The sequence below is a fragment of the Hesperophylax consimilis genome, chromosome 20 (genome assembly GCF_061612785.1).
Source record: "Hesperophylax consimilis isolate HC1 chromosome 20, BYU_Hcon_1.0, whole genome shotgun sequence".
Taxonomy (NCBI): domain Eukaryota; kingdom Metazoa; phylum Arthropoda; class Insecta; order Trichoptera; family Limnephilidae; genus Hesperophylax; species Hesperophylax consimilis.
In genome coordinates, this window is record NC_142855.1 from 25577208 (window position 1) to 25649296 (window position 72089).

A 72089-nucleotide genomic window follows, 5' to 3' on the forward strand; every position below is an offset into this window, starting at 1 on the left:
TGACCGTGTACCGAAGCTGGCTTGCAAGCATTGCGCAATTCTACGTGCTTGCGGCGAGGCTTGATGCGAATTTATATTTTTGTGGGAATAGACAAACGACAATAGACAAATAAATATCACGTATCATAAACAATTATATAAATTGAATAAAATTGTTATAAAATAGGTACTTAGTTATTGTTTTTGTGTTCAATTTGTAGAAATCCATCTAATTTAAAAAAATTTGGAAGTATTTTAGTATTTTTTAATAATTATGACAGCGGTTTTCAAGGTCATTAATAATCAAACTGTAGAATAAATAATTTTCTGAATTTTCAATTGAGAAAACATATTGTTTGTATGAATACCGCACAAGATATTCATACAAAAAATAGCTGTAGCCTGTAATACACTTTGCAAATGCTCATGGGTAAAGCGGTACCTTAACTTGTACCATTCTTGACACCAAATTCGTTTATTTTTATTATTTTATTCAAACATAAAGCTAACGTAAGAGCCAAGAACGCTTTGTCTTTGACAGATTCCATTTTGCCGCGAGTCACGAAATGACAGGAAGGCATAGAAGTACATATACATAGACCACCACGAAATCACAGGAAGGCGTGGCCATGCTTGACGGAGAGGCTTGATGCGGGCTGTCAAGCCGCTAAGCATAGACAATAATAGACAACAATAGACAACAATAGACAAAAAAAACTACGTGCTTGCGATCAAGCCGCTTGACCGTGTCCCAGTCTCTTAACGTTAGCTTTATGTTTGAATAAAATAATAAAAAGAAACGAATTTGGTGTCAAGAATGGTACAAGTTAAGGTACCGCTTTACCCATGAGCATTTGCAAAGTGTATTACAGGCTACAGCTATTTTTTGTATGAATATTCATACAAAAAATATGTTTTCTCCATTGAAAATTCAGAAAATTATTTATTCTACAGTTTGATTATAAATGACCTTGAAAACCGCTGTCATAATTATTAAAAAATACTAAAATACTTCCAGAATTTTTAAATTAGATGGATTTCTACAAATTGAACACAAAAACAATAACTAAGTACCTATTTTATAACAATTTTATTCAATTTATATCATTGTTTATGATACGTGATATTTATTTGTCTATTGTCGTTTGTCTATTCCCACAAAAATATAAATTCGCATCAAGCCCCGCCGCAAGCACGTAGAATTGCGCAATGCTTGCAAGCCAGCTTCGGTACACGGTCAAAATGCTTGTCACAAAGTGCCATAGACAATAAACTACGTGCTTGCGATCAAGCCGCTTGACCGTGTCCCAGTCCCTTTACTGTCCATTGTCTTTTTGAAAATAAAAAGTATTTTTTTGTGTGCATAGGTGTGGGTTTTTTTATTTTCCTTTTCCTGCATTCCAATATTTTTATTTTTAAAATATAATTGTTTTGGGCTAGTGAATGAACGATGTTAGCTGGGTGCAGTTATATTGTCTATGTTTGCACTTTCTTAAATGGCCTTGAGATTTCTTTATGGTCCACAATATATTTACCCTTCTGGACCAAACGACCGTCTTATCTGTGGTCGTCTGTGGTTAAGGGGTGATAAAATGGGGCCATACAAAAAGCCCGAAGATATCGATCTAGAGAGTGGTTTATTTATAACTCATCCTTTTTTCATAGCCAGTTGTTTGGTTTTTACTCTCTAATTCTACTTTATTTCGCTAACACTGTTGAACCCACGAAGTTAAATTTATCTTCCCGTGCTTGTGATATTTATTAGTAAGTACTAATGCTTTTATGAATCACGCTAATCATTTTGGTAGCGGCCGTTATCGGTACACCTAATTTAACAAATCTATTGGCGTTTTGTTTGCGGAACGTTCAACCTGTCAATTAGACGTCCGTTTATTTTAGTAAAAATATTTTGAAATTTAAAAATAGTTTTAAATATTCTGAAGCGCATTAGCGAAATTAATAAAAGCTTTACCGGTCTTTAAATTACTTATGGTTATAGTTATATTGAGTTATCCTACGAATCTTTCAACAGATTTCAAATGTCAACTCCAAGGTCAAGATATTCACAATATGTATATCCCTATTTCCCAATATTAGTTTCGTATAAGATATCATTGTTTTGACAAAATATTTAACCAAACAAAATGAAAAGCTCATTTAAAATAGGGTTCCGTCACAATTATGTTCTGTTTCAGGTATACATATTTGTTTGGGCTTGTACCAATTACCGCAGCCTATAACAGCGGTGCCATGGATCTAGTAAATCCAGAAACTGTTTCCATCAAGACGGAACCAGGGCCCCAGGAAGAAGGCGGAGGTGAAATGGATTTAGATCTCCCAGATGTAAAGAAGGAATGTTCGCAATATGCGGAGAGTACTCAGACAGCCAGTTAGTTGCATTGCTTTTTTAAAATAAATTGTATGTTATTAATTCAAGTCCATTTTGGATTGCCATGGCGACAGAACATAACATGTTTTTTAACGCTGCCCTCTTTTGCCGTAGTTATTTTAGTTTTTATCTTTGCCAGAAACAGCCAATCTACAACATTAGTTAAACTAAATCATTTTTATTTAGTTTTGTGAATACTCCACGCGTGTTCCAACTGCTCTCAAGCTCTTGGCGTAATAGTATGTTGTGTGGCTAGAAGTCAAAAGGAGGGAATGGATATAGAGTGGTGAAAGGTGGGAAGTACTTGTCTATTTCAATCAGTGTTTAAATGGAAAAATTGTTAACATTACACCAAGGCGATACCGATAGTATCTCTTACTCTGGAACGTGCCACAAGAATATATTGTGAAATATCACGTATCAATAAAAAAAAATGCTTGCGCACGCTTGGATTTTATTCCGGAACCTCCAGATCACAAGTCGAGAGCCATTCCCTTTGATTACAGAAGCCGCCAATGCTCACAATAAGTGCTCGATTCCTCGAATTTTCCATTTTTTCCTCATGAGTTAAAAATACATATATATATATATTCGTTTGTAAACGCCCAATTAGGGCTCTTACTATTATTGGAAGAAAACAACATTTCGTCGACTTATAAAAACTACATAATTCAGGTGCTCTAAAGCAAATGTTTATTCCTTCCTCAAGCGGACATCTGGGGTTGTCCTTATTAATTTGATTAAATTAACCTTAAACTCTCTTCATCTTATTTTCAATTCTGCAGGATTAATCAATGGTGTATTTTGTGTATTAAAACTTGTGTTGTTTAACATCGATTATCAATCTATGTACATGTTGTTTTATAGCTTGCATTAATGTGGAGACTGTTACCGCTAAGGCGGAACTCGGATGCCGAGAAGATAGTTATGGGGAACTTCCTTGTATGGAAATTGACATAGACCTGCCGGATGTCAAAAAGGAATGCTTAGAACGAATCTACCTGTCCGGTATAAACAATTTCCTTCCTAAAATTTTACATTTTCTGCCATCGTAATTTGTTAAATTTTTTATCAATCTTAGTGCTTTATTGTGGTAAGTGTAGATATTAAGTCGAATAAAGCTTTTATAATCGTATTATTTTTTTTTCGACAGATATCACGACGCATCCTGTGGAAAAACAATTATTTTGTCCTAATTCTATATTCTCCCTTTCTAATAAGTCGAATTTAAATAGGCACCTATGCAACCCTACAGGAAAAAAACATTTTTCATGTTCGGAGTGCAACTATTCATTTTCTCAAAAGGGCAATCTGATGATCCACATGCTGGCTCACAGTGGTGAAAAACCTTTTTCATGTTCCGAGTGCAACTATTCATCTTCTCGAAAGGGCAATCTGATGAACCACATGCTGACTCACAGTGGTGAAAAACCTTTTTCATGTTCCGAGTGCAACTATTCATGTTCTCGAAGGGGCCATCTGACGAGACACATACTGACTCACAGTGGTGAAAAACCTTTTTCATGTTCCGAGTGCAACTATTCATGTTCTCTAAAGAACAATCTGACAAGCCACATGCTAACTCACAGTGGAGAAAAACCCTTTTCATGTTCCGAGTGCAACTATTCATTTTCTCGAAAGGGCCAACTGACGATCCACATGCTGACTCACAGTGGAGAAAAACCTTTTTCATGTTCCGAGTGCAATTATTCATGTTCTCGAAGGGTCCATCTGACGAGACACATGCTGACTCACAGTGGAGAAAAACCTTTTACATGTTCCAAATGCAATTACTCATGTTCTCAAAAGGGCTCTCTGACGATCCACATGCTGACTCACAGTGGTGAAAAACCTTTTTCATGTTCCGAGTGCAACTATTCATGTTCTCGAAAGGGCGATCTAACGAGGCACATGCTAACTCACAGTGGAGAAAAACCTTTTACATGTTCCAAATGCAATTACTCATGTTCTCAAAAGGGCTCTCTGACGATCCACATGCTGACTCACAGTGGCGAAAAACCTTTTTCATGTTCCGAGTGCAACTATTCATGTTCTCAAAAGGGCAATCTGACGATACACATGCTGACTCACAGTGGAGAAAAACCTTTTTCATGTTCCGAGTGCAACTATTCATGTTCTCAAAAGGGCTCTCTGACGATCCACATGCTGACTCACAGTGGCGAAAAACCTTTTTCATGTTCCGAGTGCAACTATTCATGTTCTCAAAAGGGCCATCTGACGATACACATGCTGACTCACAGTGGAGAAAAACCTTTTTCATGTTCCGAGTGCAACTATTCATCTTCTCGAAAGGGCCATCTGACGAGACACATACTGACTCACAGTGGTGAAAAATCTTTTTCATGTTCCGAGTGCAACTATTCATGTTCTCGAAAGAACAATCTGACAAGCCACATGCTAACACACAGTGGAGAAATACCTTTTTCATGTTCCGAGTGCAACTATTCATGTTCTCGAAAGGGCCAACTGACGATCCACGTGCTGACTCACAGTGGTGAAAAACCTTTTTCATGTTCCGAGTGCAACTATTCATGTTCTCGAAAGGGCGATCTAACGATGCACATGCTCACTCACAGTGGAGAAAAACCTTTTACATGTTCCAAATGCAATTACTCATGTTCTCAAAAGGGCCATCTGACGATACACATGCTGACTCACAGTGGAGAAAAACCTTTTTCATGTTCCGAGTGCAACTATTCATGTTCTCAAAAGGGCAATCTGACGAAACACATGCTGACTCACAGTGGTGAAAAACCTTTTTCATGTTCTGAGTGCAAATATACATGTTCTCAAAAGAGCAATCTGACGATACACATGCTGTCTCACAGTGGTGAAAAACCTTTTTCATGTTCTGAGTGCAAATATACATTTTCTCGGAAGGGCTATCTGACGAGACACATTCTAACTCACAGTGGAGTTAAACCTTTTTCATGTTCCGAGTGCAACTATTCATGTTCTCGAAGGGGCCATCTGACGAGACACATACTGACTCACAGTGGTGAAAAACCTTTTTCATGTTCCGAGTGCAACTATTCATGTTCTCTAAAGAACAATCTGACAAGCCACATGCTGAATCACACTGGAGAAAAAACTTTTTCATGTTCGGAGTGCAACTATTCATTTTATCGAAAAGTCTATCTAAAGTGGCACATGCTGACTCACAGTGGAGAAAAACCTTTTTCATGTTCGGAGTGCAACTATTCATTTTCTCGAAAAATCTATCTAAAGAGGCACATGCTGACCCACAGTGGAGAAAAACGTTTTTCATGTTCCGAGTGCAACTATTCATGTTCTCGAAAGAATGCTCTGACAAGCCACATGCTGACTCACAGTGGTGAAAAACCTTTTTCATGTTCTGAGTGCAACTATTCATGTTCTCGAAAGGGCCAACTGACGATCCACATGCTGACTCACAGTGGTGAAAAACCTTTTTCATGTTCTGAGTGCAAATATACATTTTCTCGGAAGAGCTATCTGACAAGACACATGCTGACCCACCGTTAAAGAAAACCTCTGTCTCGTCTCGAGTGAATATAATAATTATCTTTTGTGACGAGCCACATGCTGACTTACAGTTAAATTTCATCGCTCGTCACGGAACCCCGGGCAGTATCACCCCGGACCATGGTCGTCAGTTCAAGAGTTGTCTCTTCAAAAAAACTCGCAGAAAAGTTTGGCATCAAACACAACAGAACTACTGCGTATCACCTACAGGCGAACGGGATAATAGAGAGATGGCATCGCACGCTCAAGGCATCCCTCATGACATTTGGTGACCGGAACTGGATCAAAAATCTCCCCCTCATATTGCTCGGGTTGAGAGCGACTGTTCGTGAAGAACTAAAAAGGTTCGCCTGCTGAACTCACTTATGGCGGAACACTAAGGCTACCTTGCGATTTCTTCACTGAAACCCCCCGTGAGGAACCCGACACGTACGTAGGACGTCTACAAAGGAAGTTTGAGCATATTAAATCGACTCCTGCCAGCAAACACAGTACTAGAAATTTTTTCGTACACAAAGACCTACCTGTCACCACGCACGTATTCCTGAAAACGGATAGTGTAAGAAAACCTTTACAGAATCCATATGAAGGTCCTTACAAGGTAGAAGAGCGCGACGACAAAACATTTGTCATTTCAATAAGAGGCAAACCTAAACGCGTCTCCATAGACAGACTCAAGCCTGCTTTCGTTCCGGTCGAAGAAAATGTCACTATGGACACACCTGTCGCTGTCACACCTGTAACCAAGACGACAACTCGCTCAGGTTGGCAAGTACATTTTCCAAAGCGATTTGGATCGGAATAAGCACGAAAAGACATTTCTATTTGGCATTTTTTTTAAAAATCATGATGGAAATTAATTTCTAAATTTCGCCTAGCTTTCTCTTGCAAACCATATTCTTAAAGTATATATCTTTTTTTCTTAAAAAATACTGCAAATCAAACATTATTAAATTTACACATTTTTGATGGAAATTTGACTTTAATATTGTTTGTTATCAAATGATAGAATCTAAAACTTAGATAATTACTATGTATTCACGAGTGTGAAACATTTTCTATTCGATGAACACAAATCATCATGTAAACCGCATAATTCATGCACCTTAAAACGTATAACAATTATAAAATAACTCTACGTTCGGATGAAAACTTTTCACCGCTTTGTAGCATTTATATATGCATTGCTACTCGATTAATAGCATCAACCGTCATCACAAGTGTGATCGACTACCAATGTAATGAGAATAGTTTTTTTTTTTTTTTTAACCACGTATTAAGGTACTTTTGTGTACTTTCAAATATGATTCTCTGGACGTATAATGCACTATATACTTCTTGAGAACCATTTAATCGAAAATTTCTGTTATTTAATATCTCTTTATTATTTTTTTCATGTAATAACAGTTAACAGCTGATGTATCACTTTCCTAACTAAGGAACATTAACCCACTTTGTCATACGTATGTAAATAAACAAGGTTATTCGACTTTTTGTCTCCAAAAAACACATATTTACATACCGATGACAGGCGTGTTGCATAGTTAATTTAAAATTACCAATTCACCGCTACAGATTAGCGTAACACATTATATTTCTAATACCATAATGAACACCTTACTTAGGTTACCTTATACATGTTCTTCTTTAATTAAGACAACTGTATTATTTATGCTTATATTGCTCTAAACATTTCATACTCTAGTTATAGCTCATTATACATTTATATTTTATGTCAAACAAATATTTCTCTAAACCAGTGTTTCCCAGCCTTCTTTATGCCATGCCCCACCGTATTCTTTTCAAAAGTCAGATGCCCCACCGGCATCTTTTTTAACTAAACAGCAGATAAACTTTCAAATTATATTGCAATATTTTGTAAACATATGAACCCCCAATGAAATTAAATAAAACCTATTCTAATTCATATATTATAACTGAAATTAAATTTCTGTAATTATCCATGTTCGCAGAAGTCAAGCTTAATGGCAAAAATTCGCATTCATACTAAGGAAAAACCATTCTGATGTTCTTACTGTAACTATTCAAATTCACAAAAGACAAATTTAATCACTCACATTTGCATTCACACTAAGGATAAAACATTTTCTTGTTCTTACTGCGATAATTCATGTTCACAAAAGTCACGTTTAATGAGACAGAATAGCACTCTAATGCTTAAGAAAAACCATTCTTACTGTATTTATTACACATATTATCACTCATATTTAGGATAAACCATTCTCATATTCTTAGTGTAACTATTCACGTTCACAAAAATCTAGCTTAACAAGACACATTCGCACTCATACTAAGCAAAACCCATTCTCATGTTCTTACTGCGATCATTCATGTTCACAGATATCCGGATAGCTTATTGTTACAAATTCGCACTCATGCTTAGGAGAAATCATGTATCATGTTCTTTTTGTAATTATATATTTTATTTTAGGAAAAATAACAGTAACTTGGTTGTTTAATACATGTACAATTTACTTTACTGAGAAACCAATTATAGATTTCCTCGTTATACTTATACATTGTGTATTAAACAATTAAGCGGTATATTATCTACATCCTGCACATTTTCTGTCTTTTTGAATACTTATTGAAATTGCAACCGGTTTCATTATATTTTATGTAAAATTTGGCGTATATTTCAATTTTGCACATCTCAGATATTTTTTGTATGACCGACGAGTATTCCCCTTTATATGTGGAATGCCTACCTGTCTCATCTCTGAAGCGTGGTGCCCCACCTCTGAGGCGTTATGCCCCAACATGGGAAACACTGCTCTAAACGCAGAAATGTTTCCTAAGCTAATTATGACTACATATTTTCGATTCAATTATCATGTACAATGCTTATTTCAAGTTTATCATAAATGATAGAATTAAATATTTTTATATTCTATTATATAATAATTTCATGACCAGCGCTACATAGTACGCACTCTACGTAAAAATCATGCAGTTGCACTGAACATAGTTCAGCTTACAAAAATTTCACGATTTATACAGTGATCTAAACCACAAACTGGAATCAAACTTTGATTTCCATGCACCACAAAATAATAAACAAATGCTTCGAGCAATTAGTTCGTCGATGCACCTGACACCGCAAACGCGGAATATTAGCAAACTTTTAGTTTAAAGCTATTTTGTAAATAATTTAAAACTACAAACAACTTATTATAATTAAACTTAGCAATAATACCTATAGTTGTTATAAGAAAGCTAATACTAGTAAACAAAACGTTATGTTTCCATTTCATCACATATTTTAAATATTGTATTAGAATTAAGTACTCTTGCTGACCATATATCTTCTAATAATTGTTAAGCCAACAATGCCTTCCAATGTGTTCCCGAAAACTTTGTAACTTAAAACGCTTAAAAAACAATTTGTCATCTCACCAAGTCCAATCATAACTTCTCTGAACATTTCTTACTCTCCTGTACACATTGGAGGCTGCTCACATTCTGACTGAAGGTGCCTCAGTCAGGATATGACCAATTTATATATATATATATATATATATAAATCCCGCTACCGATGTGGCGACCTTTCACTTCGCATCCTTTTGACTACCACCACTTATGGTAGGTTTAGAAACAAAAACGCTGTGAATGTTCACTTATATATAGTTATAGAATAAAGTGATCGTAACAGAATTTGCCAGAAATCGTGTTTTAAGGGTATTCATATTTTTGCAAGGTACATACATTTTAGAGTCTTTTGGACACCCTCTCATATTGCTGCCCTTTTGGTAACCGCATATATCTTACGAATATCACAGTACATTACGTTTTTAATAAGGCGTCTGTTCATTACGAACATTTAACGACTTCCGTATATTCCCGTATGCCATACGTTTATATTACGATGCTTTCAGAATCCTTTTAATTTGGTCTTGATTTGGCAACGGTGTATATCCTATGTATATAACGATACGCTGTCATTTAAAAGACGAGTCCATGCAAACAATCGTTAATTTGACGACGTAATACATTTATTTAATTTGCTTGTCTAGGATGATGCTCGCTTCCTGAACAGTCGCGAGTTAGAATCCTACCCACGACTGCAGGTTTTATCCTATTATCCACTACACAAACACTTAGCTTAGTGTTGAAATAGTCGAAAATTGAATGCGTTCGTGTATAACTTTACGTGCTTTCTTTTTTTTAAATATAATAATTTTCCGTTTAGTGCCGCTTATACTTCACTACAAATTTAATTTTAAAAGAATAGCATTCCGAAAATTCAAAATGGTGGACGATTTTATGATACATTTTATGTTAGAAATAACAGAAAATAACGTTACTATCTCTTTTCACGTCTGTCAAAATTAACTATCGATTTTGGCTTGTATTTCAACGAACTGCTTTGGATCTAGCGTTATGTTTGTCACCAATAAGTATTCTGACTTAGTAGCTGCCTTTCTACGATGGACGACAATGGTTTATTTCTTAAAAGAAAGATAATCATTCTCGGATTTCAAAAAACCTATCACTATTTAAAAATCTCCTACTACCGTCATTATAAGCGGCAGATGATGGTTGCTTATTCAGTGATGGAGGACTTAGCCAGCCGACGAAACCAGCCAGGCCTTGACTGGGTGGGAACAAATGGTATTAGCCAAATGAATTGAATTCACTGACAGTAAAACCGTAAGGTTGGTAGAAAAGTAATTACTTTTCTATGCTTAGAAACAACAGCAAAATTTTGCCAAATTTCATAGTTAGCGGCGGTCATCTCAAGTCAGGTCTCCATCGACAAAATGTTTTCAAAACATCCGACAAAAACAAAACATTGGGACAGGGCCACTTTTCGAAATAATTGCATAAAGCCGGGCAACGCTGGGTCATCAGCTATATATCTATCTACATGAATAATATATAAAGATGTTTGGTTTGGCTTTTTATACAAATCTACAGTTTTATTCCGATGTTGATGAAATTTTACATACTTGACGATAAGAATAAAATCAAAATTACTACCTCCATCCGAATTCTAAAAATTGTGTGTAAAACCCGGCTAATCTAATATAAATATGTTTCAAAATTTTATTTTAAAATCTGGGAACCCTTTTAAAATTAGTCTCGCGATAAAGGCAAGATAATCTCTCTGTATATCTAAACAACACAAAATCCTTATTAGTAAACTAATTATTTTCTCAACTTGTTTGGCGAACAATAAACTTATCACCGTAAATTTATTTATTTATTTGTTTGTTCACGCCTTGACGGCTTTTACATGCAAGGTAAATTATACAGGGGCATTATAACAAGTATATAGCATCATAAGAAGTATAACATAGTATTTATGATAATAAGCTGAGCATGAAAGACAAGTTGGCACAACACAGGTAAGTATTAGTATACGATAAGTAAATTGTATATTGTATAGAGGAGTTCAACCAGCAAATACTTATTTGGGCTCAGGCTACAGTACATTCAGCAATTATAATTGTCACAATATTACACAAAACATAATTACAAACAAACTCGAAACATACCTGTTGGCAGTGGTGCAAAACATTTTCTAGCGATTTATAAATTAAGTAATATTCTTGTAATTTAAAATATATATTTATATATATATATATATATATTTTTTTTTTTTTTTTGCTATTATAAATGTACGTAAGTTTTTTTATTATTATGACAAAAATAAAAGGTACACAACAATTACATACAAAAAGAAGTAGGTATTATGAAAGTAGTTAGAGAGTATTAAGTTTATTATTATTAACAATCAACAGGATTTTTGCTTAATATCTGCATACATATACGCTTTTTAAAGGAGGCGATGTTTTTATTAAAAAATATATCAACAGAGCATGTTTCATTCCCCACACGATGCAATCTCTGAAGACAAGAGTTGATCATAAAATTAGTGCGAGAAGCAACTATATTGAATGGAGCATGAAGTCTAGTGTTGTACTTATTGGGAACTTGATAATTTATCATATTCACTAGTTCGGGGCTGTCCAAATAACCGTTGAAATAAACAAGTTATTATTTAGATGCGTTGGATAAAATTATCACGGAATGGTCATATTATTATTAATTTGATTGATCCCTCTTATATTTATTGGAATCTGTTTCTTCGAAGCTAACAACATCTGACATTAGCGCCCTACCAAATGTTTGTTGGGCGATTGCAATTTTTTCTGATTTTAGATAAAACAATTTCGTTCACTGACATTAGTAATTAACACGAATATTATGTACCCATTTTATGACTCTATTCTACTATTCTAACAAGAAAAAGAGTTGAGTTAGTTTAATGGAAATTTCATAAATAATTGATTAAGTAAATGGACCATCGTCCATATTACATCTACTGTCAATAATCAAATGTTTTGTTTTCATTTAGTACATAATTTTTGTTTTAATTTTCGGCAAATAATCATATTATGATGGTCCGATGCTCTGAAAGGGACCCGCTTGCACAGCGCGGGTGTAAACTGTGCAACCTAAAGTTTAAGTTTAGACTTACGGATTTCAATACTTTTGTTTGTGTGAAAGCACTATGAAATAATACATGATTTTACTTCAATGACAAGCCATAGATTATTAAGATAAATGTAATGATTACATAATATAAGTACTACAATAATATCCTGTTATTATCATATAACGTCATTCGATGTGAATTATGCTGACAAATAATAATATCTTTTGCATTTATTTTGAAAAAGAAGTTATCCATCTGTTATAAAGTTGGCCATCTTCCTAATATATTTATATCTGTCGCATGATTATTAGCTTTTCTTTAATTTTTTTGTGGTCTCGTGCTCAAAATATTGATTTATTTATTTATTATGTGTAATAACACTTTTTTGTAATAATATATAAAAATCACTGAGGATACGTGTTCTAAGAATAGCTGGAATGCTTATAATAATTTTTCTATCATCATAAATAACATGAATCTTCGTAGACTCTACCGGCTACTCAGATGTCAACTTGCCACTTAAACAATATTGCATTATTATATCTATCTTTTACGTATCATATTTTATCTTATATGTACTTCTTTTACACAGTTATTATTATATTATGTACTTTACACTTGTCATACTACTTTGCACAACTTACCTATAATAACGTATCTAAATTTGTAAAAGACTTTTTTGTGTAAAAATTAAAAAAAAAAACAACATAAGATGAAATAAATGGTCTGTCTATGAACAAATATTAATGTCACGTGATATGTTACGATATAATAAACGAATAATCCTGCCATAAGCTAGTTGTAATTTCAACAAGTCCTAGGGCAAGTGACTTGCTAATTCATCAGTTATGCTAACCCTGAAAATCCTCGAAGGGTGTCGTTGTAAGGATATGCCATAGTATCACCATACCATAGGAAAGAGTAAAGACTGCACATGGGTCTTAAAGAGGGCCAAGATGCATGAAGGAGGAAAAATAGAGGCCGGCAAATAATTCCACAATTACTAAATTAATGTATTGATCAATAGATTAATCAGTAGATATTTACACCATGCAATTTGCATACGTAAAATATTTCTCATGTATAACAATAAACACATTAGGGAATACAGGTAGGTATACGAACCAAGTTTTAAGGTTATTTAGAGTAATAAAATATAAATATTGTTTTTGCAATATTATTCAATAGAATAAGCTACTTACGGTAAAAAAAACTTCCAAGTGTAACCGCAGCCTTACAATAATTATTGCTTATAATAATTTGTAATCCTTTATGCATAAACCTTACCTTATAAACATTAAGTTTTTTTTTTTTTTTTATGTGACACCTCACAAGAGTGTCCCTGCCTGTGCAGTGCACAGACAGGGGAACTATGTCACCACCCGGTTGGGCGGCGTTGTGAGGCGGAGTAAGGTAGGGGCTGTAGGAAGGGATTTGTTAATGCGGGCCTTGAAGAGGCTCGGATTATAGGAGGGAGGAAAAACAAATGCCGGTAGCTCGTTCCACATACGAGCCGACTTACACAAAAACGAGTCGTGAAAACGGCCCGTTCTCATGAAGCTAACGTCAACCGTGAACGGGTGTTCAGTTCGTGTCCGTCGAGTTTCGCGCACGTGCACCGGTGCATCAGGAATCAATGCTGCTAGCTCCTTGGAGCAGGCTCCATTGAAATACCTGTAGAACAGACACAGCATGCCTACATTGCGTCTATGCATCAGAGAAGGCAATCGGTCTGTTAACAACGGATTGTCAATCAGACGGATCGCTCTCCTTTGCACAGACTCAAGCAGGTTTATCAAGTATTTTGGGGCACCAGCCCAAAGGTGGCTCCCAAATTCAATAGTTGGGCGGACTTGAGACTTGTACAGGGTCAGCAGCTGGTCACTGTTGAAGAATCTCCTAGCCCTGTACAAGACGCCCAACTTTTTGGAGGCCTGATTTACTCGGGCTTCTATGGATCCCCGATACTTGAGCTGGTCTGATATAGTAACTCCAAGCATTTCAATGGAGTCTTTATTGGGGAGAGTGCTCCCATCAAATTGCACCAGACAGTCATTGATCTCCCTCTTTGCCGAAATCAGACACGCTTGGGTTTTTGAGACGTTGAAACTGACCAAGTTGGCCTTACCCCAGGCACGAACCATCTCTAGGTGGTGGTCAATTTTTCGCTTCAAAACTTCCCGAGCTGTTCGGACATCATAGGTAGAAGGGGGCCTGTCAAAAAGATAACCCTCGTGAACGGTGCTGTCATCAGCGTAGCAGTGAATTGGTGCACATTCAACGAGATCGTTGATGTGCAATAAAAACAGCGTCGGAGACAGCACAGATCCTTGTGGCACCCCCGCATTGATTTGGTGCGGTGAGGAAGAAGAGCCGTCAACCACGGTTTGAATTGTTCTTCCCCTCAGAAAGTCCGCAATCCAACTATGCAGGGTTGGGTGGATCCCATACGATGGTAATTTCCCGATAAGCGCCCGGTGCCAGACTCTGTCAAAGGCTTTGGAGATATCCAACCCAACGGTTTGGGTTTCACCAAAACGTTCCATGTACCGCCCAAGGGCGGATCCAGCTTTGGCGCCAGGGGGGGGTCACGTAGTCGTGGTCAAGTTTTTTTTTTTTTTTTAACACCTCGACTCCGGTGGTGGGTCTGGTTTGACCCAGTGTTTTTTAAAAAAAAGATTTTGCCTAAAATATCTCGTTTAGGCTAATTTCCTTTTGTCTATTCTTTCATCAAATATTTACCCATATTTCGACTCAAAAATGATTAAAATCGGACACGTTTTAAAAAAGTTATAAGAATAATTGTGTTTAAAAACACGCAAAAACTCATTTCTTCTCAGTTGAATTCGAGCAGCCGACGAAACAGCATATCTCTCGCTCTGTCCTTCCGTCTTTGTCTCTCACAGTCCCGCGCAGATGTTGTCAACCATTCGGGCACATTTCTAGTATTGTGATTTTTGTTTGTGACTTTGTTTTAATTTTTTTTTTCGTAGCGTACGAACGCAATGGCAAAGCAAAATTATTTATCTGATAATGAGATCAAAAAGCTACTTAACCCTTGGGACCTTCTAAGACCCAAACAGTCCCAAATGCCGTGCGCGCATTATACTCTCCTAAGACCATATTTGTCCCAGAACGACCACACATTATGAAAATGCATATATCTCTCTTCCTCTCATCTAAAAATTAATTATTTCTTTTATGTCAGAAAGAGAACGAAATAGTGCTTGTTATTGTCTTTGAAAAAATGGAAGCTTGTAGAAGGTTCGATCCGTGCAAATCAACAACGTCTCAAGGGTTAACAGTTCGAACAGTGAGATCAGTGATGATGGCGACTTGGAATTCGAAACATTAGATCCAGAATTTGAAAGTGATCCGGAAGAAATATTACTAGAGGAAATATCTGAAAGTGGAAATGGAAGTGATAATGAAGTTAGTGTAGGAAATTCGAATGAATCCGTTGCAGATCAACATTTATACGTGTCGAATTCCGGATTCCAATGGAATTTTGCGCAACCAGCCAGCTTACGTACCAGAAGCCATAACATTATTTCTTCTACCCCTGGATTGAAAAACGGTAGCCAGAACATAGTATCCATCAGAGATGCTTTTGATTTGTTTATTTCAAATGAAATGGTGGAGGAAATTATTGAAAATACGAATAAATTCTGTCAGCTCAATCCGAAAAATTCCAGCTTTCCTAACATTACGAAGACAGAAATGTATGCATTTTTTGGAGTTCTTTTGGCTTCAGGAAGAAATCACGGCCGAAAGTTAGAACTAAGCGAACTTTGGACTACCGAGGATTTATTCCGGCAGCATTTTTTCCCCTCCGCTTTATCTAGAGATCGCTTCCGCTATATTTTTAGCAATATACGTTTCGATGACATTTATTGAATGATATAATATATCGATGAATTATTTTTGTGAATTTTAGCATTTTTAATATATTTTAACTAATAAAAAACTGTTAAACTTTTTATAATTGGTAGTGCTATATAATTATTTTGCCGCTGAATTTGTAATAATAAATCCATTTGGTGTTTTGTGTATGTATATAAATTTTATTAATCGTCGAATCATTTTTGTATTTTCGTATTTAGAATATTGCTTTTATTCCTTTTTTTTAAATGAAAATTGTTAATTTAAATTTGTTATATTGAAAAATAAAAGTTTTAGTATATTTTAATGTGTGTCATTCAATGGTTTTAATTGTGACAAATAAATGTGTGAGGAAGTAAATACTCAACTTGAATTTGAATGCCATTATATAATATTTTCTAATATTTGCATAAGCAATCATCGTTTAATATGGCTATAAATTGAATTTATTTTCTCTTTACACATCTTTCTATTAGAGGTACAGCCACAAGGAAATTATCAAATACGTGATTTATTTATGGTATTTTAAATAATACACGATATTCTTGTAAATGCACACCATCGAAAATTTTAATAATTATAGAAATAAAAATGTTTGTTTCCGCTGACGAACGCTTCCTGTCCCCCTCTCCCGCGCTGCCCTCCTCATTCCCCTGACCATCGCCCGGCACCCGCATCGGCCGTCGGGGCCGTCTTCGATTCAGTCGTTGATTAGCTGTTGCGCGGGATGTCCGCGCCGCTGTATATCGACGAACCGCAAAATTTACGGAACACTAATTTCTAAAACTTTCATGTTCATACAAGAAACACAGGGGATATGTTATGAGTTAATGAGGAACTACAATAATATCATATAAAAGTAAGAATATGAACGAAAAATGCATAAAAAGCCTTTTAATTTCATCATTTCAGCCGGGTCAATCTGGACCCACCACCGCCGCATGTGTTTCATTTTCAACCTCCGGGTATTACGTGTTAAAGAAAGACAAACATTCCCGGGTTACGAATAACCCAATAATAACTCCTACCACCACCACAGAAAGCCGAAAATGCTTGCTTGTGTTGTGATGGAGGACTTAGGTCCGGTCAGTTACAGTTACAAGAAGTTATAATTTAATTTTGATAATAATATATACAAGTAAAAAGTAGGTATTGTTGGATATGGTAACATTAGGTATATCATTAAGATTGTCTTTTGCTCCGCAAGCCCGGGCGGCGTAGGCTCGTGTAATGTCAATTGTCAGCCAATACAGTACAGATTACAATTATTAATCGTGTTCTTATTTCACCACAATATAACATGGTGTCAGGTGTGTCTTCAACATAGTATTGTGTGTAGGAATCTTGCAACTTTTTGAATTTCCTTTTCCTCGTTGTAGTTATTCGCCATCATATATAAAAGAAATGATTGCTTAAAACGTAAAAGAGTCTTAGCGGATGCATTGGCAAAAGCTACAACTTTTCTCATTGTGCCAGAAGTATTGCGACAAGAAACTACTTGGGATGATCTAGCCAACGAGTTATTAAGTACATGGTTGTTGCATGGGCAACGTTTGGCGTGAATGGCTATTTTCTTCAATTCTTGCACTGCACCTTTCGTATCTGATGCCATAACCGAGCAGCTGTCAGTTCCAATACCCACACACCTAGTTAAATCTAAATTAAATTTAGTACACAGATTTTCAACAATTTTCGCCAATGCTACACCTGTCAATCGAGGCTCTATATCACCTGAATTGTTTTCTTCACGTCTAAGAGCATCGTAAGTATCACAGAAAGTCACAAAATGTTCCTTTATAATACCATTATGAAAATATCGAAATGATAGGCTCAGCTGTGAGATATGTGATATATCTGTTGTTTCATCGAACAAAATTGAAAAAAAAATGCTTCCCGCACATTCTGTAAAATGTTCTCCTGAATGATTTCTGCACAAATATCTATCAACTCATTTTGTACAGTCTTGCTGATGTACGTGGCGTTGGATTTTGAAGATTCTAAATGCTGCTGCAATGCAGTATCGCCAGAATCTATACGAAATTTTAAAAGGGCTCTAAAATTCCCTTCATCAGCTACCACGCTGTCATGGCTCAACAATTTACCATCGTCGCGATGGCCACGTAACGGTATATTTTGATGGCCACAAAATATAATAGTTTTTACGATTGGTCGCAAACGATCTCTATTTTCATTTATTTGTGTCAGTCTTTGACTATTTACTTGGTTCATTATATTAATTTCTGGCTTGTGAAAAGTCAACAAAAAGTTCTTCCCTGCTTCGACAGCTGATTCGTGGTATTTTTTTCGCTGGTGTGTTAGCAGAACACCATTTTCACCAAAGAAAATTATCAAAAGCTTTTAACGGTTCTTTTACGAGTCGATATAAGGGTGTTTTTTCTGTACACCACCTCCAGGAGCTACGGCAAACAAAGCACAGTACTTGCAGTAAAGTCCCTGGTCTTTATGCGACAAAACAAGCCAGTGAAACTTTTCAAGGTGAGACTTATTCGCATATTTTTTTGTTTGTTTTCCTTTTTTATTAACAACACAGTGCGGGAAAGTGTAATTAGGGGGAGGCTGCCAATGCTTTTCAAGCAACATAGCTTTAGTAGATGAATCATCTATATTTTTCCCTATATAACATGCAATATCTGAAGCAAACTCTGATTGAGAAAGTGAAGTCTTTATCTGATCAGAATCAGAAGTCGACGTACATAATATAGGCTGAATATCGTTAATAACAGGAGAGCATGTTTTTTCATCGTCTAAGGTTAATGTAGGCAATGTTATAGCTGTAGAAGCAAAGCAAGAAGCAGAAGCATCGGCAGTACAATTATTATCCTCTGTAGTTGTTGTAGGTAAATTTTTCGAGTGAGCAATCTCAAGCCTTGGTTTCTTTGTGAAAAATGAATCTATTTTTTTAAATGAACTGCCACCTATATTACGTTTTAACCCACCACCACCATCTCCTTTTCCCTTGGAGTCACCCTGCAAGCAAAACCATGCAAATTTCACACCCCACAACAGACAACAGACTTTTGTAAATACATATTAATTATAAGTACCTACGCTACGTAAAACACCCAGACTCAAGCCAAAACAAATGTTCATTCCGTAAATATTAGCCATGCAGGTACGGACGGGGCTTGAACCCGCGATTCATTGTGTGAATTTATCTAAGATTTTAGGTTAGGTTAGTTAGGTTAGTAAGCTTAGGCTCTTCAAACTCCCTCTTCCAAAAAAAATAATTAAGTAGGTACATAAGTCACACTCTTTCAGTAAGTAGGTAGGTACCTACTTATCTACCCACGAGGTACTTTAAGACTGGGGTTATACTCGCAATTAAAATTTACGGATTACATAATATTTTGAATTTTGACAGGTCACTCACAGCTCACAGGAGCGTTTACATATGCATCCGACTTGTGGTAATTAATGATCACGGAAGTTGTTCGGAGGTTCGACCTGTGCCTGTGTAAATGCTCATGCGACCGTTTATATCAATCTGTAAATTTATTTACGGTAAGATGGCTTCCTTTCAACAACGACCTGCTACTGTCAAATTTACTCGATTTTGTTAAGAAAGACAAAAAGGCCCAAATAAAGTGTTGAAATAGATTTTGGCTTTAATTAAACAATTATCTATGCGCTTTTGTTCCGTCAAAGGCGACAATTAATTTCGTTTTATCCGAATGACAGCTACCTACCTGACATCTGCTGACGGCAACCGGCTTCGTATTCAAAATTTCAAATACGTAAATGTTAAAAACAGAAACATTAGGATTAGAAAGGATTGGACCGATAATAGGCCACATGCATCACATTTAAAAAAAAAATCCGGTTTAGGCAAATATTCTAAGACGTTCCGTATTTTTTTTAATCGTATTTTTGAAACCTGGTGATTTTTTTAAAATTTCAACTCGAAAAATCAGACCATTTTTTATAAACCGGAAAGACGGGACATAATTTTATATGTGCAAAAAAACGGTAATTAACTAGTCGAAAGTCATTTAAAAAAGAACGTTTTCCACACGAATGTCACAAAAATGGCATGAAATTGTACGGAGTTCTGTTCATAACATCTGTCAAAACACCGCCATCTTGAGCAAAAAGCATAAATATACCAAACCACCTACTCATGCAATAAGTCAAATCAAAGGTTAAGTGGTTAAGTTCGCAGAGAACAAACAATAAATCTAGTGAACGTTAAACGTCAAATTCAAAAATTCGCCGGATATCAAAGTGTTGCCGTATAAAAAAATAATCAGTGTGGAATTTTACAAAATTAAGGGAACATAATCGGAGACGGAACATTTTCATGTAAATCATTCAAAATCCATCATTAAAAATAATACTATGCATTTCTAAAAAAAATTACTAACGTTTTCGTAATCTTAGTAAAAAAATCTATCCACACTTTTAGCCTTCATTTTAATTGATTCTGAAGAATTTGTTACAAATATTAAAAATGTGTCCACTTCCGAAGTTATTAATTCATCATCTAGAAAAATAAAATCTGGTACTTACCGCTAAGTCCGCTAACTTTATAGTTATACACGGGTTATAAAGTTTTAAAATCGTTGAACGTAAAATATATTAATTGTAAGGTATTGTTTTATTAATCTAAAATATAAATAATTTGCATCCCTCGTGCGGCATAATTTTATTTTTTTTAAATTCAATTATAATTTCGCCGAAATAAATTAAAATGTTAGCCTTGGGCAAAACCTCGATGAACGAGGTTGTGTCTCGCCTTAAGAATTGCTTTAGGAAGTATAGGAAGGCTGGTAATTCGCGCGGGCGCGTTAGACCTGTCCAGACCTGTCAAAAAACTTCCGAAAGAATAAGTTCTGTAACTTACTAAAATTACGTTAAGTGACTTTTGGTGTCGTTTACATTGGGAATTTGGCCAAACTCGCCTTCAAGAGCGATTTACAGGAAAAAAACTTACGAGTCTAACCCCAGCCTTAGAACATTAACAAATAACATTTGAGTTTAAACACACATACACTGGCATAATGAAGAAACTGATTAGATTACTTACCATTTCTTGTAATGAATTGAATTTGCAGCAACAATTTTTAAGAACACTATTACTTATATTGGAACTTATTTTTTTTAACTTAGTAAACAAATAAAAGTAAACACTTTATTAATAAAGTTTAGTCGTTCCGATTGAGGTTAGGTTTTGCTAGACGCTAGACGTTAGTCGAAACAAAGCGCGCGCAAGCGTCACACGTGGTTACACGAAATGTGTCATAATAATATGAAAGGTGGCGGCCGAAGCGCGCGCCGGTGGCGGTGCGCGGTGACGCGGTAACATTCGAATTTTCGATGCGTTCGTTCCCGAATAATGCGTTTGCCGTCAAACAAAGTATTATATTAAATTAATTAAATATTGAAAGTACTTAAATAAAATTTATATTGTGACAAAAAATATATAAAAACATTATGTTTAACAATTTTAATTAGTGGTCCACCTAGGTCCTGGATGGGCCCAGGACCAAGGTAGTCATGACCCCCCCTGGGCTGGGGGACCATCATGACCACCGTGACCCCCCCCCTGGATCCGCCACTGGTACCGCCCCCAAATATGCGTTACATATCCGAGTAGATCGCCACACGATCGGTTTCGACGAAATCCATATTGCCGATCGCTTAGGATATTGTTATTCTCGAGATATGTGAGCAATTTGTTGTTAACCACCCTTTCTAATACCTTCGAGAGTATGGAAGTGATGGCTATGGGGCGGTAGTTAGAAGGGTCGTAACGGTCCCCCTTTTTCGGGATTGGGTGGACGATTGCCTTTTTCCAAAGATCAGGCACCTTTCCACCTTTGAGAGAGAGCCTAAATAATTTCGCGAGCACTGGAGTCATTTCTGCAGAACACCTCTTGAGGACTAAGGCAGGTATTCCGTCCGGCCCACTGGCTTTGTCGACTTTCAGCTCGTTCAAGACTCGGAGAACCTCTCTGTTCCGGATCTTCGGTTCCTCCATTTGAAAACCGCAGTGCGGAATGGAAGGGGGAGTCTCTCCGTTATCTTGAAGAGTTGAGTTTTCCGCGAAAATTTTGCCTAATAATTCAGCTTTCTCGCGGGCCGAGTTAGCCAGCCGACCATCAGGCTTGGTCAGAGGTGGGAAAGTGGTTCTGCAGAAATTTCTTCCGATCGAGCTAGCGAGTGACCAGAAAGCACGGCTACCCGTGGGGCAGTCAGCCAGCTTTTTCGCAATTCTCTGGTCGTGATCGCTCTAAGCTCTATTTAGAACTCTCTTACAATCCCTTGCCCGTTTTCGGTATTCCGAAAGGTTATTCATGGAGCTAATCTTCCGGAGTGCATTAAAAGCCGTATTTTTGAGTCTGACAGCATCAGCACAGCGATGGTCAAACCACGGTTTTGTGCCCGCTCCAGAGGATTTGACGGAGAAGGGAATGTAGCAATCCATTGCTGATGTGATTACTTCTTCTACCTCGCGTGCACAAATTGATGGGTCCTCGGAGCTAAAGCAAACAGTACTCCAAGGAAAGGCGCCGAAGAAAGACCGCATGCCGTCCCATTTTGCTGCCCTGTAGTGCCATACCTTCCTCTTTACATGTTTGTCGGGTTGACGGTTCATGGAGGATGGGACAGAGGTGGTAATCAGGCAGTGGTCAGAGGATCCTAAGGGCGCTGTCACCTCCACTCTGTACCCGAGTGGCTCACTAGTGAGAAACAAATCGAGTAGGTTGGCTCGATGTGATGGGATATCTGGTATTCTGGTCGGAGATTCTACGAGTTGGCTTAGTCCATGGATAAGGGCAAAGGATTCCGCAGATCTACCGGCAGAGTTTGTTGGGCCCGAGAACTTCAGCCATTGTTCATTATGAACATTGAAGTCCCCCAGGATTACAAACTCGGCCGATGGGTAACGGGGCAAGAGAATATCTACAGTGTCACTCAAGTATTTAAACAACTCAACAGTGTCTGATTCGGCAAGGTTTGGTGAGCGATATAGGCACGCATAAATTCTCATCATACCGGTGAGATCCACACGTACCCATAACACTTCGTGTTTTGCGCTCTCGATATTTGCGAGACGAGCGCAGCTGATGTCAGCACGGCTGTAAAGGCAGACACCTCCTTTGGGCCTGAAAAGGCTTTCCAGATGATATCCTGGGCAGTTTAGATAGGAGGTATCTGGGGGCTCGGCAATCTGTGTTTCCGTAAGGAAGAGGAGATGGGGATTTTGTGAGAGAAGGTGGTGGTGGATGGGAGTTAGGTTGGTGTGCAGACCGCGAATGTTAGCGAAATTCACCTTCATCCTCGGTCCACACTGAGGACTCCTACTGTTCGCTGTCGCTGAGTTTATATTAATTTGTTGTGAGTTCATAGTTTTTAAGTTTGTTTTATTTGTTTGAGGGATTTAGGATGGGTTGGGAAGGATTAGGTTAAAAAGGTTGGGTGGGGAGTTGGAGAGTGGAGCAACTGGATACACCAAATGTAAGGTATGTTCTTCTGACTGCGGTTCTAGGCAATGGGCAGGAGAGTCCGGCTGTGGAGGTCGCCCAGTGCGCCCCAAACGCTAGATGCTGGGTCCTCACCGGTCACGAACCGGCACAACATCAGCGGCAGGGTTTTTTCGCTGGCTGATGGGGCAGCCCACCCTTGGTCGTGAGCCCAAGGGTCGGGCCCCTGTACTATCCAGCGGCCCGGACAGCGATAACCGGTTTACTGGATCTCCCTCAACCGGCCTCTCCCAGCCCGGCCCGCCCCGCAGTGAGTAGGCCGACCCATTCATCAGTGTGATCCAGAACGCACAACCCTCCATGAGCCCGGGCACCCCTGCTAAGTCACCAAACGTAGCGAACCACTTCAGGTGACCTGTGGCAGAGGTGTTGGTAACCCAGAGTATGGTTCCCGGGGCGGCGGTACCCATTGACCACCTCCCAAATTAAATAGTTAAGTTAAGTTAATTCAAAAGAAAATTAATAACCTCTCCGTTTGCTGTCTTATTTTAATTTTTGTTTGTTGTATTTTTTATCTAATATAGTTTTATTTATATTATTACTAAATTTATTTTGTTTTAAAACTTTCTGTGATGTTTAAATTGTACTACCTACATGTAAAAAAAAAATTTAAAAAGCACGATTAACCATGGTTTACCGAGATTAACCAAGGTCAACCATGGGGCAGGACCACAATGATATAGCCCAGGAGACACGCTTGTACACCCACTTCCAGTTATATTATTTTGTTCTTCTACTTTTTACGTCTATCAGTACATTTTTTAATTGAATACCACACAAGAGTCTCAATCGCTCCCGTCTGGAGTCAGTGAGACTATGGCCTATCCCCAATGAACTCACAACTGAAGGTAGGTGAGGGGAATGAGACGAGGAAGAGGAAGGTGGGGAAGTACCAAGATATTCAGTTCTGGTCACCAAACACGGCTAAAGCCATTCCAAGCTAGCTTAATATTCTGAATAGTGGTGTTACACCAGGGCGATACTGAGAGTATCTTGCACTATGGAACGTGCCGCAAGTATACTATATATTATATTTAATTAAATTGTGAAATAACACCAAATAATCAAATAAAATTTATTTGCACATGCCGGAATTTGAACCCGCGTTCTTCGGATTGCTTGTCGAGAGCCTTACCCCTCGACCACGGAGGCCTTCGAAGTAATAATGAAAAAATCTGGTCATGAAAAAAAAACATTCATAGACCTTTTACCATTATTTGTCCAAACTTGGAGTTTTTTCTACAAAATTGGCCCGTCTATATTGAGCTATATAAAGTAAATGCTGCTTCGATCAGCAAAATTATATTATGAGATTCATCTGTCGTCTTGATCGGTGAATTCAAAAGGATAACAATCAAATAACTTTTTTTTTACAAATCGTTTATTAAAAAGTTGACTTGGTTAAATATACACACGAGGTAGGTAACAAAAACAATATAAAAAGGACACTCGTGGTGAATTAGTTGACCTATGAATAAATACAAATACAATTAACGTAACACTTTTCGTGTTACGTTAAGTCAATAAAGTAGCAATCAATAAAGTAACACTTTTAATAAAATCTTCTATTAAAAATAATTATAGTAGGTAAGTGTACAGAACAATTTAAAAAAACATATTAAAAACCCTCGTGCGATTTGTGGTCGGTTTGGTCATTCGATTTACGGTGCTACATCTATAAATTGGCGAACAAGGAGGGGGCTGCCATCTAAGACATAACGTTAGTAGGTGTGCGTTATTTCATGTTTACTCCACCGCCAACTTATACTTAAAGCACTGTTATTAAAATTATTCGTCAATATATTAATATGAAAACATATGAACTGCTTACTGCGATTTAAGCCAATGAATCCACCTAGATTTCCCCGTTTATCCTATATTTTCAGGTTCTATAAGTACTAAGTAGTACTACTAAGATGTTTTGCAAACACGCCATATTTGTATGCAAAAAAATTCTGGAGTGTTTAAAACAAATTTATAAATTAAATAAACATACCAAGTACTGCTTATTTAAACAAACATCTGACACCTTGATTAAGAATAGGTAGATAAAACAATTAAAAAAATAGATTTAATAAAAAAACTCTTCACTCGTAAAGAATAAAAATATGACGTATGAAAACATCTAACATGTGACACTTTTAATAAAACTTCGCCAAAATATAATTATTACGACAGGAAATTATCAACAGAGGTTCTAAGGAAATATAAATTTCGTAGGATCTTAAAACTACATTACAAATTCAAGAAAGTGACATGAACAATATTGACATATTTTTTTTCGGCAAAGGCAATATAAATTGGGATATTTTATAACGGTTAGGATAGTTAGGCCTCAATTAGCACTGTAGCACTTGAAAATAAGCACCCTTGCAAATATTATTAGTAAGGTTCGAGTAGGGGTCATAAAGACTGACAGCAAGCAAGAGAGGGCTTTATTGCTCTCCGAACTTCAAATGGACAATGAGGTAGTTAGTATAACTTGTCGGTGAATGCGTTCAAACACAACACTCAAATAAAATTTTACAAGGTAACATTACTTTAAAAAATTATTTTATTTCAGAGATCGTACTTTATTTGTGCACATGTGAGGGAATAATATAATGTTTTATGCTATGTAATTTTCAAAACAGAAATTCCGGGAAAGTATATCTTTTGACTAAATAAATTGGTGTAGGAAATGTCGCATTCTGGAAGCAAAAAGGTCCATTAAAAATAAATAGGTAGACATCTAAAACATTTAAAAAATATATATGTACATATCACTCATAATGATTAAGATGTTGACTTATGAATACATGTGACACTTTTATTATAACAAAAATATTAATATTATAATAGGCAAGTACATATCAAAAACAACTCAAATAACTCATAACTCGTGACGGCAAAGAGTCGTTTCAGACTTAGCTATAAGTATAGTGGGATGACCTATTTTAGTAGCCATTTTAGTGATCTTCTCATTGGGAATATATGGCGAGTGATATACTGAAATAGGCCATCTACTATATTTATAACTAAGTCTGAAACGCTCACACATTTACAAACATGAACGCGCGCATACAAATTACTGCCTTTTTAAACAAACATCTTGTAAGTTGATTAAAAATAGGTAGGTATCAAAAACCTTTAAAACATATAAGTAAAAAAAAACTTATCACTCATATTGAATGAGAAATGATCTATAAAAAACATGTAACACTTTAAAAAAATATATGTTGCAAGTAATGTCAAAAACAAATAAAAAAATCTTATTACTCGAATCATGACGAATACAAATCACTTATCAAAAATAAAGCATGTAATTAAATTAGGTTCATCCCTAAATATGTGTGCTTACTAATTACTTAGTAGGTATCTAAAATAATTAAAATGAAATACTTATCACTCACCCTTAATTCACAGTGAATAAGATGGCATACAAAAACATGTACTTATTACGTTTAAAAGCCAATTAAAAAAATGATAGTATATACCTATTTACGTAGGTATCTGAAACAATTAATATTTTAAAAAACGTACGTGCCACACGACTTTTAATGAACACTTCATTTTTTGGAATATGCGTTTTGTATGAACACTTTTATCTTTAACCATTCTTTATTAGACAATAGGTCTGGATACTGCTCCTTCAAGGTTTCACACTCGTGTTTTTTTGGTGGAATACGTTCTTGGATGTGTGTTCTAAAAAATTGCAAAACAATTTTCTTTTGTTCAGGAGTCCACGGCACTAAATTACGTTTTTTTATATGTTTTCTCGCGACTTTCTGATTAGGATTTAACAAAATTTTATGTGGTTGTGATGCATTTGATGTGGTCGGTTCTGGTTCACCGTCAGCTTCGTATTCAATAACTTCTTCAATATCTACATTTTCGCCGACGACCTCATCATCTAAATTAAGATTGATCTCATCAAGACTTTTACCCTTGTAGGCATCTGCCTTGCCATCTTCCATCAGGATGAGCAATTTTGAGATCTTAGCTGTCTGAAAAATGTCATCGGGCAATCGGTAAGACTTCCTGTGGATTCCACTAGTATGGCCCATAAAGTTAGCGAGCTGTTCAATGTCATTATCGCTCATATTGAAAATTTGCGTTAAAGTTGCCAGATGTTTTCTCAGCCTGATTGAGGAAATTGCCTTTGGGTTCTTAGCCCCACAGAGTTTGGCATGTTTCTCTATTACTTTGTAACCACAAATCGTAGTATTACAATTCGGTTTGGCAAATAGAAACAGATTGTTTTCCTCAACATATTTATATCTTAGCTCGTTCAAAATAATAATGTCATTTTGAACATCAGACGAAAATAAAACGGGAACTCCTCTTCCTCTTTCCCACGGATCACGACGCGTTTGAAGGTTTTGATCAGAATTTTCTCAGTTACAGAAGTAACTCTGTCAAACTCTTCGTATTTGTTCTGACAACTTTCGGCACTCATATAAGTATCCAAGAGCAGACGTTGCAGTTCTCCTGGACGACGTTGGTTTAACAGCAGAACTCGACAATATATTGTTTCCAACAAATCTATAAACGCCATAACATCATATTCGATTTCAAACAATTTAACAGTTGCTTTTTTCGCGGTTTTGCAAAGATGGTCTTTCAGTAACTTAAGGTCACTCGCAAGAGGAACTATGGTTATTTTATTCCACTTCCTCAAATTCAGATAATCTGCTGCCTGAGAAGAGACGTCAAACTTCCAATTAGCTTCAATGATTTGAATCAAAGTTTTCAGATCAGCTTCAATGTTAGCAGTCTCAATTCCTCTTTGCAATTTTAATGTTTGCATAATTTCTAAATTGCAACATTGCTTTATAGACGTGCTAATATTCATTGCAAAAGTCGGGCTCAAGTATTTTTCTTCCTTTTCATCGTATTTTGAACAGTTTTTTGTGGCATTCACTATCACATCATAACACTGGGGTTTTAATGCATGGGACAAATCTGTTATGCTCGGTTCGATTTTTTTAATTTCGAGAAGTAGTTTTCCGAGTTCTCTCATTTTCCGAGAAACCACGTTAATGAAGTGTTTTTCACGGTGAATTTTTAAATACTGCGAGCCAAAAGCGCAAATCCAGCTGTCTTTTTTAGAAATGAGAGATATCCGATCTGCTCTCATACGAGGAAAAACCAATTCTTTTAGTTTGGGATCAATTTTTAAATTTCTTATTAAAAGATTTTGAGCCTCGGCCTGGGTAAACTTATGGTCACTTTTGTCGCATACTTTTCGATGTTTCCACAGTTGTTTCCTCGAATAGAATCCCAAGCATTTGGGGCACGGCAAATAATCAATAGATGAGGAATGCTGTTTTTTTTTCATGGGTTTCGTGCATTCTTGGGAATTTTGTACAAAATTTCCCTTTTTACGCAATCCGGTAAGTAGAACTTTTCTTTCCTTGCTATGTTTTTGTGTTGATAGGATTTTTTGAACTTCACATTCTATCTCGTGGTTTCTGAAAACATGCCTTGAAAAATTATTTACATTCTTTTCACAATAAAAACAGAAGTCTGGCAGTCGAATTCTTTTTTTCGTTATTTCTTTATCATTTTTCTTCTTTGATTTGGTCAATACGTCGACGTTTTGTGGGAACGATGTACATGGAGCAGTGTCCGAAGAAATGTTTTCAATATTATTATAATTAATTGGCGAGCTAGCTCTTGTCTCACACATCCCGCTGTCTGGAACCTTTGAAATGTGTGTAGATTTTGGTATAAAATCATTAACGCTGTTGTCAATAGTCGTATCCCCATCATCACCGCCAGAAGTGAACTCCTGTAAATAAGAATTTACATTTTAGACAATTCAGTCAAATAGTTAAATTGTATTTGACCATAAAAAAAGATTGAAAATAAGTATTATTAATGAAGGCACATACCTCAGAGTATCTGGTTTCTTCGTCAGAGGGCTGGTATGACTCCGAAGAATCTTGGTATGGCTAAAATAGAAAACCGCGATAAGTATTTACACATTTACAGAAAATAACATATTATCGTATCTTGGTTTACATCAAACCATAAAAAAATATTAACATTTATTATTCGGTAGTAAGTGTGGTTTGTAAGTATATTTACCTCATTTACTAAAGAGTGTTCTTCAGTTGTGAAGCTTCCATCTTCGTAATTATTTGCAGTTTCTGGTTCTAAAATTAAAACAAAAAAGTTAATGGCCCCATCGAGAGTAAATGACATAAATATTTTTTAATGTAGTTGTAACTTGGTGGTAAATCATTATATTAAATAATATTACTTTGTTAACCACTTCTTAATCATTATTGCCAATCGATTTCAGAAACATCGTTCCTTCTTCAGGGCAAAGTAAAAATATAAATTACAAATTCCAAAATAAAAAATTCCAATATCCTAGATACCACCCGTGTAAATACCATCCGTTCACCTATTATTATTTTTTTTTCAAAATGTCAAAATATAAAATGCATGTTTACTTTGCCCTGAAGAAGGAACGGTGTTTCTGAAACCGGTTGGTGACCCAAAGTAATATTATTTAATATATAAATAATATAAAATTTGTAAGCCTACATTATGATTTTATATAGGTACCGTTCATGTGATAATTGGTTATCATTAGAGAGCAGAAAAATTGCAATCTGCATAGTTTGGCATTTTTCGTCCATTTTTTTTTCTTAAATTAGCATTTTTTACAGTATTAGTGCGACTTTTGCTTTTATATTTCCGACATATATTCTCCATACACTCCTTACTTCGTTCATTCGCTCTACATGTCCTAACCATCTGAGCGTATCTATAAGGCTCAGTTGCATCGAAAATAGTTAAAGTTACTTTTTAGTTAAGGTTAAATAAAAGTAACTTTTTTTATCATTTCTTGCTTAAATGGGTTGTTTCAACTTCGTTTAAATAAAAGTTAACTAAATTGTTACAAAATAGTTACTTTTATTTAACCCAGCGATGTTGAGAGTTTAAAGTTAGATTTTGGTCAATTTTAGTTCAGCTGTCATCCGTCACCATCTTTCAAGGAACGAAATATCGTTTGAAGAGAAAATAGTTGAAAAAATGTCCGACAATCCGGGTTTTGATAATCTGTGGGAATTCAAAAAGTGGGTAATATTTAATCCGCTGTATCTTGGGTGAAGAACAATGAAGAGTAAAATGGAAAACATTGCACGTGCATGTTCATATTTTGTGCAGAGATGAAAATGAGATATTTTAAAGTAAATGCAAGCTTTTCAAAATATGTTTTTTTGTATTAACAATAAAAAAAAAAATTCTAAAAGGCTAAACAAAACACGTTTTACACGATAGAACACAATTTAAATTCAGTTTTTGGTTTATGATTCTTAGTCCATAAGCGTTATAATTTTTCGTTGCTAATTTGTAAATAGAAAAATAAAAGATCAAAGAAAAGCTTGATGTGTATTTCATAATACTATCAGGGTAGAATAAAAAGACTACTTGAGATAAAAATACCAAATAAAAATTAAATTAATATGTAAAATGAAATGATTGATATTAGGCAATCATAAAAATAAACATTTCTTTAATACACGGTAACAAAAAGTTAAGAATTATACTTAATCTCTTAAGAATTGTACCAAAGATTGTAAATATAAATTTTGGTTTCGGATTATTCCCTATTATTATTAAGGTCATTAAAAATGGTCCGAAATTTCGCCAAAATCAGGAAGTATCCTATAGAATATGTGGGAAATAGAAAAAAGAAACAATTTAATCCACGAACCGATCATTTTCTGTGGGAAGAGTTGGATTTTATCGCCAGATTTCGGATGTCGAAAAGTATGGTTAGGCAATTAACATCACTCATTGCTAATGACATCACAACGTCTACAAACAAGTAGGTTTATTTAAACTAATGTATCTAATAAGTTCTATTGATAATATACTAGCATAGTTATATTGTATGTAACTGACAAAATACATTTTTTTGTCATTTCAGAAATCATGCTGTTTGTGCTGTGGACCAGGTTCTAATAACATTGCATTTTTATGCAACAGGAACGATGCAAAGATGCACAGGAGACATCTCTGGGGTGCATAAAAGTACTGTCTCGCGTGTAGTAGACAGGGTTAGCAGAGCAATAGCCCGCCTTCGGTCACAATATATTTTATTTCCTCAAACAGAGAATGAAATTCAGCAGTGTGCCAACGAGTTCTACAGCATTGCTCGATTTCCCAACACAATTGGTGCCATCGACTGCACCCATATAGGAATTCTCTCTCCTGGAGGGAACAATGCTGAGTATTACCGTAATCGAAAAGATTACTTTTCATACAACGTGCAAGCAATAGTGGATGCCAACTGCAAAATAACCAACATTGTGGCAAGATGGCCAGGTTCTACACATGACAGCACCATTTTTAACAATTCCAGAATTAAAGGAAAACTGGAAGATGGGCTCTATGGAGCCAGACACCTAGTTGGCGATCGTGGTTATGCGGTAAAACCGTATTTATTAACCCCACTGGCAAATCCTGTTTCTGACGCTGAACTTTTGTACAATGAAAGCCAAATCAGGACAAGAAATGTTGTAGAAAGGACTTTCGGGATATGGAAAAGGCGTTTTCCTGCAGTAGGAATGAAATTGAGAATCGATGCCACAAGAGTGGAAGCCGTGATTGTAGCCACAGCGGTGTTGCACAACATATACACTAACAACAATGTCACAGAGCCACCAGACTTTGTCACCATTCTCCAAGAAATTGACGGAGGACATTTTCCTGAAAATGTTGGACAGGGTAATAATGACATACGACAAAATCTTGTCAACAGTTATTTTGCTCATTTATTGTAATTTTTTGTATAAAATAATGTATTAATTAACTTAAAAATAAAAAAAGATTTACAAATAATAATAGAAAGAAAGAAAATAAATGTTTTAATCTATTGTAACGGGAAATCATTCTCCTTTCGGTTTTCCTCTTTGAATTTTTTTACTTCTAACTCGTGTATATGTTTCATGTGTTCAATTTTCAATTCAAAAATAGCTTCACGATGCCTGTCTTCATGTTTCATCTGTTTAATTTTTAATTCAAAAATAGCTTCACGATGCCTGTATTCCTGTTCGTGAAGAATTTTTTTGTGCTCGAGGTCTAAATCTGTAGACAAATCTACAGATTTTTTTTGTGCATCCGCCAACTCCATGAAATTTCTGCGGACATCGTTTGGCGTGGATAATTTTCTTTTTCTTGATAGGCCTAAAAAAATATTACATTACATTAAAAACGTTAGATAGTAAGTACCTACTACCTTTCTAAATAATTTGTCTAAACTACCCAGTTTAGACAAATTTACTGAAACATTTAGTGAGATGCTGTTAAGATAATAAGATTCTATAATACTTAAGGCACAACTAATCAATAATAGAATATGGAATAATTGCTTGGGGAGGAGCAACAAACGCAGCTATCGCTCAAATAGAAATCGCACAGAAAACGATATTAAAAGTAATACTCAAAAAACATAAACTAACCGACACAGACCAAATATTTAAAAGCTGTGACGTACTTGATATACGCCAATTATATGTTAAAACACTACTAAACTACATTTTCGACCAAAAAAACAAACCCCAACAAACACAAAATATCACTAATAGACCGGTCAGACAAGCGTACAAAGAAAACATAAAAACTCCGACGGTAAACACTACCTTTGGACAAAGACACCATAAATACCACGCTACTAAAGCATTCAACAGTCTTCCACTTGAAACAAAAATTGAGGAAAATAAAAATAAATTCAAACACTAAATAAAAAATGGATTAAAGAACAAAAAGACAATATTACCAAAATACTATAACATAAAAGAATAAAACATATACACGCAACACAAAAAAAAAATATATAAAACACGCAACACGCACAAACACATATATCATTATAAATGCCGATTTACATTCTCTTTTGATATTTTTCTTTTAGTGTTATAATTATATTTTAATTTTTAATCTTTATTTTTTATTTTAAATTTATCTTTATTTTAATGTTGTTTTTCTTTAATTTTTTTTAAATGTATAAATTCTTAAATTATAAAATGGGGGCCTCAGCACGGGTAAACAACCCAGTGAGGCCAACATTACTAAATTGAAATATGAAATATTGTAAAAAAAATGTATCAACAATAAAAAAAAAATAAAAAAAAACTCACTTTTCAGGGATGGTGTTATTGGTAAGCGTTTAGTCGCTACACCTTGATACTCCGATGCACAAGGGAGTGGGGGATCTTCCACTGCCACCTATAAAGACATCATTATTCCATGTTATTGTGGGAAGAATAATTGGCTAACAGTTGGGGGACAAGTTCCATACTCATAGCGGGTAAATGAGTTCTCCCTTTTCAACACGTATTGTGCTTATGGAAAAGTTTTACCAGACGAGAGATCTGGGGTCGAGTCCCAGTTGCAACCGCTATCTTTTATTTTTTCTGTGTCATGTACATTTTCATATTTTAATTTAGATTATTATTATTATCTTCTTCAATGATATATTACATTGATGAGAATAACCTTCAAAAGTTAAAAAGAGAGTTTTCTTATAAAAAAAGTAGAATCAATTTTATTTGTACTTTTGTATGTAATTGTGGTGTCATTTCTCAATCAAATGCCACAATTAACTGTTATACTCTATTTTTTTTATTATTTCTTAATTAACAATGATTTTATAATATTTAATCAGTGTTTAGGGTATATTTATACCGTTGATATTAAATAAATAAATAAATTGTAAAAAATATTAACGTCTTTCTTACAAATTCCATCAAAAATGGTGTCTGAACATCCACTTCTTCCACAGTTGGGTCTTCCGGTGTCTTGGGTCTTATGTGCAGAATCGTGGCGCACGGCAGAATTTCAGCAGCTTAAAACAGAATGTTGGATTTGGTTTCGTAACATATTTTGTCATAAATAAATGATTATTCGCAATCCATAACTGTGAATGAAAGTAACGATGTTTGGAATGCTAATCATACAGTGGATAGTATATAGAACTTACTTATGGAAGCATCGTCATCAAATTCAGAGTTGATCCCTTCCATGGATATTTGCATGGCACCTTGCATCCACGTTGCATTATCGCTGAGCTTGGATGGTGGTGGACCACCCCCAGTCTTTCGGCGTTCTTTTGTGAATTGTGAAGATTCCTGGAAAAAACACTAACTCATCATTTCAATTTTGAAACAATCCATGACTTCGCAATGTGTGACAATCTACAAACCTTTCTGGCAGACTTTTTCAAGTTTTCAAACTTGTTTCTAAGCTGTTTAGTGGATCTATAACGGTTTGCGGGACAGGAGGCGTTATATTTGGTTGTCAATAGTTCCCATGTCTGGTCCTTCTCTTTGACATGCACAGCATCGCTTTTTTTATTCAAAAGAATATTCTTGTGGGCCTCCACGAGCTCTCTCAGCAAAATGACATCTTCGGCGCTAAAGTTTGAAGATCTCTCTCTGAAAGTAAAGTTCATCGTATTGAGAAGAAAATAATATAACAAGTCGAATAAAATACACATACGACAATAATAAAACCTACTTACTTTGTGATTGTTTCCATTTTTATTATGTTTAACTGAGCTGCGAAATAACCTCAAAACTTCGTAAACGTCAAAGATGCGTCAAAGACAATGATAAAGCGCGTTGAACTGCAGTGTTGACATGCGTAAAAATAATTATGTCTTTATTTTTATTAACAAACATCAAATACAAGGAAAATTCGAAGCCATTTCGATGGCAACACTGGTAACTTTAAACTAACTATTTTAATGTTGGTGCAACTCAATTTTGTTGAATTTTAGCTTAACTTTAGTTAGGGCTTAAACTCAGTTTAAATATTTAACTTTAAACCTTACTTTAATTATTTTCGATGCAATTGGCCCTCTGGCGGCCAAAATGTGGATTGATTTTGCATTTAGAACAAAGGTGGTTGGCTTTGGCCATAGATTCTTGTAAGTTACAACAGACCAGACATGATCTAGTCTGCATAAAAGGGAAAATTTATATAAAAAAACCCAATTCTGTTACGATGAATATAATTAGTGAAGATAAGAAACTCTAGTTACAGATTTATATAACACAGAGGTTATTGTCTGATGGGGCGGGTAAAATTACTCTTTTATGACTGTATAGAAACAAGTCAGCTTCGTAATAAATGTTTTCTGTGATATATTTATTAACTAAGCTCTAGCGCATTCTCTCTGTCAACATTATTGTTTTCCGAGGCGTGTACGCTTGTTCAATAATTGAAATGGCAACACTGAGGTGTCATTTTAATTTAAATTTTTTAATCTTAATTCTGTATAGTGATGGGAATGATCGAAATATTTATATAATCGATTTTTTTTAACCGAAACATCGAAAGAATCGAATGATCCATTCGAATGAATCGCTCGGAGTGCGGGAGCAATAGCTACGGACAGGGGCAAAAAATTTTCCGTCGGGGGGGGGGGTAGGATTCGAAAATAGAAACTCGAATATCAAGACTATTCCTATCGTAAAAAAAATTGTTTGCATATTCCGGTTGTAATTTATTTTCATTAGTATGGCAATATTTTTGGTAAGCAGGTACTAGCGAAATTTCAATCACTAATTTTCATTCCTGGCAATGATTCCCTTGTTGTCTGCTAGCAACATTAGTATTATTCCTGTTAGCCACGAATTTCAAATATGTATGCATATATTATGCAATTAACACGTAATACCCGGAGGTTGAAAATGAAACACATGCGGCGGTGGTGAGTCCAGATTGACCCGGCTGAAATGATGAAATTAAAAGGCTTTTTATGCATTTTTCGTTCACATTCTTACTTTTATATGATATTATTGTAGTTCCTCATTAACTCATAACATATCCCCTGTGTTTCTTGTGTGAAGATGGAAGTTTTAGAAATTAGTATTCCGTAAATTTTGCGGTTCGTCGATATACAGCGGCGCGGACATCCCGCGCAACAGCTAATCAACGACTGAATCGACGACGGCCCCGACGCACGGCCGATGCGGGTGCTGGGTGATGGTCAGGGGAATGAGGAGGGCAGTGCGGGAGAGGGGGACAGGAAGCGTTCGTCAGCGTAAACAAACATTTTTATTTCTATAATTATTAAAATTTTCGATGATCTGCATTTACAAAAATATCGTGTATTATTTAAAATACCAGAAATAAATCACTTATTTGATAATTTCCTAGTGGTTGTACCTCTAATAGAAAAATGTGTAAAGAGAAAATAAATTCAATTTATAGCCATATTAAACGATGATTGCTTATGCAAATATTAGAAAATATTATATAATGGCATTCAAATTCAAGTTAAGTATTTACTTTCCTCACACATTTATTTGTCACAATTAAAACCATTGAATGACACACATTGAAAAATACTAAAACTTTTATTTTTCAACAAAACAAATTTAAATTAACAATTTTCCTTTAAAAAAAACGCAATAAAAGCAATATTCTAAATACGAAAATACAAAAATGATTCGACGATTAATAAAATTTATATACAAAACACCAAATGGATGTATAATTACAAATTCAGCAGCAAAATAATTATATAGCACTACCAATTATAAAAAGTTTAACAGTTTTTTATTAGTTAAAATATATTAAAAATGCTAAAATTCACAAAAATAATTCATCGATATATTATATCATTCAATAAATGTCATCGAAACGTATATTGCTAAAAATATAGCGGAAGCAATCTCTAGATAAAGCGGAGGGGAAAAAATGCTGCCGGAATAAATCCTCGGTAGTCCAAAGTTCGCTTAGTTCTAACTTTCGGCCGCGATTTCTTCCTGAAGCCAAAAGAACTCCAAAAAATGAATACATTTCTGTCTTCGTAATGTTAGGAAAGCTGGAATTTTTCGGATTGAGCTGACAGACTTTATTCGTATTTTCAATAATTTCCTCCACCATTTCATTTGAAATAAACAAATCAAAAGCATCTCTGATGGATACTATGTTCTGGCTACCGTTTTTCAATCCAGGGGTAGAAGAAATAATGTTATGGCTTCTGGTACGTGAGCTGGCTGGTGGCGCAGAATTCCATTGGAATCCGGAATTCGACACGTATAAATGTTGATCTGCAACGGATTCATTCGAATTTCCTACACTAACTTCATTATCACTTCCATTTCCACTTTCAGATATTTCCTCTACTAATATTTCTTCCGGATCACTTTCAAATTCTGGATATAATGTTTCGAATTCCAAGTCGCCATCATCCCTGATCTCACTGTTCGAACTGTTAAGTAGCTTTTCGATCTCATTATCAGATAAATAATTTTGCTTTGCCATTGCGTTCGTACGTAAAAAAAATTAAAACAAAGTCACAAACAAAAATCACAACACTAGAAATGTGCCCGAATGGTTGACAAAATCTGCGCGGGACTGTGAGGTCAGAGCGAGAGATATGATGTTCGTCGGCTGCTCGAATTCAACTGAGAAGAAATGGAGTTTTTGCGTGTTTTTATACACAATTATTCTTATAACTTTTTTAAAACGTGTCCGATTTTAATCATTTTTGAGTCGAAATGTGGGTAAATATTTGATGAAAGAATAGACAAAAGGAAATTAGCCTAAACGAGATATTTGCGGCAAAATCTTTTTTTTTAAAAAACACTGGGTCAAACCAGACCCATCACCGGAGTCGAGGTGTTAACATTTTTATAAATAATTAATAAGATTCGAATATCTACATACGTACAATTAAAATAAATTATTATACAAGTTACACCGATGTTAATTTCATTCATGTTAATTTCAAATAAATTAAATATATTTGTTCGTAGCATAGGTAGCAGATATATTATGTTTATATGAACGAACACATGTCACTTGATGAGTTTAATATATACTGAATATTGTATACTGCCCGAAGAAGCTACGGTTGTAGTGAAACCCGATCAGCATTAAATATAAAAATGGTGTTTGCTAAGTTATTGGTTTATTTTATTTTAAATATACACTACCCGAATGTCCCGAATAGATGATACATAACCTAAAAATAACATAGGTAGGTATTAAACCTTCAATTGTGAAAAACTATCACCATGAAAATCTTTTACACATAAACTATACCTACTGGAAACGTAAATCGTCACCTAAAAGTATTAATTAATAATTTACAATTCACACACGAGGTTGATTATAACATCAACATGCTTCAGTAGGCAGCCAACAATGTACTTATAAAATATTTCGTTTGTCAAGCAATCTGAGATATTTTGACATCTCGAAATATAACCTCTCGAATGTGAGAATCGATTTGCGTTTTCGAACGAATTCTGACAGTTTGAAAACGATTGTCTCGGACTGAACATTCGAATGATTTTTGACATTTCAGACCGATTTTCTCGATTCCACTTTCGATGACATTTGAAAACGATTATTTCGGACCGTGCATTCGAATTAATTCTGACCAATCACAACGCTTGGCTGGCATCGATAATTTCTGACCAAACACAGCGACGACTTTCGATGACGTTTCAAAACGATTGTCTCGGAGTTGCATTCGAATTAATTCTGACAATGAATCGAGATATTTCGAATGGTAAAAAAGATCGAGTAAACCATCGATGATTCATCGATTCCGCCCATCGCTAATTCTGTAGTTTCGATGGAAAAGCCTGTCGCTAGCTAGTTGTCCCCAGGGGCATTTCTCTCAGCTTTGGCCTTGAAACCCATTTGAAACCGCCACGCCCACCTCATTATTTTTATAGAAAGCGAATAATATGGCTTAAAGCTCAGATCTCATTGGTTAGAGCAGAAGGATTGGTTTGATCTCTCGCTCTCTACCATAATGACTTGTGTAACAGAATGAGATGACGGAATTTTGTCGTTAGACTTTTTTCAAATCATTCAAACAAAATGAGAGTGGTTTATTTATACACGCGGTTTGTCATTTGTTGCCGAAATAATATCATTTCGCCTCGAAAATATTGCGTGTAGTTGTTCGTGATAAAAATACAATATAAGCCAGTATAGTGTTAGCGAGTTACAAACATATATTCAACCTACCTACGTAAGTTCAAGTTTAGTGAATTTGACAGTTTTTAGGTTATTCGTTCGGTTTTTTGCTAAACAATGCTTCATACTTGGTATTTGTCTTCTTCCACAACGTATAAATGTTATTTATTATATTGACCAATTTATTCATGTTATTGATTAGTGTTATCCTGTATTATTTTATTGTTTTGGTGAAATTAAAGATTTTTAAACATATGTAACCATGAGTTCAAAATAGTCAGAAAAATGTCGGAATTCATCGTACTGCCGGACAATCATTTTTTGAAAATTTTCTTCAGTGTTTTTGCAAATTTCTTGTCATTTTGGGTTTCTTCTTCTCAGATTAACAAGTTTCATCTTTAGGAAATACACTGTAAAAGTTTTTTTTTATTTTTAAAATAGTTTTTTGGACTGAATGAATGGAACGAAGGACTAGGCCGAGAGCAATTATATTGTCTATGGTTGCATCTTATTTTTATATGACCTTGAGTTTTTTCTACCTTGTCTACTACTCCGCTCCGCAAGGTAAGTACTGCTTGTATATCTGTGGTTAAGTACCTTATAATTCTGTTGGATACAAAAAGCCCGAAGATATCGATTTAGAGAGTGGTATATTTATGGGGATCTCTGTTTTACTTCAACTTTCGAGGTTGATGGATTCCTCGAGAGGTGTAAATGTTTTCTCCGAAGATTTACAAAAAGACGAAACTAGTAAACGCAAAATCTCACAACCAACAAATTACTGACAACTAGTTGGCGACAGGCTTTACCAAAGAAATTACAGAATTAAGGTAATAATTTTGTGTTTGAGATGAAATCTCAGTGTTGCAATTTCAATTAATTAACCAACGTTCACGTAAAGGAAAATATTGACGTTGGCAGATTGAATGCGATTGGGCCAAAATATTATTTTCCCCGTGAAAGTGAATTGGTTCTATACTGTCATAAAATGGTAAGTTTACCCGCCCAATTAGAAAACAATTTATTTGTTTTATTAACCTGTAAACAAAGTTTCGAATCTTCCAATACTTATTATATGAATCAGGTACATAACGGAAGCGCGTTTCTTTCATACAAATGTTCCTATTACATGCACACTAGATCACAGCCGGTCTGTTTTAACTTACGACAGGCAATGGCTGGAACCAACCACCCTCACTTAATTGCAAAATTAATGCATTTCTTAGCCGCCAAAGAGGAATAATGAATGAACCCGTGGGTAATTTTTTTCATCCTTAGGCTTATGGTCAAAATAAGTTAAGGCAATTCAGCAAATGGAACAGTACTTGTCTACGACAATATTATTGTCTATGTAAAACTAAATTACTTTATATTTTTTTGACACATCGCCTTTTGACTTTTTCATCGCCAGCCGTTTCAACTTGTTTCTATTTAATATCCTTTTAACTGTTTTACCCACGCAGTTAAATTTATCATGAAAGGCTTGTGATAGTTACTGGTAAGAACTGATGCTTATATTAATTCCTATAATCATTTTGATAGCGGCCGTTATTCCAAATCGAACACTGTTCTTTAACTTTGGCTACGGGATTTGGCTATCGAATGCGAGCAATCTTAACATACGCCCATCGGTGCATCTATGTTATGGACTCCATTGTCATTTTATTTGAGGAATGTTTAAACTATCAGTTAGACCTCAACCTTTTTAAAAAAAGTTTTACGAAAGCATTTAAATTATCGTATAAATCAACAGAAATGAAGTGTCAACTTCAAGGTCAAGATAGTCACAATATGTATCACTTATTTCAAATGTCAGTTTCATATAAGATATCATTGTTTTGACAGAATATTCCAAGCAAACAAAATATTTAGCCCATTGGATTACGTCACAACTATGTTTGTTTCAGGTATATATATGTTTGGTCGTTTACCAATTATCAAACCCTGAGACAGCGTTGCCATGGATCTAGTAAATCCAGAAACTGTTTCTATCAAAACGGAACCAGGTCCCCAGGAAGAAGGCGGAGATGAAATGCCGTACACGTATATGGATTTCGACCTCCCAAATGTAAAGAAGGAATGTTTGCAATATGCGGAGAGTACTCAGACAGCCAGTGAGTTGCATTGCTTATGTTAAATAAATTGTATGTTAATCCAAGTCCATTTTGGATTGCCATGGCGACATTTTGGAGGAGGCCCACCACTTCCCCGCCCTGTTTTAGGTACTGATGGTACCCCTTCAGAGCTCTCGCAAGGACGCTAATTTTTTAAAAAAACGAATCTACATTTAAAATTTCAAAAAGAGACCTCCAAAATGTCCATGCATACGATGTTATTCGCAGTATGCAAGTGCTGTGTTTTAATAATTTTAGTAAGTTCTATTCTACTTGGTTAATATAATAAAAACACATTTACAAAATGTCAACAATAGGTAGAGAAGAATTAAAATAATACACAGCCACCATGCCATGGCGACAGTGTTTATTAACGCTGTCGCCATGTGTTTATTAATGCTGTCCTCTTTAGCGGTAGTTATTTTAGTTTTCATCATTATATATCTTTGCCAGAAACAGCCAAACTATAACATTAGATAAACTTAATAATTTTTATTTACTTTTGTGAATACCCCACACGTGTCCCAACTCTTGAACTCTCAACCTCTTGACGTAAATTTATGTTGTGTGGATGAAGTATAAAGGACGGGATGGATATAGGGAGGTGAAAGGTGGGAAGTGCCCGGCTGTTCAGATCTCGTCATTTCAATCAATGTTTAAATGATGAATTCTTCATATTACACCAAGATGAAACCAAGAGTATCTCCCACTCAGGGACGTGCTATAAGAATATATTGTGAATTACCATGAATCAATTTAATAAAATTTGCTTGGGCACGCTGGGATTTTATCCCGGGACCTCCAAATTTCTAGTCGTGAACCATTTATTTTATTATTTGGCACAATATCTTACATTTCTTAATACAATTTAGTAATGATGGCCTCACTGGGTGGCTAACCCGTGCTGAGGCCTCCATTTTATAATACAAAATAATATTCATAATACATTTAAGGAAAATGTATAAAATGTTGGTGAAGAAAAAAAAACATAAGATAAGATAAATTTAAACTAAAAAAAATTGATTTAATATTCAAGTAAATTTAAATGAAATAAAGTAGAAAATTGGTTTATTTATATTATTTATTCATTTTTATTTATTTATTTTATTAATACAAGACTTAGAAGGGTACATATGGTTTTTGTGATATTTCACCCTCCATGCTAGGGATGACCCTGTGTTATGGAGGGTGAATTTTACAGTTTTTGAGAGAATAACATTAATTAAACAAGTAAGTATACATAGAAGATCTACAATCGTAATGGTTATTAAATGCAATGAAAGTATCAGATTTATTTGTTTGATTATAACTATGTAGATAATTATAATGGTGGAATGGATTACATGTATAATCAGAGTTACGCAAGTAAGGAACGTAAGCGTTGGTGTTGAGGGTAAGTGGTGTAGGATATGACTTGTGGTTATGAGCACTGATGTGTGAGGGGTTAGTTTCACTTGAGGTTATTGCTATGATGTTTTTGTGTTTATGGATGAACCTGGTAAAATGATAGGAATTATTTGAGTGCAAAAGAGTGAAAGTGGTGCCATAGGTGTTTAAAGATGATAATGGTAGTGAGAATTTTTTTCAGTATCTATACATAGTTCTGTCATAACAAAGTTCAATGACATTTTTATTGGTGTAGGAGGTGACTTTCTGGTACTTAGATAATAATATTTTGGTATTGCAGGGTAATAAGCAATGTTTACATAAAGACTGTTATAATACAAAGATATAATCATTAAGTAATATTTAGAGAGAAAGCAAGAATTGTGGCTATAGTATGCTGTTTTTTTTTAAATATTTATAGATAATGAGAGTGGTGTGATTGAAGAGGATTACGATGTTGGCAAGACTAGGAAAAAAATAAGCCTGGATAATTTGGATTTAGTAAGTTACAGTTACGTGTAATGATAGTAATGCTATTGTTAATTAAAATATGTTTTTAGTGGTTAAAGAGGTATAGAGTGGCGGTACTTGGAAATGTGTACATGATGACATTAAATATCGTGTATCGTTAGTCATATAAGTTGACGTTTCACTCGTTCAATATCTCCTTCATTGTGTATTGATATTATGTTCGAGTCGTCAGTCTGCCTAAGTAAGATACGGCCAGATTTTACCCATGTGTATTTGAATTGATGATCTTTAGCAAATTTTTTTGTCTGGGCCAGTAGAAATTTGCCTTTTGGAGTTATGTGTTCCGAGATGTAGATTCTATTTATTTCCTGCGAGAATCCAAGATCTACTGTGTTAAGCTTGTTAAGATTGCTATTAGTAGATTTTATATATGATTTAATCTTGTCTAAAAAGGTGTCTCGTGCTTGGGTGTTATTAAATGTCGCTATAATGGATCTCGTGGTTTTTTCGGATGTTTTTTGTCCCAGCCTGCAGATTTTTATGATTTCGGTATTCAGAGGAGAAGAGGTGTTATTGTGGTTAATATTTTTTGATATTTTCTTCATTAATTCCATGTTGTTTTCAGCGGTTGTCTCGGGAACGCCTCTTATATCGATGTTACAGAGAAGGCTTTGATACTCCAGTCGATCAATTTTTTCATCTTGTTTGGAGATTATGTTTTGTAAGACAGCATACTGATTTTTTAATTCGATTGCTTCAGAGTTGATTTTGACATTTGATTTTTCGACAGTATCCAGACGGTTCTTCATTTCTTGTTGTTGGTCAGCAACAAATTGAATAGATTTTATGATTTCGTCGTTCTGTTGGACGATTGCTTCATATTTATTTAGAAAAAAATCGAATTTTTGCTCTACAAGATTCATTATTTCATTTTTTAATGTTTGAATTTCCGATGTGAATATTTCTGTAGTTAAGATGGTGCGATGAGCGCCATCTGTGTTTGTGGGTATGATACTTTCTGTGTTATTGGGCAGAACATTTTCCAGTTTCTGTGGTTGGATTATCTGTTTTGGTTGTTTGGCAATAGATGGCAGGTCTTCGTTTTTTGTTGTTTTGTTTGGGAATTTTGGGTTTTTTGTGTTTTTTATGCAGGTTTTACATTTCCACTGGGAGTTTCTTGCAGTGCGGCGAGGTGTTTCATAGAAATCAGCACAAGCAATATGGAAGATGCCTTCGCAGATGCAGCATGAAGTGCAGTCTGAGGGGTTATCGATGTTTATTCCACAGGTAGAGCACTTAGTATTCATGGTTAATGTTTTGATTCAGGCTTTGAATAAGAGAGAATCCACTAAAGTTTTTAACTGAATAATGAGGAGCACCACTGAGTTATTTTCACTTTTTGATTTGTAGTGATAGCCGAAACGTTTTGATCAAGTGACAGTTGTAGAGGTGTTATGATGAGGTTTATGCACTAAAAAATCCACTTCTTGAGATAAAAAATATGCTGGTTTGTCGCGCAATATCCAGTTTAGGCTAGTTAGGCACTTTTGATTTAGTTCACTGTCTTTTTTAATGTTTATTTTTGATTATTTTGATGCGGGCATAGAGATGCGTCAATACTATACTAGGATGTATGCTTCTAACTGCTATTATATGTTGTGTGTTTGTGAGTGATGTGTGTTTAATGTTAGTTCTGTTTGTTTGGTACAGTTTTTATTATTTTATGTTAGGAAATTTTGGTAAGTATGTCTTTTTTGTTCTGAAATCCATTTTTTAATTTTGTGTCTGAATTTATTTTTGTTTACCTCAATTTTATTTTCAAGTGTTAGACTGTTGAAAGATTTTATAGCATGGTATTGATAGTGTATTTGTCCAAATTTTTATTTACCGTCGGAGTTCTTGTGTTTTCTTTATACGCTTGTCTAACTGGTCTGTTAGCGAAATTTTGTGCATGTTGATATTTGATTTTTTGGTCAAAAATGTAGTTTAGTAGTGTTTTAACGTAGGCGTTTATCTAGTACGTTGTGACAACTGTTAAATATTTGGTCTGTATCAGTCAGTCTATGTTTTTATACTATTACCTTTAAGATCGTTTTCCGTGCGATTTCTAACGAATCGATGGCCGAGTTTTTTGCTCCTCCCCAAGCAATAATTCCATATTCTATAAATTATTGGCAAAGTGCAAAGTTTATTTTTTTCAATTGTTTTATTTTATATATGTTTTTTCATGTTTAGGAAAATGTGTATTGTTTTGAGGAGTTTATTTGTGATTGGTTTGATGTGACCATACCCTACGATCACAGAAACCGTGCTTACAATAAGTTCTCGATTCCTCAAGTTTTCACCTCATCCTCATAGGTTAAAAATACATATTGATGGAATAAAACTCCCTTAAATTAAAACAACAACTCCATACTGAAGGTGCTCAAGAGCAAATGCTTTTTCCTTCTGAAGCGGACATCTGTTATCGTTCTCATTAATTTTTTTAAATCAACATTGAACTCTCTTCACCTATTTCTCACTTCTGCAGGGTTGATCAATTATGTATTTTATCTTTTCTATTTTAAGCTTCTTTTAAATGTGTTTTACATCTATGATCAATGTAGGTGCATGTTGTTTTATAGCTTGCATTAATGTGGAGACTATTACCGTCAAAGAGGAACTCGGACGCCGAGAAGTTAATGATGGTGGATTCTCTTGTATAGAAATTGACATTGACCTGCAGGATGTAAAAAAGGAATGCTTAGAACGCTTTGAAAGAATTGACCAGTCCGGTAAAAATAATTTATTATTGTTTATAATGTCTGCCTTCTTATTTTTTATACATTTTTATCAATTTTCTGTGCTTCCTTATGCTTAGTGTTGATATTAAGTCGTGTTGAGTCTTTATAATCGTATTTCTTTATTTTTCTCTACAGATCTGAAGACGCATCCTATGGAAAAACAATTACTTTGTCCTCATTGCACCTATTCCAATTCTAATAAGTCGATTTTCAAAAGGTATTTAAGCACCCATACAGGAAAAAAACATTTGTCATGTTCGGTGTGCAACAATTTATATTCTCGAAAGGGCAATCTGATGAAACACATGCTGACTCACAGACGAGAAAAACCTTTTTCATGTGCCGAGTGCAATTATTCATGTTCTAATAAATGCAAACTGACGAGACACATGCTGACTCACAGTGGAGAAAAACCTTTTTCATGTTCTGAGTGCAATTATTCATGTTCTCAAAGTGGCCACCTGAAGAGCCACATGCTGACGCACAGTGGAGAAAAACCTTTTTCATGTTCTGAGTGCAATTATTCATGTTCTCGAAGGGGCGATCTTATGAGGCACATGCTGACTCACAGTGGAGAAAAAGCTTTTTCATGTTCTGAGTGCAACTATTCATGTTCTCTTAAATGCAATCTGAAGCGCCACATGCTGACTCACAGTGGAGAAAAACCTTTTTCATGTTCCGAGTGCAAATACTCATGTTCTCAAAAGGGCTCTCTGACGATCCACATGCTGACTCACAGTGGTGAAAAACCTTTTTCATGTTCCGAGTGTAACTATTCATGTTCTCGAAAGGGCCAACTGACGATCCACATGCTGACTCACAGTGGAGAAAAACCTTTTTCATGTTCCGAGTGCAAATACTCATGTTCTCAAAAGGTCTCTCTGACGATCCACATGCTGACTCACAGTGGTGAAAAACCTTTTTCATGTTCCGAGTGCAACTATTCATGTTCTCGAAAGACTAATCTGACAAGCCACATGCTAACTCACAGTGGAGAAAAACCTTTTTCATGTTCCGAGTGCAACTATTCATGTTCTCGAAAGGGCAATCTAACGATGCACATGCTAACTCACAGTGGAAAAAAACCTTTTTCATGTTCTGAGTGCAACTATGCATTTTCTCAAAGGGGCACTCTGATGAACCACATGCTGACTCACAGTGGTGAAAAACCTTTTTCATGTTCCGAGTGCAACTATTCATGTTCTCGAAAGGGCCAACTGACGATCCACATGCTGACTCACTGTGGAGAAAAAGCTTTTTCATGTTCTGAGTGCAACTATTCATGTTCTCTTAAATGCAATCTGAAGCGCCACATGCTGACTCACAGTGGAGAAAAACCTTTTTCATGTTCCGAGTGCAAATACTCATGTTCTCGAAAGGGCTCTCTGACGATCCACATGCTGACTCACAGTGGTGAAAAACCTTTTTCATGTTCCGAGTGCAACTATTCATGTTCTCGAAAGACTAATCTGACAAGCCACATGCTAACTCACAGTGGAGAAAAACCTTTTTCATGTTCCGAGTGCAACTATTCATGTTCTCTAAAGGGAAATCTAACGATGCACATGCTAACTCACAGTGGAAAAAAACCTTTTTCATGTTCTGAGTGCAACTATGCATTTTCTCAAAGGGGCACTCTGATGAACCACATGCTGACTCACAGTGGTGAAAAACCTTTTTCATGTTCCGAGTGCAACTATTCATGTTCTCAAAAGGGCCATCTGACGAGACACATACTGACTCACAGTGGAGAAAAAGCTTTTTCATGTTCTGAGTGCAATTATTCATGCTCTCTTAAATGCAATCTGAAGCGCCACATGCTTACTCACAGTGGAGAAAAACCTTTTTCATGTTCCGAGTGCAATTATTCATGTTCTAAAAAAAGCAAACTGACGAGACACATGCTGACTCACAGTGGAGAAAAACCTTTTTCATGTTCTGAGTGCAATTATTCATGTTCTCGAAGGGGCGATCTTATGAGGCACATGCTGACTCACAGTGGAGAAAAAGCTTTTTCATGTTCTGAGTGCAACTATTCATGTTCTCTTAAATGCAATCTGAAGCGCCACATGCTGACTCACAGTGGAGAAAAACCTTTTTCATGTTCCGAGTGCAAATACTCATGTTCTCAAAAGGGCTCTCTGACGATCCACATGCTGACTCACAGTGGTGAAAAACCTTTTTCATGTTCCGAGTGCAACTATTCATGTTCTCGAAAGACTAATCTGACAAGCCACATGCTAACTCACAGTGGAGAAAAACCTTTTTCATGTTCTGAGTGCAATTATTCATGTTCTCGAAGGGGCGATCTTATGAGGCACATGCTGACTCACAGTGGAAAAAAACCTTTTTCATGTTCTGAGTGCAACTATGCATTTTCTCAAAGGGGCACTCTGATGAACCACATGCTGACTCACAGTGGTGAAAAACCTTTTTCATGTTCCGAGTGCAACTATTCATGTTCTCGAAAGGGCCAACTGACGATCCACATGCTGACTCACTGTGGAGAAAAAGCTTTTTCATGTTCTGAGTGCAACTATTCATGTTCTCTTAAATGCAATCTGAAGCGCCACATGCTGACTCACAGTGGAGAAAAACCTTTTTCATGTTCCGAGTGCAACTATTCATTTTCTGGGAAGGCCCATCTAAAGAGGCACATGCTGACTCACAGTGAAGAAAAACCTTTTTCCTGTTCCGAGTGCAAATATACATATTCTCGGAAGAGCTATCTGACATGACACATGCTAACCCACCTTTAAAGAAAACATTTGTCTCGTCTCGAGTGAATATAATAATTATCTTTTGTGACGAGCCATATGCTGACTTACAATTAAATTTGATCTCTCGTCACGGAACCCCGGGCAGCATCACCACGGACCATGGTCGTCAGTTCGAGAGTTGTCTCTTCAAAAAACTTGCAGAAAAGTTTGGCATCAAACACAACAGAACTACTTCGTATCACCTACAGGCGAACGCGATAATAGAGAGATGGCATCGCACACTCAAGGCATCCCTCATGACATGTGATGACCGGAACTGGATCCAAAATCTCCCCCTCATATTGCTCGGGTTGAGAGCGACTGTTCTTGAAGAACTAAAAAGGTTCGCCTGCTGAACTCACCTATGGCGGAACACTAAGGCTACCTTGCGATATCTTCACTGAAACCCCCCGTGAGGAACCCGACACGTACGTAGGACGTCTACAAAGGAAGTTCGAGCATATTAAATCGACTCCTGCCAGCAAACACAGTACTAGAAATTTTTTCGTACACAAAGACCTACCTGTCACCACGCACGTATTCCTGAGAACGGATAGTGTAAGAAAACCTCTTCAGAATCCATATGAAGGTCCTTACAAGGTAGAAGAGCGCAACGACAAAACATTTGTCATTTCAATAAGAGGCAAACCTAAACGCGTCTCCATAGACAGACTCAAGCCTGCTTCCGTTCCGGTCGAAGAAAATGTCACTATGGACACACTTGTCGCTGTCACACCTGTAACCAAGACGACAACTCGCTCAGGTCGGCAAGTACATTTTCCAAAGCGATTTGGATCGGAATAAGCACGAAAAGACATTTCTATTTGGCATTTTTTCTATAACTCATGATAGAAATTAATTTCTTAATTTTGCCTAGCTTTCTCTTGCAAACCATATTCTTAAAGTATACATCTTTTTTTCTTAAAAAATACTGCAAATCAAACATTATTAAATTTACACATTTTTGATGGAAATTTGACTTTGTTATCAAATGATAGAATCTAAAACTTAAGTTAGATAATTATTATGTATTCACGAGTGTGAAACATTTCCTATACGATGAACACAAATCATCATGTAAACCGCATAATTCATTCATGCACCTTAAAACGTATAACAATTATAAAATAACTCTACGTTCGTATGAAAACTTTTCACCCCTTTATAGCATTTATATAGCTTACCTCATACTCTGTAAATTTTAATATTTTATGTTACCAGGTTAATTCGGTAAATCCGATTATAATATATGCTACCAGATTAATTTTTTCTACTTCTCACAAAACAATGTATGTGTACTTATATTTATTATATACATTTTCTTTATTACACAACTTAGTTTCAGAGAAAAATGAAACTTTTTTGGTTTTTGTTATGTAATTATGTACATTTAGACAGTACATACAGACGGCCGGCATAGTCCAGTGGTAACGCATTGGACTGCCATTCCGAAGGTCGCGGGTTCGAACCCGGCGTGCGCAAATAAATTTTATTTGATTAATTTGTGTTATTTCACAATTAATTAATTAAAATAATATATAGTATATTTGCGGCACGTTCCAGAGTGGAAGATACTACCAGTATCGCCCTGGTGTAAGACCACCATTCAGAATTGAGACGTTGCTCCAAATGGCTTTAGCCGTGTTTAGTGTCTAGATCTGAATAGCCAGGTACTTCCCCACCTTCCTCTTTCCCTTCCCCACTTACCTTCAGCCTCACAACATCCCCCAATTGGGGATGCCATAGTCTCACTGGCTCCAGACGGGAGCAGTTGGGACTCTTGTGAGGTATTCACTATAAAAAAAAAAAATTTCAGTAATAATATGAACTAAACATGTCAATTTGTCTGTCCTAGAACGGGAAACTTTCCTAGTTGGACAGGCAAAGCATCCAATATGTAATATGTACTTTCTTTTGATAAATAAATAAATAAAATAAATAAATAAATAAATATATGCATTGCTACTCGATTAATAGCATCAACCGTCATCACAAGTGTGATCGACTACCAATATAATGAGCATGGTTTTTTTAATATTTTTTTTTAACCACGTAACAAGGTACTTTTGTGTACTTTCAAATATGCTTCTCTGGACGTATAATGCACTTTTTTTTTATTTTTTTTTTTATTTTTTATGTGACACCTCACAAGAGTGTCCCTGCCTGTGCAGTGCACAGACAGGGGAACTATGTCACCACCCGGTAGGGCGGCGTTGTGAGGCGGAGTAAGGTAGGGGCTGTAGGAAGGGATTTGTTAATGCGGGCCTTGAAGAGGCTCGGATTATAGGAGGGAGGAAAAACAGATGCCGGTAGCTCGTTCCACATACGAGCCGACTTACACAAAAACGAGTCGTAAAAACGGCCCGTTCTCATGAAGCCAACGTCAACCGTGAACGGGTGTTCAGTTCGTGTCCGTCGAGTTTCGCGCACGTGCACCGGTGCATCAGGAATCAATGCTGCTAGCTCCTTGGAGCAGGCTCCATTGAAATACCTGTAGAACAGACACAGCATGCCTACATTGCGTCTATGCATTAGAGAAGGCAATCGGTCTGTTAACAACGGATTGTCAATCAGACGGATCGCTCTCCTTTGCACAGATTCAAGCAGGTTTATCAAGTATTTTGGGGCACCAGCCCAAAGGTGGCTCCCAAATTCAATAGTTGGGCGGACTTGAGACTTGTACAGGGTCAGCAGCTGGTCACTGTTGAAGAATCTCCTAGCCCTGTACAAGACGCCCAACTTTTTGGAGGCCTGATTTACTCGGGCTTCTATGGATCCCCGATACTTGAGCTGGTCTGATATAGTAACTCCAAGCATTTCAATGGAGTCTTTATTGGGGAGAGTGCTCCCATCAAATTGCACCAGACAGTCATTGATCTCCCTCTTTGCCGAAATCAGACACGCTTGGGTTTTTGAGACGTTGAAACTGACCAAGTTGGCCTTACCCCAGGCACGAACCATCTCTAGGTGGTGGTCAATTTTTCGCTTCAAAACTTCCCGAGCTGTTCGGACATCATAGGTGGAAGGGGGCCTGTCAAAAAGATAACCCTCGTGAACGGTGCTGTCATCAGCGTAGCAGTGAATTGGTGCACATTCAACGAGATCGTTGATGTGCAATAAAAACAGCGTCGGAGACAGCACAGATCCTTGTGGCACCCCCGCATTGATTTGGTTCGGTGAGGAAGAAGAGCCGTCAACCACGGTTTGAATTGTTCTTCCCCTCAGAAAGTCCGCAATCCAACTATGCAGGGTTGGGTGGAGTTGGGTTTACTTCTAGAGAACCATATAATCGAAAACTTATTTTATTTAATATCTCTTTATTATTTTTTTTCATGCAATAACAGTAAACAGCTGATGATGTATCACTTTCCTAACTAAGGAACATTAACCCACTTTGTCATACGTATGTAAATAAACAAGGTTATTCGACTTTTTGTCTCCAAAAAACACATATTTACATACCGATGACAGACGTGTTGCATAGTTAATTTTAAATTACCAATTCACCGCTACAGATTAGCGTAACACATTTTGTTTCTAATACCATAGTGAACACCTTACTTAGGTTACCTTATACATGTATTTCTTTAATTAAGACAACTGTATTATTTATGCTTATATTGCTCTAAACATTTCATACTCTAGTTATAGCTCACTATACATTTATATTTTATGTCAAACAAATATTTCTCTAAACGCAGAAATGTTTCCTAAGCTAATTATGACTACATATTTTCGATTCAATTATCATGTACAATGCTAATTTCAAGTTTATCATAAATGATAGGATTAAATATTTTTATATTCTATTATATAATAATTTCATGACCACCGCTACAAAGTACGCACTCTGCGTAAAAATCATGCAGTTGCACTGAACATAGTTCAGCTTACAAAAATTTCACGATTTATACAGTGATCTAAACCACAAACTGGAATCAAACTTTGATTTCCATGCACCACAAAATAATAAACAAATGCTTCGAGCAATTAGTTCGTCGATGCACCTGACACCGCAAACGCGGAATATTAGCAAACTTTTAGTTTAAAGCTATTTTGTAAATAATTTAAAACTACAAACAACTTATTATAATTTAACTTAGCAATAATACCTATAGTTGTTATAAGAAAGCTAATACTAGTAAACAAAATGTTATGTTTCCATTTCATCACATATTATAAATATTGTATTAGAATTAAGTACTCTTGCTGACCATCTATCTTCTAATAATTGTTAAGCCAACAATGCCTTCCAATATGTTCCCGAAAACGTTGCAACTTTAAACGCTTAAAAAACAATTTGTCATCTCACCAAATCCAATCATAACTTCTCTGAACATTTCTTACTCTCCTGGACACATTGGAGGCTGCTCACATTCTGACTGAAGGTGCCTCAGTCAGGATATGACCAATATATATATCTCAACTCCTGTAGTATGTCGTGGATACTGGAGGGCAGGCTGTCGTGATCTAGTAAAGCACCCCAATATATTGCTAATTATTCAGAAGATGGTCACCCGTTACAAAATGACAACACCGGCCGCTCGAATCACCGAGGGTCCCAGCGGATACGCCGGCGACCGAAGCGCCATTCTGTTCTTGAGCGTCGTATAACCAACACGTTGTTATCCATTCAAGTCACTTTCGCTCTAAAATGTTATTCGTAACCTTCTGATTAATTTATTTATTTATTTTAGGAACATAAACAGTCTTAGTAATATAATATACATAAGAGAATAACAAAAAACAGACCAATTATTAATGTTCACAGATATATATAGAAACATAAAACTAACCTGTAAACGATAAGCCTATAATATGCCTACCATAAACAGCAATAAATAAAAGTGATTTTAACTATACTTAAATAGACTTGGGTTGGAACGGGAAAGGGGAGGAGAGGGATAAGGAAAAGTTGCCACGCAAGTAATATTAAAATATTAGGTACAATCATTTTAACAGTGGTTAATATGAGTTAGAATGTGATTCAATGAAATTCTGTAGTGATAGTAACTAGCAGTGAATATGTCAGCACGGGTGTCTATATTTGCAAATTTATTATTATAGTATTTACATGTCCTTTGCATAAATTCATTTTGGTTGGAATTGGTATTGCATCTATCAATGTAGAAAAGGGTATTTTGTCTGCTGTATCGAATTGGCGCATGGAAATTTATTTTGTTCAGCAACTCCGGGCAGTCAACTTTAGAGTTAATAATTTTATACAAGAGCATCTGATCAGCGACAATCCTCCTGTTGAGTAGTTTCGTGATTCGAAAATGTTTCTCGATTTCGTCGTAAGAGTTGTATAATATGTCAAATGAATTAAAATTGAGGAATTTGAGAAATCGTTCCTGAACTCTTTCTAACCTGTTAACATAAACAATATTGCGTGGGTTCCAAACCGGTGAACAGTACTCCAGGTGAGGACGAACATGTGAATTGTAGAGTCAGATATGTCTTAGTATTTTTGAAAAATTTGCATGTTCTCAGTATAAAACCTAGACTTTTTGATGCTTTGGTGACAATGTTATCAACGTGTTTATCAAAGGTAAGTTTAGAGTCCAAGAAAACCCCGAAATCACGCACATAGTCTTTATTTATTAAAATCGATCCAGAAATGGTGTAATCATGCAGTATTTTCACACGGTTACGTGTGAATGTGACTTTGCAACATTTAGAAATATTGATTAAAAGCTTATTTCTGAGACAGTAATCCGTCAGTCAATCAAGATCTGCTTGTAAACGCGCAGAACAGTCCGGGGAGCTTATAGGAAGGTATATCTTCATATCGTCAGCAAATAGTAAAATTTGTGCGTTGTGAAAACATGTCGTAATATCATTAATATAGATAGAGAAAAGCAAAGGACCCAAAATGGACCCCTGAGGCACACCGGAAGTAATGATTTCCCAGACTGAGGAAAATCCACCCACTGTCTCAGCCTGGGACCTGTTTATTACGAATTAATAAATTATTAAACGTGGAAATTTCTTTCATTATTCCGAATCAATGACCCCGCAGCACCGTGTAAGTATTCTGGCGAACCACGACTCCTGCAACATAGAAACCCTCAACAAATGTATAAACAATCACATATATACGGCCACCTGCGGCGACCCATAAACCAAAACTGACCTACTTACGATTTAACAGAAATGGGACATCTGCTTATCGTGCGTATCTTTCCTTCATATGTTAGTTGAACTCAGCATACTAGAGAAAGCTATATTTTGCGAATATTTACATTTACATAACATTATTTACATTATTTTTTACATTAGATACATTTAAAGCAGACATAACAGTAATAACATAGCATTATGAGAGCATATATTTAAAATGAGTAGGTTCAAGTGTTATTACGTTATTATGTCAGAGATTAAAACAACAGATGTTTTAACCCTGCATAGCAGAAACATTTTATGGTTACACCGCATTAAATGAAGGGTGATTTCAAAATAATGCTTTAAATCCGGGTTTCTTTATTTGTTTTACTTTTAAATAGTTTTAATTTTTTTATTTTTTATTAACAAAATTTTTGATACATATAAAATTCACTTAGGTACATACATAAGTTGGGTACTTTGATCTTCAGTAATAATTTATAAGAATTTGATCAAAAAAAATTCAACTTCTGACTCGATTTACTCGAAAACAAAATCACAAATCAAAAAAAATTATAATACAAAATCGACTCCAAATGTGATATAGATTCACTAGTTTCCCGCTTGTACTACGAGTTTCCGGACACCGTGTATAATGCAGAGAGGTTTCGCAAGTGTTTTGGCACAATTAGCTACAAAGCATGATGGAATGTCATCACACCCCGCGCTCGTGTTTATGTCAAGAGCTTTTATTTCTTCTAAGACTATTTCTCGTGTGAATTTAACGATTGGATCTTCCAGAATGCGACTTTTACATATTGCTCAATAAAATTAAGCCTTCAGGCCCGTTCCCACAGTTCGTATTTTAAGTTTGCGTAGTTTCCCACATTTGCACATTTGACCCTACAATAAAACAATTCATTGGCCTGGTATTTTTATAAAAATATTGTCTTGTTTATGTATCATTTATGATTTAAGAATTCGTGACATTTTACTTCAAGCGGCGGTGGATTTCACCCAAGAGCTGTTCGCCCCATTTTATGATCACCCTAGTTAAACCAATATGCCTAAAAATATTTGCCAATACCTTTCCCACCCCTGTCCCATAGTAATAAAAACCCCAAATAAAGTTTCATCTCCCTTAAAATAATCCCTTTAAAATATTTGTATTGTTTGAGTCACGTCTGTATTATTTAGGATGGTTAAGTGCATTACATTTTATGTTTAAGAATGTTGGTTGCCGACGAGCGGGTGGAACAACTTTATTTTTTGTAATATGTCCTTCAGAATTTAGTTTAAATACAGATACCTCCCAGAAAAGAGGCAGTATTGAAATAACTGGTAGGTACATGCGTACCTATGCAGTCAGTCGTGAGATAATTACTAGGTTTAAGTAAGCCTAGAGAAAACTGAAGAATAAAGGAAACTAGACCTTTATTTCTTTCAGTTTAAGTTTGAGCAGAGGAAAATAAGATCCTCTGCAAATATATTGTGAATTAATAAATTTATATGTCAAGAAGAAGAAGTGTTTTCCTGCATTCCATCTGACGGCGTGTTCTCGTACCACGATAGCAGAAACAACCATGGATATATTTATGTTATTTGTGTTTTCTGGTATGTCGAATGTAGGTAGGTTATTATCGTTAATGTAAACTGATTGGAAATATTCCATGAAAATATTACATATGTCTTGGCCATTTTCTGCTTTTTTATCATCTAGGTGCATCGTCTTTGGAAGAGACGATTGTGTTTTTTTTTTTATTATTATTGTAGAAAGCAATCACTTTGTGGTTTGACATATTTAATAAAATAAAATACTTTTTTGTTTTAAAACCACGATATTTATTAATTTAAGAACCGACCGGTTTCGCTTTACTTAAGCATCATCAGGGTACAAATTAATACTAAACAAGAAGTACATAATGTGTGTATATATATAACAAAATATAGAGGGAGACAACATGATACAAATATAAGCAACACAAAGACGGTCATAAAATACATGTTTTTTTTTTATGTTATCGAAATGATTCCAGAAGAGTTTAGGATTACCATTCATGTTACTTTCAGCAGTATGTATATAATTAATGTAGAGTTGTTGTGCAATTCGTTTCTGTCTAGATCTTAAGAGTGAAAACGTTTGGTAGTCACGTGTACTTTGAAATTTTTTATGATATTTATTTTTTTCTTTAATTATTTTTATAAGAGATTGTATAATTTTCAGAGTCATTATGTACCACTAGTGACTCCTATGAAGGTTAGATTATATTGTTTCTGAAAGGTTCTCGCCTCTGCTATTTGTTTGTGATTAAATTGTGTCCGCAAAGACGATCCCTGTTTTGCGGCCCTTTTGAATTTGAAGGTTGTCAACAGTCTTTTGTCGTATAAGGTTGGGTTTCCTTAAAAACGCTCTCTTGCTCAAAAACAACCAAAGGTTTCACCTTTCCTAAAGAACCACAGGAACTAGCCTATATCCAGAGAATTTACTGTAAAAAGTGCCTAGTCATATCATGTGATAGTGGATATTTATTGTTAAATAAAGTGATTCAGTTTGCTCTCAATAACGGAGTTTAATTCCAAGGACCCTAATTTATAACAGAGATAATGTATACTATGGTGGATAATTACAAATTTTTGCCGGTTTAGTTGGTAAATAATTTATTTTAATATTGTTCAAAATGTTGTAGAATACGTCACTTGCGTGTTGAGTTTTCAAATGGGTCAGTTTATGATCCCAATCAATTTCGCTAAGTTTTGTGTTTATTACTGAATAATCCGCTTTTCTGAATTGTAATATTTGCTTTGTGTTAGATGTTATTTATTTTTTTTGGTAAGAATCGAGATTAGCAGTGTTTTACGATAAACATCTTCTGGTACTAATGAAATATTTTTATGCGTAATTTTCAAAAGTATGTTGCTTACAGCTAAGTCGAGAATGCGATTATTTATATAATTACTTTGAGAGTTATATTGTTTCAAATTATTAAAAGATTGACAAATCACAAATTTGCTTTATAACAAACCGTTCTTGTTAATTCCTATACTAAAGCTGTGTTCTGTATAATACCCAATCTGGCATTATAAAGATTTGCGAAATACTAACATACTCAACTTCCTTCATGTGGCCTATAAGAAACCAAGGAGGAGTAGAGAGGAGAGATGAGGCCGTCTTCCCTCGTGGGGCCTTCAGGGAACCAAGGGGGAGTTGACTATTTCGTCGTGGGGCCTTCGGGGAGGAGTGGAGAGAAGAAATGAGGCCCTCTTCCCTCGTAGGACCTTTACGGAACCAAAGAGGAGTGGAGAGAAGATATGAACCTTCGCAAACTCTTCGTTTGTGGGGCCTTCACGCAACCAAATGGGAATGGAGAGGAGAGATGAGGCTCTCTTCCCTTGTGGGGCCTTCAGGGAACCAAAAGGGATTGAAGAGGAGAGATGAGATGTAGGATGAAACATTGTAAAACCAGAAGACATAGCCACATATCCAATGACAACCCTGGTGAACTTTATGACAGGGACCGGTGAACAGTTAAGGAATAAAAATTAAACAGTTAAGGAATGAGGTAAAATGGGAATAAGCATGTTATAATTTTACGTGGGGGAGTTAAATATTAACACTATGCATGTAAAATTAAAGGAGGAACGAGTAAAATAAAGAACTTACTTAGTTACAAACGAAATATTTTTAAACAATTGTTAAAATAAAGTGTATAATGTTGAGTGTTAGTTTAAATCTAGGCTTAATACTATTCTAATTCTTAACTAATTGTCCTTTTACTTTATCCTAAATTATTGTTCATTCAATATCTTGGGTCAAGTTACGAAATAAATATACAAAAATTGTTTAGGCACTACCCTTTACGATGATTCTGTAACCGCGGATCTCCACGTTCGCACTTATCTCTGATAACACAAGCGGCAACTTGGGCTGGTTCCCAAGGGCGGAATAAGTTCAGTCAGAGCCAAGGCTTCGAAGGGCGGAGTCGGCAGGCAGCGACTCCTGAGAGGGCAGCTTCCTGGGCGGAAGTCTGGCGACCACTCTGACTTCCTGGGTGGAAGTTCGCGGGGTTACGGAAGAGCGTAGCACGCCTGTGGTGGGGTGCTGGAACTATAGTGGTTCCGCTTTACACCACTTCGGTACGTTGTTCGGGTCCGTGGCGCTGGCATCGCCATTCTCAGCGCTAGATTGCGCTGGCTGGCTGATTCTGATTAACTTAAGGTTCAAAATCTTAATATATATTAGGTATCTTAATATTATGCATCTATACACTTATTTGATATCTGATTGCAATTAAATTTCTAATCTAAGTTGACAATTACTCTTACATCTAGATTTATACTTAATGTTCAATATTTTAAAATGAAATTTTTACAATACGACCTCCAAATAATTGCCATATTGCCGAGCGCCTTGAAAACAGGGCAACAGGGACGCGCTTAATATGCACATTTTATTTTTAAAATACTTTACATTAATAATAATATTTGGATAATTTATATGGCGCTGTTTTCAAGAGCGCTGTACAAATATATTTATTAAATAATAAATACTAGAACTACTGACTTAAAACGAGTGACTTACATCTAAGACTTATATCAAGTGAATTATGACGAAGATAATAAACCCAAAATATAGCCAAAAAAATTCATGTTTCAATGGGATCGAAAACGCAACCAACTATTGGAAATACACAAAAAATAAAAGTAAAAACTAATTTAACAAATTATTTTAGTTTAGTAAAATGATTATACTCGAATTTATTAATAAAAAGAATAAAAATTATTTGAGACAAATATTCATCTTATAATATCTTGTTTTATGCACTAATAATATTTCAGTTTTTTTAGGTTACATTTTTTTTAAATAATAGTGAACCAATTCTGGTCACAATTCACCGAGTTGTGTCCACACCTGTGTTCCAGTCCTGAACATTTAGAATTTTAGTAAATCATTTTTTTAATAATCAATAAAGCAACATAATTTTTAAGAATTCGATGTCATAAAAAATCACATTTTAGCGAAAATTTCGCCCCGAAAGATCAACATCAAAGGAAATTAAAACATTGCTGACGAAGACTCTTTTGATTACATTTATACTTTTAATTACATTAACACAATTATTATCGGAGACTTCAACACTAATCCCGATGCAATCTTTGGAATGGAGCTAATCTCTTTTTGTCAAGAATTTGAATATATATGTGCCGACATAGAATTATTACCTGTGGAATCTTACACTAATATCAGTGACGCACACAGCTCTACCAGTTGATTAGACCATTGTCTAGTTACGAAAAAATTTTTGAAGCAAATTGTTGATATGAAAATATACTACGATATTGATTGGACAGATCACCGACCTCTCGAGCTGATCTTACAAACAGATGGAATAGCAACAACGAAAGTGTTTGCATCTGTGTTGAGGGATCCAGTACTATGGAATCCGAATAATATACTTGATATCGGAAAATATAACTCTTACTCGCAAACCTATCTCGTCAAAATCAAGTCAAATAAAACATTTGTTGAGGATGGTGGCAATCCTATACACGCCAAAATAAAATACTTCTACTGCAGTATAGTAAATGCTATACGAAGCAGTGCCATTTTTGTGTTCACTAAGTGTACTATCCAAAAACATAAGCAAGAATGTGGGTGGAATGAATGTGTAGCGGATAAATACGATGAATCCAGACAAGCGATGCTCACTTGGATAATAAATGGGAGACGGCGCGAGGGTCCTGTCGCAGAGGATAGAAGGGCAAAGCGTGCTGCCTTTAAAACAGCACTAAAACAGTGACAAAATAACTCGACTCAACTCCAGATGGACAAAATAGTAGAGGACCTAGATAATCGTGACTTAATTAATAATTAATTAATAAATACATTTTGGAATAAGTCAAATAAATTGTTAAACATGCGTTATAAAATCTCGTGCAACATACACGGAGAGACGAATCCAGAATTAATTGCAAACATTTTTAAAGAACATTTCTCAACTATCACGCCGACTATTGACTCAAATGAATCACATTTCACTGCTTATGACGATATCGATCCCATCGTCACAACTAACATGATAAAATCGGCCATTAGTAACATGAAATCTGGAACGTCTGCAGGACATGATGGTTTAAGCACCAAACACGTCAAACATGCAGGGGCAGCGATTATGGAACTTCTGGCAACACTGTTCACCGACATCATAAAGAGTGGCTACCTACCCAAAGACATGACAAAGACAATTATCATCCCGATAATAAAATCCAAACTGGCAGACATAACTTTACAGGAAAACTACAGACCGATATCAATCGCCACGGCCATCGCTAGAATATTTGAACGAGTTCTTTTAGATCAAGTCGGATACCATATGAAAACAAAAGATAATCAGATGGGCTTCAAGAGAAAGTGCTCTACTGACTCGGCTATATTCTGCGTAAAAAGAACATTAGAATACTACAGGAAAACAACGAAGGCATACTTTCTGGACCTTAGTAAGGCATTCGACAGAGTTTTCCACCCCTTATTATGGAAAAAAAACTAAAAGAAAGAGGGATACCATGGAAAGTGGTAAAAATTCACGAATCATGGCACCGTCAGCAGGAAAACCTTGTGAAGTGGAAAGATGGATTCTCAGAACCCTCTGTCTTGGAAAGCGGGGTCAGATAGGGAGGTTGTATGTCCCCAATACTGTTTAACATATACATGGATGAACTAACCCACAGGTTAAACAATGCTGGAGTGGGCTGCCACATCGGAGGTCTAACAATAGGTATTAACAATATGAGCTACGCAGATGATATGGTTTTGATGGCACCGTCAATAAGGGGATTACGAATTCTCCTGAAAATCTGTGAAGAATTTGCACACGAAACCAACATGATTTATAAATCGAAAAAAACAGCACTGTTGGTCATAAAACACAGGGATGGCTCAAAAAACATTCCCCCGCCTTTTTGAATGGTGAGCTTCTGAAAATAGTAGAAACCACAAAATATCTAGGACATGTCATCAACAATAAGCTAACGGATGATGAAGATATTGACAGGCAGAGGCGTGTATGAGTATAAAATGTAAAATGCTCAGTAGTAAATTTCGGCTCTGTAGTCCACGAGTGAAAAAGACGCTCTTCATGGCTTTTTGCAAGCTCTTGGCAAATTTCAATAAAAGAACAATGGAAAGGCTTTGGGTGCAATATAACAACGCTTACCAATTGATGTTTTGACTCCCCAGTTACTGCAGTGCCTCCTCAATGTTTACAGAAGGGCGAGTTCCAGGATTTACAGCTCTATTAAGAAGCAGGATAGCAGGACTGAGGGGAAGGAGAAACCATTCCAGAAATACTCTTATCATAGAATCCCGTCTGACTTCAGGATCAAGCATTGAAAACCATTGGTGAAAGATACTAGCTCCCACAATCTTAGATCCGATGGATTCCCGTGCTTCTCAGATTTAATCTATTTTTTTTTTATTTTTTTTTTTTTTATCTTTTTATTTTTATTATTTTTTTTTTTTATAAAGAAAGACAAACATTCCCGGGTTACGAATAACCTGACAATATTTGAAAATCTCCTACTACCACCACAGTAAGCTGAAAATGTTGCTTGTGTTGTGATGGAGGACTTAGCCAGCCGAGGAATTGAACACACTACGCCCGAGTGGGACCCAAGCGCGATGTCAACTCGGCCACCGACCGGTCAAAATCTATTATCTATTTTCTTAATTTTCCTTTTATGTAAATATGATCTGTACTTATTCCCTCTATGGGATGTGTGAGATTGCACTCACCTCTACACATCCTGGAATAAAGAATTTATTTATTTTTAAATTCCATTAGTACCGTATGTTTGCTTTCAAACTGACGCTCACAAACAAACGCACTTCTTGCTAGCACTGGATTATCGAATCGGTCGAATAGAATATCCGTCTGAGCAACCTTTAACACAATACAGCATTAATTTATCACCTTGAAGAATACTAACACGCAACATTATTTTTCAATGGGTAAAAGAAAATTGAAAATATTAACTCTTAAAACGTAAACATCCGAAAACAACTGACTTCAACCTTCAAAATGGCGTCTTGGAAATTTACGTCAATTTTATCGGAGGATAGCAATAGCAAAGCGTAGCCCAGAGCGGAGTTATATGCCCCTGGCTAGCAGTTATAGGAGGATAGTAATAGCAAAGCATAGCCCAGAGCGGAGTTATATTATGCCCCTGGCTAGCAGTTATCGGAGGATAGCAATAGCAAAGCATAAAAAGGCGATAAACACGAGGTGATTAATTACAGACCGGTGTGCCTTTTATCAACAATTCCTAAAGTTTTTGAAAAAATTCTTCTTAAAAAAGTTATTTTCCGATTAAACCACGTCATTTCTCCTAAGCAACATGGTTTCTCTACTGGAAAATCTACCCTTACTAACTTGTTAACCTATCAAAACTATATATCTGATTCCATGTCTAGTAAATGTCAAGTTGACTCTATTTATACCGATTTTAGCAAGGCGTTCGATAAAGTCAATCATGAGTTATTGCTGAATAAACTCCATAAATTCGGTATAGGTGGTTCACTATATAAGTGGTTTAATAGTTACTTGACCGACAGATTACTGGCTGTTAAAATTGATGGCACATTTTCATACAAATTCACTGCTACGAGTGGTGTTCCCCAGGGATCACACTTAGGACCAATCCTGTTTTTATTATTTGTCAATGATGTATTGTATATTTTCAATGATGTTCAAGTGTTAATGTTTGCAGACGACCTGAAATTATTCAAAGCAATCAGAAACATTAACGATTGCCATATATTGTCAAATAACTTGTCAAGATTAATTATATGGTGTCGTGATAACCGCTTGCAACTTAACATAAGCAAATGTCAAATTATGAGGTTTCATCGAATAAAGTATCCAATATTTTTTGATTATTCCATTAACAACATGTCGTTAGTATCTGTCTCGGAAATTAATGACTTAGGTATTTGGTTTGACACGAAACTTAACTTTATCAAGCATATTGAAATAATAACCAATAAAGCTTTGAAAATGTTGGGATTTATTTTAAGGGTATCTAGTGATTTCAATAATGTAAATACTGTAAAAACATTATATATGTCACTAGTAAGGAGTCATGTAGAATACAATTCCACGGTTTGGTCCCCAAATTATGAGGTTCATTCACATGCGATTGAAAGAATCCAAAATAAATTTTTAAGATATGTAAATTTCAAAATGGGCATTCCTAGAGAAAACCTAAATTACGATAACTTACTTTGTTCATTAAACTTAATAAAATTATCTGATCGCAGAATTATTTCCGATTTAACCTGTTTGTATAAAATCATTAATTCAATGTTTGATACCCCTGATTTATTATATGTAATCTCCTTTCATACTCCAAGCAGGTCGGTTTCAAGACAGTACCTACCATATTATTGTAGCAATTCTATGTCAACGTCCCAATATCATACTCCTATGCGACGGATTCAACAGCTAGGAAACAAATACTCAGATGTTGTTGATATATTTAGTACATCAATTTCAATATATAAGCATACCCTATTGAAGTTTTTTTTTTTTTTCATCGAGTAGTGGAATATTTGAATAAAGGTATTTAATTTGATTTGACTAACATATAATAATTTTGTCAACTGAAATAGAAAAAAATATTTTGGATTTTTTATATGTTGTGCCTGCATACTGTGTAGATCAAATCAAGTTGAGTGATATTTTGACTTTATATTTATTTTTCTGCAATTGTTTTAATAGTCGTTTCCTGCACTATTTTCATGTATAATTTCGTAAATATTTTTTATATATATGTATGTAAAAGCCTTAATAGGCGTGAAATAAATAAATAAATAGCCCAGAGCGGAGTTATATGCCCCTGGCTAGCAGCGATCCAAAACGCATCTCCATCTATTATTGTGTTGGTAGGCATCGATAAGATTGTCCATGTCATCGATATTTGTAACAGTAGTTGGGGCTTGTTGTTTTAAACCGATACAAATACTAACCTATCATAACCTTCAATCAAAACGTTTTAAGGCCCGTTTATAATAGAAATAAGCGGTAAGGATAGGCCGAAAAGCCCTAGGCCGTCGAAGTTGGAAGATAGAAAACATGTGTATCCGTTAATAATAGATGGCAATAATCTGTTATTTTTTTCCATAACCGAAAAGATGTTTCAACTTTATCTTTTACGGATACGGATTGCAGAAAGCTAAGATATATATACGGGGTGTATAGGGACAGTTTATAATCTTTAAGTAAACATAGCTCTTTTTCGTTGAGCCATAGGGACGATAATAATATGCTGAAAATTTTTTCTTATGCTTCTTTAATTATACGTTTCCCTATTTTGTGGGTTGCCATTGCACATTTTTCAATAAACGCAAAAAAGCAAGTGTTCCTATTTACCTGCAATGCGGAGTGTTTAGGGACGCCTGTGGGGTCATTGGAGAATTTTTTGGGATCATTGGGGACATATTTAGGGGTGAATAAGAATCGAATTTAATAATTAGTTAACAGGCATCAAAACCTTAAAAGAGTTATAGTGTTTATTTTTGGATCAATAAGTAGATACCTATGCTAAACTTATCTTTAAACTAAACTTCATAACATTTCGTACAAATAAATTCACAACTTAAAGCACCAGTAACACAAGTAGGGCAAGCAAAATTTTTGCACACAATGCATTACATCCGTCCAATAGAGGTCCAGTTAGACTTAAGTTTGTAATATTCAACATAATTACAAGCACAGCAGTGTTGCCTATGTAATTTGATGATAGTATTTGGTTGAACACTTTTTTCACCTTCAGGAGCAGTATTCTTACGTGACTTGACAACATTAGGTTGTTTAATTTGTTTGTCTTCATCCACAAGGGAATAAATTTGTTTGTCTTCATCCACAAGGGAATAAATTTCCTTATCTTCCACTTCCATTGCCTCTCCTTCTATAACAGAAGCTGCCTTTTCCATTATCTCTTCTTCATTAAAAGTATTTTGGTTGAGGACTTGAGTTCAATGGTTCAGCTCGATAATGTTCTGAAGATGTTACATCAACCAGTTCTTGCCCGTTTTTGTCGTATATTTTTATCACATTGATCTTACTTGCGCATTTACCACTTTTATTGGTTCCTTCAGCTTGGTGTATAATAATATCTGCAACCTGAATGTTTTGTGATTCTGTATTTTCGAAGTTAGAGCTGCTATTCAAATTATTTGATTTTTTTTTTTTTTGTCTTTAAAGCGACTTTTTTCTGCGTTTGAACTCCTGTTTTGTGTCGTAATCACCGCTTTCTTAAGGTTCTCTATACATTTTTCGTCGACACTTTTTCCTGCTTGCAAAGAAATTTTCTTTTTCTTTTTATCTTCTTTATTGCTTGAGTCAGGATATCTCAAGTCTTTCAAGAGGGAAATTACCGAATCATTTAGTTTCTTAGTGCCATGGTGGTTATTTTGACTTTCCTTTGGAAGTAGATCAAGCACAACGTTCCGATTCAAAGGGTGTAAACCAGTCTTTTTAAATCCAGCAATAATGCTGTTCCCTGCATTCAGGGATATTTTGTCGGACAACTTTTTTAAAAGTCTGGGAAACATGCTTTTTGGTATGGCAGTTTCTTTTCGTCCATCATTTTCCTTCCAAGTGGCCAGTATGTCTCGCCAGGCCATTTTTAATGGCCGAAAAAAAGCCACGTCAAGCGGCTGAGTGAGATGTGTGGAGTTACTGGGTAAAAAAACGAAATTTATATTATGATCTCTGCATTTTTTTATCGCATCGAGCGACAAGTGCGAAGAAAGATTGTCGCCAGTTAGAATTTTTTCCCAAGCTTATTTTAGAAATAGGGAATGACAATTGTGTTGATCCAGTCTTCAAAAGTGTCTCCATCAAACCAACCTGATACTGTACGGTTATATCTTGCGAGTGGGGGGCCACCTTGGGTCCAAGTGTCATACATGTTAGTAGCTTTGTACACTAAATATACTGGTAAAATGTCGCCAGCTGCTGATCCAGCGTACGTTATTGAAGTCGAACTTTTGCTGAAATTATCAATTTTTTCCGGGTACTTGCAGCCTTTTTTTGTTATAATTTTTTTACGACCTGGGTCATCGCTTAAATTTTTTTTCGTCATAATTGACGATGTTTGCCGGATCAACATCGCACAAGGAAGATTCCAAATGATCAAAATAATCAGAAATGGTGTCGACAGATATTTGGGCTCTACAACGTTTAATATTTTGACTCATTCTTTGAGATATTTTTGACTTGTGGCGCTTTAAAAAGCTTTCAGCAAAATCACGCCCTGGGAAGTTATTTTTAAAATTTGGTATATTCTTCCCACGTCGGTCTAGGTATCCTTTGACTATTAGCCGAAGATCATAGGTGTCTAATGGGTAACCCCATTCAGCACAAATATTAATGTTATCAATTATAAAATTTTCTATTTCATCCGAAAGAACTTTCTGGCCACCTTGTTTTTTTGTGGCGCAAATTATGGCGACAAAGTACACTCTTGGATATTCCAAATTCAGAAGCCACTTCACGATAGCTTTTACCATTCTTCACTAATTCCAACGCATTTTTGATATTCTCGTTGTTGTATTTTTTGTATCTTTTACTACTCCTCGGATCGGGCTTGTAGGTTCGTGGCATTTTCTGAAATTAATAAATAGGGTTTATACTTTAATAAGAGACATTTTAATACAGCGAACATATTAAAGATTAAATACTAAAAAAATAAAACTAATTTGAGTGTGCCCTGTCCCTATTCACCCCGTATGGCGTCCCCATTCACCCCATATAGCGTCCCTATTCACCCCGTATAGCGTCCCCATTCACCCCATATGGCGTCCCTATTCTCCCCACAACATAATCAAATTGTCTGTGAATTCACTTTCAGTTCTAAAGTAAATTAATTTAATACATTATTAAACTCACTAATTCAAGATCTAGGAATCTTATTCTTCACAATTGACAAGCTTTTTCAAAGGTTTTCAAGGCCTGCGCACACTTTTTTCAGAAAGTTTTGCACCGAGATATTCTGACCGCCAGCACGCTTTACTAAATAATGATTTTTAGGTTAAGAAAGCGACACTTCTGACAGTTCGCAATGTTGCTATCGTAAAAAAATACATTTCCCTTCCTAATAATGTTACGGTTTTTGATGTAGAGTAGAATGGTATGAAATAAATGTGTAACAAATTTTTTTACCCAAACCTGTCCCTATTTAGACTTAAGTCCCTATACACCCCGTTTCACTGATAGGAATAAGCGGTAAGGATAGGCCGAAAAGCCCTAGGCCGTCGAAGTTGGAAGATAGACAACCTGTGTATCCGTTTATAATAGATGGCAATAATCTCTTATTTTTTTCCATAACCGAAAAGATGTTTCAACTTTATCTTTTACGGATACGGATTGCAGAAAGCTAAGATATATACTAAGATTTATGTATTTTCGATCGATACTCTATGGTATCTGCTATTTGACAATCGAATATAATTAACTAATTCGTGTTGTAGAAGTCCTAACAATTTATAGAAATTGATCTGCGACATTATTGTATATTTCTTCAATTGACTGTTGTCTAATGCCGCCATTATAGCGGCACAAATTATGGAAATGTCTTATTTTCTTCATTTTATGATTAATTGGATGCCCACTCCTACGTCGTTTTTTCCTTATTTTTTCGTTTTTTTCCTTATTTTTTTCCATAACCGAAAAGATGTTTCAACTTTATCTTTTACGGATACGGAATGCAGAAAGCTAAGATATATACTAAGATTTATGTATTTTCGATCGATACTTTATGGTATCTACTATTTGACAATCGAATATAATTAACTAATTCGTGTTGTAGAAGTCCTAACAATTTATAGAAATTGATCTGCGACATTCTTGGATATTTCTTCAATTGACTGTTGTCTAATGCCGCCATTATAGCGGCACAAATTATGGAAATGTCCCATTTTCTTCATTTTATGATTAATTGGATGCACACTCCTACGTCGTTTTTTTCCTTATTTTTTCGTCTCTTATTGCAGTGTGTGCTAGCTCCAGATTTGACAAAAATATTCGACATGCAACAATGTGTGATGAATCCATCGTTTCAATATTTATTTATAAACAATATGACTTTTGTAAGATGGAGGAAAAATATCTCGGTTGACAGTTGACATAGACAAGTGACAGCGGCATAGTCACTTCTATGAGCGTATTCCATTCTATTTCAATTCCAATTTTAAACAACGATCTAAAATATTACGGATTACGGCACCGGCCTATTCTTACCGCTTATTCCTATTATAAACGGGTATTTATTTGAAAAAAATATTGTATGAAGCGTTGCCAGCGATCCCGAATAATTACCTAAATGGTTAAAAGAAAATAAAAAAAAATTAATATTATTATAAATTATTGTTTTAATATTGTTTAAATTATTGTTTTATTACATATGTAAGTACATATCGGATAAGAGAATTGTTGTCAATTATTATTGATTACATTTAGATTTTTCCATTTCTAGCTTCCGATTATGTGTTTCGTGTTTTCTATTGTTAGGTTGGCAGTGCCTACATTGCCTACAAACAAACGCGAACTATGCGCGAACTTCATTTCGGTGTTCTGTCAAAATGGTGCGTCCGATGGCTAATTTTAGCATAAATTGTTATTAACTTATATAATATTAAATATCAATATTTTTCAAAATCGTAAATGCAACAAGTTGTTGTTTATTGTCTTTGAGTTGAATCAAATGTAAATTTTTGTTTGACTGCGTATTAAAAACGCTAGTTGCAGGTAAAGAATTGCCATCAGTTCGAATAAAATTAAAACCCCTAAATTTAACCGACTGCTAATCTTATCGCACTATTACGCTCCTTTTATTCATAAATGTGAATTGTTTCTCTAAATAGTCAATTAACCGCCCCATTAGATGACAAACTCTGTGTTGTACTAACCTGCAACTAGAGTTACTCACCTTGTTGTGAGTCTTCTTTGGACAACTTCCAATGGGTCTAGTCTGTTTTATATTATCCTCCCCAGACTGTCTACTTGTTGGTTTTAATGTTACATAATATGTTTTATATGATCCTGCCCGGACTGTCTGTCTATTAGTGTAAATATTATTTTATAAGTTTTGCCCGAGTTTAATGTTAAGTAATTGGCATCGAACCATTTATTCAGTTGATGAACATAGCCTGAAGAACAAAAAAATGTTATTTACTGTTCTTCAAGCTATGGCTGGAGATATCCACCTTAACGAAAATCCAAAATAAATGCGTATTTTGGCCGCCAAAGAGAAACAATTATTTTACCCGTCTGTAACTTTTGCATCGTTTTTAAATCAAATTAAATATGCAAGCATTACTCATGATGGCATAAAACTTCTCTATGACTTCATTATTGTCTGTGTAAAACTAACCTAATTTGATGACTCATCCTAGGGGCGTATAACTCCCGCATGACCTTGTAACCCTGATGGGAGGAGTTATCCTTTACCCAAATTCTTATAGACAAAGCTGTTGTGGCTGAATGCTCAGATCTCATTGGCTCAGAGCAAAAATTGTAGTTTGATCTCTCGCTCTCTACCATAGCGACTTGTGTAACAGAAAGAGAAGCTAAGCATGTGTTAGGCTGCGATAAAAATTAACGGTAATTTCCAAGACGCCATTTCGAAAGTCGAAGTCAGTTGAAGTTTTTAGCGTAAATATTTTGAATTTTGAAAATCGTCTAACCCATCTAAAAATAATGTTGCGTTCTAGAATTCTTCAAGGTGATAAATTAATGCCGTGTTGTGTTAAAGGTTGCTCAGACGGATTCGATAATCCGGTGCTAGCAAGAAGCAGCAAGAAATACGTTTGTTTGTGGGTGTCATTTCGCAATTCAAAGCAAAAATACGGTACTTTTGGGATTAAAAAAGAATGCTTGGCAACGCTTAATCTTCCAGTCATCATATAATATCCTGTCTATCTCCACCAACTGAAACAAGGACCCGAACCCGTTGTTAAATACAGGAACATTGTATCAAAGAACGAGAGGTTAGTTTCTTTGATACAATGTTCCTGATTCCTGAATGTACTTCATTGGCTAATAATTTAATTAATTTTTCTTTTCAGACCTATCCGTATTCCGACGCGATACTATACCACGTATTATAACCGGTCGATGGCCGAGTTGACATCTTAACTTCTATTTCATAATATCTTTTGTTGTTTTACAAGCTATATTTCTTTACAAGCTTTTATTATGTACACGATTTTTATTTCGTATATTATGGTTTATGTATTATGATTTAAATTATACCATGTAAAAGTCAAAAGGCGTTACTATTGTTGTTCGTCTAGTCAGGGTCGGCCCTGAGCCAAATGGCGCATGGTACAAGTAAAATTTTAGCGCTCCTTGTCAAAACCAGTAGATGCCTAGGCCCTAGGTAGTAGATAGGCGATCACTGTAATCAATTATATTTTGATGATTTGTATGTATGCGTAGCGTGGTTTTTATGAAAGATAATCTTACGTTGGTTTAGGAATTATCACCCTTGGAAATTCAGCGCCCGAAGTGGACTGCTCTAATTGCGCCCGCACAGGGTCGGCCCTGCCTATAATTCTTTTTTTTATTACTTGACATAGTGAATATCTTTCAACACGTTGAATATGTGTTTTGTGTATATATTCTTGTATTTTTGTGCAAGGTCAAATTAAATCTTTTTTTTTTTTTTTTATATTAGATAAAATAAAATTACATTTTTCACTTATTTAACTAGAAATAAC

General features: G+C 35.6%; 2 pseudogenes; both read right to left on the bottom strand.

The window, feature by feature from the left end:
* Positions 1 to 16949: 16949 nt before the first annotated feature.
* Positions 16950 to 35198, bottom strand: LOC149414425 (uncharacterized; annotated as a pseudogene).
* A 27905-nt stretch (positions 35199 to 63103) lies between these two features.
* Positions 63104 to 67880, bottom strand: LOC149414426 (uncharacterized; annotated as a pseudogene).
* Positions 67881 to 72089: the final 4209 nt, after the last annotated feature.